The sequence below is a fragment of the Schistosoma haematobium genome, chromosome 6 (assembly GCF_000699445.3).
Source record: "Schistosoma haematobium chromosome 6, whole genome shotgun sequence".
Classification (NCBI taxonomy): domain Eukaryota; kingdom Metazoa; phylum Platyhelminthes; class Trematoda; order Strigeidida; family Schistosomatidae; genus Schistosoma; species Schistosoma haematobium.
In genome coordinates this window covers 5,162,308-5,234,396 of record NC_067201.1, presented here as the reverse complement: position 1 = coordinate 5,234,396, position 72,089 = coordinate 5,162,308, and the positions used below count along the sequence as shown (strand labels likewise).

The following is a 72,089-nucleotide window of genomic DNA, read 5'->3' as shown; positions in this document are numbered from 1 at the left end:
TTTACTTGAAAATACTTTTAAGTAGTATGAACTTCAATGGTATAATTAAAATGAATACAAAAAAAGGACAAATCAATTTTCAAGTCTCCTGATACATAATTAATCTAAAAGATATTTATATTTCCGTCCATCCAATTTGATAAGAAATAATAATCATAACTTGGTCGAAGAGTTTTGTGGAGATAAGTTCAATTGTGAATTGTTATGAATTAGTCATGTGAACCACATTGGATTCAACAAGTTCGATGAAATCTATAGGTCTTGTGGTTTGATGTCTGGTTAGATCGTGATTACGGACTGGCATAAACTACCACACTAGGATAAAATAGTTATTTTCTACTAAGTCCCGGGTTTTTAATGATACCCCGAGAGATGTCAATCCGTGATGAATATCATTTGTAAAAGTAATTGATTCTATAATCATATTTTAATATAATTTGTACATATTATCCACTTATTCATTCATTTGTGTTATTTAGACAAAACAACTGACTTCATTGTCAGGTTTATATATCTGTGGTCATTCTGTAGCATGATAGTCTGTATACTGACCAACCAGAACAGTAACTTTCCAAACTGTGTTCGTTCATGATACAAACTATACAAATCTCCAGTAATTATGTAAATAAATATTCGTATTGTAAATTTGTAGACATCTAAAATATATGGTTATGTAAAATTAATACATAATTGATGAATAATGAAAACAAATATAACAATTTAACTAACCATAGTAGCTAATTGTTGAAAAATTTGCCCCAGTTCAACAATTGTATGTTCAATACTTTGCATTGCATCTGATCGAGATTGTAAATAGGAATCAGTTTGATCAGTGTTGATATATTTTTGAGCAAGTCCTAAATTTGAGTTTACAGGTAGAGTAGATAGTCCTAAATTCCCTAAACCATTTAGTCCATCATTTCCTTGTTTTTCACTGAGTAAAGCTTCTCTGGCACGTTCATCATCCTTTATAATTATGAAAAGAAAAAAACACCGAGGGTCACCACTATTCAGATGAACGCATAAGTTAAAAGTGTAATTCTATGTAGTTTTAACTAAACGTTCATTTATAAAACCTAATTAGTGAGATTATAACGATGACCGACCATTAAGCGACACTAGAATAGTAGTGTGCTACTGATGTCGACAGATACAAGTAGTATGTATCATCAGTCTCAAGTAAAATACCTGGACGGAGAAGATTAAGAAGACTGAAGAAAAGAGAACGAGAACAGAGAATGATTGCTGTGGAAACGAAAGAACAATGAAGTCTGAGACAATTGATTGGCATTTTGCAACTGAAGTATTTACTGTATGGTTCTCGGATTTTACTAGGATGTTCTGCAAATATATATTGAAATACATTCGATTGTCCCCACTTGTGTTCTCGTTCACTAAAAAATGACCTTCGGAAGACTCACCTACTTACTAGGGGTCAAAAGAGGGTTATTGATTAGTAAGAGGAATTAAGATTACGGCTGAGAATTCACAGTTAGGGTTAAAAATTAGCGTTGGGGTTTCATCACGAAATGCTTTTTAACCAAATAGATGAGTGAACTTCGAGACAAAATCCAAAACTAACCAGCTTTATTTTTGGTGTAACTTAATAAAGTTTAGATATGTATACTTAGCTTTGTGTAAATAGTAACAATACTAATCAACCGTCTAAACTTAAGAAGATAAAGTGGTTTTCGCACTTGCTAATATCGAAATAACTTAGCGAGAATGTGCACGATAAAAATACATTAGCATGTTTAATCTGGAAGTAGTACACGTTTCTTTGGCATTTGATCTATACGTTATTTTCATTTGTTATAATGGGACGGATATTGTAAAAGTTGGGACTGGTTTTATTGAATTACTATTAATCATAATTTTGTTGTATAATTACTAAGTAACTAGATTACTTTGTCTATGTATTCCATTTATTATAAGCTCTTAGTTAATCCATAGACTATTAAATGATTTGCCTTCCATATTTTGTTGCCAGTCTATTATTTAGTCTCCTTCCCTAGCAAACACTTTTGGTTTGTTCATGTATAATTGTGATTTTTTTTAATTTATGGTGTGATGTGGTCAGATATATGCTTGAAATGTAATGTAGTGGAGGCTGACTACTGACTTTTGGGTTAAAGGGGTGGGGTTGAAAGAGAAGCTACAGAATTGTGGATCGATAAGGACCTATCAGTTGAATTAAGATTACTAGTGCTGGTTGTATGTGTAGTTGGTCAAACCAGAGATACCAAGTTATAGGAATCGGGATACTGATTGGTGATTTTGCCACGTGATACTAGCAGCGGCCTTCAAGACACTATATCTTTTTGAGCAGAATGACGATGTAAGCAAACACTAGGCTAAATAAGTAGGCTACTTACAGTCAACATTGTGTACCTTAAAACATTTGAATGGAGTTTTTGTATGGATTGAAATTACTTTTTAAATATTTTAAAAACTCCACGATAACTGATGTTAACAAACATATTATCAGTAAAGAAATATTAATGCTATCTATCTATCAATAAAAGATAAGTGCATACGATGCTTGCGACTTGGCACAAATGTGAATCCCAGTAAGCACTGGAAACTTGTATTGACTAACACAAAAAAAGGAAAAATAGTGGGGAGAAATTAACAGGGTATCAACATTGGTGGATTAAAGAGAATAATGAAGGAAACTGGTGATAGAAATTTCATAGTTTTTAAATTACGAACTAATATCTTATCTAACCCAGTATTGAAAATCTAGAATTAGTGGATGGCTGTTCCATCCAAGTATGGGACTCGTCAGAGGTGGGCGTCCATGACCCTACATTCAAGAATCAAAGCTTTAATCTTCGCAAATCCCCCCTACACTTATAGTAATCCTGTACTCACCTGTGATTAACTTCAGCACGCAACTACTAGAGTTCTAGTAAGAAGTCGTAACCCGTGGAGTTCAACCATAACAGGTGTAAAACAGTTATCCACTGAAGACAGTGGGTGAGGGTTGGGAAATATCGTGGATTGATTGAAATTAAACATTAACACCACCGGATACCGGCTCAGTGGTCTAGATGTTAAGCGTTCGTGCGCGAAACTGAAGGCCCTGGGTCCGATTCCCGGGCGCGGGTTCGTGGGTGCGCACCGCAGAGGGTTTCTATACTTGGACAAAACAGCCATCCAATACTGTTTTAGTTAAGATCAGTTTGCGACTTAAAAACTACAAAATTTTCATGATCCCCACAAATCCCCCCATAGAAATTCATTAACAGGATAAAGCTTTGACTATTTCACGATCTAATCCAGCTAAAATGAGGATAAGTTGATTGATCCACTTTCTACAAATCAGAGCCGGTGGGCGAATCGAGATGTTAGAGGGCACTTATATAAATTCTACTGTTCCGACTTCTGGATCTTTATTGTGCAGGTTTATTGGGTTATGCATTGTTCGTTCTCAATTAATGTTTTGATTTGGGTAGAACCAAGTGAAATATAATCAATGTATATCATACAGTAGAAGAACATGGAACAACGAAAGCAACAGTTGATATGACATTTAGGATTTAAAGGAAATTATAGAACCATGCTTACTTTTAACAAAACTGACGGGATAACAACATGTGGAGGTTTTACAGATGACATTGTTTCAGATGATTCATACTTGTCATCCAATGAACTATATTTGCTTTTACGAGCATTCTGTGACTTTATATTCTTAGAACGGTATTCTAACACTCCTCGAAATTGATCAGACATTTTAGCGAGATGAGTTTGCAAAACCATTAGTACGGAACGAGAGTGTGTAGATTGTTGATTCCCAACAGATACCTGTGACAAAAAGAAATAGTACGACTTCATTAAAGGAAGATCCTGACAATGAAAAAGAACTTAATTTTTGTTAACTCGATTATTATAATGGTTCTCATGCAGAATGAGATTTAAAAATGCATATAAAACTTAGATGATGTATGTTATAAATCTGTAGCATAGACTATTAGTCTATACATCGTATGATGAAATGGAACCTCGAGATTTAGGTTTATCTATGATTTTCATAAGTTACCTAACTGAATCATACCTCAGTATGCACTAGTAACTCACTTTGAAACAAACTGCTAGAAGTCTTGGATGGACAAAGTGTGACCGAATAAAATGGGTACACATTGGATGAGAACGAATGTATCGGAGTACATAATGGAGTTATAGTTGTGAGTATATTATGAGAATATTGAAGAATGTATTATGTTGTTGGTAAATCTTATTTTCATATTTATAAGAGTTAGTAACTTGTCTTTTACATAACACTGTACATAACTCATCGACCAGAAACAAATTCACTTATTCGACTTTGTGACGGAGTTCGAACTCGTAACCAAGTGACTGAAAGTTAGTAAGTTCAGTGATTAAGCCACTGATACAAAAGGTAAGGAACTTATATATAATTTCTAATTAGTATTATGTGAACAGATGTAGAAGATGATAAACCAATTAACGGTGTTTCCTTCAAGTTTCATATCGTTTATAAAACAACACATTGGAGCATGAAGGTCTATCGTTGAAGCTATGTTGATTACCACTTTGGATGAAGTTAAGAAACAGACGTATAATATGTGTTTTAAATGTGATATAGGTGGTTTAATTCTTCTATTTTTAAAACATATGGTACTTGAAAACTTTACAGTCTTCTAAATATACGACCAAAAAGGAATGATGTGTTTATCTGGTACGCAATTAACATCAAAAACAACGCTATGAAAATTTTTACTATACAGAGTGAATGTCAATTTTAAGTCAATGAATATGAGTACTTGAAATTGTTAACAAGCTCCATGTTCGTACTCCTCTTTTTGTGACAATCCAGTCCGTCAGTTGCAACGTAAAACCTGGAATGTATGTACATCGGTTCAAGTTGCCATACTCCGTTACCATAGAGAGATGAAATTGTTAGGCAAAATGCCACAATAGTAGAGGTAATAACAGTATCAGTGGTTACAGAAAAGGCTAGGCATTGAATATGCAACTCAAGAAAACATAAATTAGTGAAACAAAGAGAATTAGAGGGATCCAGAAGCTTAGAATTTGGAGGAAGACAAATAGTGCATGCATCTGCACCATTGCAACCATAGGTTACGACAACCGCGCGGACCGTGATCAGGGAGTCTACATCGGTTGACATGGCTCAATCCCATTGTCAATGGCTCCATGGACTGATGCCACAACAACTACTTACAGTAAAACTGTGTCACAAACATTGTGTTAAGAGCGATAAAACCAAAATACGTCTCTGTCAACTAATTCCCTAAGAAAATAAACTTGGTCCAACTCACCTGAGATTTCGAAATTTCTTGTAAATTAGCAATTCTATTGTTTAGGTTCGCTATAGATTCTTTTATAACATATGTCAAGTGTTGAATTTCCGAACTATGATCATCGAACAGCGTTTGCTTTCGAGCTAATGCATTCAACTGTTCCAATTTAGAAAATGTATTTGTTAGATCTTGACTAATAACTGAAGCCGCTTTCGTAAACTGTGAACGCTGACTAAGAGCGGCAGATTTTTTATTAGAGTGATCTTGATTCTTTATAGATCCATTTAGAACATTAATTTTGTGTGAAATATTGTTTTCAAATACGGAATCATTGGAATTAGCCTTAGGCATACCCAAAGATGTGTGGTCCATTACGTGATTTCCAAGTGAATTAGAAAATAATTCATCTTGACGCTTAAAGTCATTCAATTTAGAACGACTAAGTTGAACGGAACGTATAAAATCGGAAGTACGATCAACTGCTGAACACATCTGAAATAGAAGATATAGCTATTTTTTAAGAAAATAGAATTGTCAAAAACAAAGTAATAAATCATTTATGTTCAATAATTGATCACAAGCTGTCAAAATCATTAATTAGAGCACAAAATATTGTTATAGCTCAGTACATTGAACAGCATCACGTACATTGATGAGCAGCTCAATATGCTTCAACAAAGGAACTTGGAAACATTTTCCGTAAGACAAAAAGAATAGGAGAGAGATTTGCATAATTGGACAAGGATGAGAGTAAATCTTAACATAAAGAACCAAAAACATTTGGGTCATAGCCCTATAACAGTTCAGAAAAAAGTATGAATTCGAGCTTACTAAAGCCTATAGAATACCCAAAACGCCTATTTTCGTACGTAAACAGTAAGACAGAGAAGAGTGCGGCATTTCAGAATTTCATGGAAATGGGTCAACAATATCACTAAGAGGAGGTTACTCACAAACTTATTTATTCAAACACACACATCTTGGTACTATACGGCACTAAAAAGTGCCTTACGCAAATAAATTCATACTATTGTGAAGAAATAAGGAGGAGAACGATAGCGCATTCAACAAATAAATGAACAAAAACCGTATTTAATAAGACGATACAGTTCAGTTGAAGATATAGCCAAGAAAAACTTTTTTTCGATTAGGATGTTTATCTCACTTTGATGAGGAGTATGATAGAAAGCTACAACAAGATCACCACCAGTTTTTATTCTGAATCAAATCTAAAAACATCTCAGACCATTGAGCTGCACTATCTCTAGAACGGTGGTTAAGGAGTTGGAATAAACCGACAAATGACAGTCCTATACAACTATTCCTTCATAACATATAAACTGATTGCCTTCCTGCTTCTTCACTTAGTCTCAGAATTGCCAAATAATGTCCAATGAGGATATATCTGAAAAAATGTTAGTGGAAGTAGGCCATCAAAGTCGGTGTTGAAAAATAGTAACACTAATTCAATTATCGTCATCGCGTCCGAACACATTGCCAGACCTCAGTAATACCAACATGGTGTTATTACTAGGTGTGAACACTCAGGCACAGCTGTGATCAAACATAGGGAATCGCCAAGCATCTTTAGCTTGGAGGCCAAGTGTAATAATCATATAGAAGAGCTGCTCTTGCTGACGAGATGTAAACTCGACTTTTTACAGTCAGATTATCATGACGGGATGAACAACAGTCCCAATTGCAATAAAATTCTCTGACCTTTAATAAACGTAGATCGATTTTATTTACTAAAGCACCACTAACACTTACACAACTAACAAAATATGAAAATTCTCCAACCATTTCTGGTGACACATCACAAAGACTGAGTGCATGCACCGGCTTATATTAGTCTTGCAGCAGTAATTTGAATCTTAAAGATGCAAAGTACATGCCATACTTACGACTAATTCCCAGTTGGTCCTACAATTGTTTTATAAACATGTTTTCAGTATAGACATGTTAGTCACAGGGACAATCAAATCATATTAAATAAATTCTGGATGTTACAATTCAAGAACTAAATGTAATTAGGCTACTAAGTTAGCTTGTTGTGACGAAATCAACACGATCAGGCAAAATATATAGTAGGTCACTCACATTTTTTATCGCAAACCCTTTAGGTAAATACTCTAATCGTTCGGTAACCCAAGGTAAGTTATCAAGCGAGTGGAAGAACACCGTTGTGAATTATGTTTTCAGAGCAGTCAGGATGGATAAGCCTGGAAATTATCGTTTTGTACGCTTAACTAGAATAGCTGTCTAAATTTTAGATTATTCTAGAGGAATTATTTACATTTGCCCCCAAATGCCCTGGTAAGACCGAGAGAGTCCGTTCTCCCTCTCAAAATGCTCTCACACGGCCACGCGTATATAGCCTCTGCCAGGGAAGTCCTACTCACTGCTTTCTCGTGGCGGGTGTTGTCTACGAAAATGAGAGGACGAAAAGCGAATGTCCGGCGCTTTAACCGGATTCCAAATCAGTGGTGCACATGGGCACCAGTATCCTAAAGGAACAAATGGCGTATGAACCAATTTTAGGTCACCGGCTTCCATGGGACTGCATCCCTTGACATTGCTCCACTGTCTTGTGGATCAGACCTTTAGGTCGACGGCTCGGGGAGTGGCCCCCTATGAAAACCACCTGCTTTAGTTTGGGCACCCGAGCAGTATCACAGCCCTCGCACATATCGAATGAGATTTGTGTGGCGCATATGTATTTGGTGCCTCCTTGTACCAATATCTATGTCTTAAAATAAATAAATAAAATCATTTACATATCTAGATGAAAACCTGATACTTTTCACAAAGCAACATCCCGACCGTAGCTGCTACCTTGACGTGGTGTAGGGTTTGCTTAACGTGATGACCCAACCTAGTTATATTGGCTGGAACATATGTTCCTTTATGTTCTACCATACCAGGCAGGTCGATTGGAGACTAAAAGCAGCAATCCAAGGTCTAAGGGCGAAATCGTACTACTGACTGTAGAGGGGTGTGTTGGAGTGATCCAGAAAATTGCTTGCAAAGGACAAGCAAGTATCAGGAATCATTAGGAAGCGCTTCGTCCAATCAGCGTTCACTTGAAGTCTTAGCCAAAAATATCACGGAAGCGAAACGTCACATGTAGAGGCTCTGATTGGCTGGCCGCTACACTGCTACTATGCTTAGTAGCATACCAGGATCTTCTAACAACCCAAGGACATTTAAAATATTATAAAAACCCTGTATTTTCTGTATTAAAATGAACCTTGGAGTAAACTACTTCTCGCATACTTTGAGTCTTCTCTCTCGCTGTATAGTTCTAGCTTAGGGGTTACAGAATAGCTTAGGAGATGAATATAGCGTTCGATCCGCAAGACTTATCAGGGTGTGACAGCAGTAAGGTGTTTCCCTCGGGCAACCAGCATCACAGTACCACAGCCAAGTTAATCCTCTGAATTTAGAAGCTACCATATGACGAGAGATTAGCTAAAATAAACCTATTCCTCGCATTATAAGGGAGTGGAAGTAACCCAATTACCAGATGGTAACTTTGAACCCAACGTCATCTTTTTGTCATCTAGAACAGAAAATCTACAAGAACACTCCGAAAAGACCACTTGGCAACTAAGTACAGACTTTCCCAGTCAGTCAGTCAGCTACAACATAGGACCAGGCACATATGTGCATCGGTCCAGGTTGCCATACCTCATTAGCACAGCAAGATGAACACCAGACTCATAGGAGTGGTTAGGTCAAAGGTGGTAATATATAGGAGAAAGATTGCATATAAGGATATAGTATAGGAAGAAAGAATTAATTCGTAGAAAGAAAGATATGAAGTGATTTTAATCTCTTAGTTTAAGGGAAGACAGGGAGTGTATACACTGACGCCATTGTGATCGATTCTCAGCCACGTCACCAAGAGTCTCCAATCATTGGTTACGAATGTCACGCGGACCCCAACCAAGTAGTCTGCATCTACCAATATGGCTCAGACTTGAAGTTAATGTCTTCAAGCACTGATGCCACGTTTTGGTTTGGCCGCCCCTAATTCTCTTCCAACCATCTCCAACACCGGTTAGCATTGTGCGTCGTGGTAATCGGTGTTCAGGCATACGTAACACGTAGCCCAACCATCTCAGTCGATGAAGATTCACAACCTCATCAACTGATTTACCATCATTCCCTAATACCCTGCGTCGAACCTCACTATTACTTACCTGGTGATCCCAACAGACGCCAGCAATATTTCTAAGGCATCTGTGGTCAAATACTAGTAGCTTACGAGTGTCTTCTACTCTTAAAGACCATGTTTCGCTGCCGTAAAGTAAAACAGAACGGACTGCCGCACAGTATACTCGTCCTTTTATTGATAGACGGATATCTCGCCTTCGCCAAAGGTGACGTAAGTTGGCAAAAGCCAAACGAGCTTTTCGAATCCGTGCTGAGATTTCGTCTGATACCATTATTATTATTATTATTTGAACACATATATATTAGTACAGGAATGCGCCAAATATATATGCGCCACACAATCTCAGTTCATTAATTGCGTGTGGGCTGCGATACTGCCCGGGTGCCCAGACCGAAGCAGGTGGTTATCTTAGGGGGCCACACCCCGAGCCTTTGACCTAAAGGTCTAACCCACAAGGCAGTGGGGCATCGTAAGGAGATGCAGTTCCATGGTAGCCGGTGACCGAAAATTGGTTCATATGCCATTTGTTCCCGTAGGATACTGGTGCCCATGTGCACCATAGATTTGGAATCCGGTTAAAGCGCCGGACATACCAACCCATTAGGGATGATCAGACTCCCAGTGAGCCATCAACCAGAACTCAGCATGTGGTCATAGCTATTGCCGTAGTATCTAAATAGAAGTTTGGTCAACTGAAGAACTTCCCATCGCTCAAACTTACGCAGACATTAGTCTTTGAGTGTCCTTAAAAAGAACAGTGGTATCCCAGTTATTGAGTCCATCTTTTGATTTCGATCAGGTTAACACACTGAAAATACTATTGCATTTTGCTTTAATAAAATCCTACTCAATCAACACACCATCTTTTTAAAAACTGTCCGGATATGTTGAGAGATGGTTCGAATGAAATGTTTCCCAATGTTTGTTGTTGTTACCCGATTTAAGATGTTATGCAGATTGATGGAAGAAATGGTTAGTATCCCGGATTTCATACAAATTTCACACCATTAACATATAAAACGCACGGTAAGACAGAGTGAGTATGGCTCTGCTCATGGCGTTTAGATGCATACTACCTGTGATCAGGTGCGATTTCGCCTATTAACGTTGCCCAAAAGCATATTATAAAAGAGTATGTTACAGTTGATAACCATGAGACAAGTGAAAAGACATTTTGTTGACACACAAACTGAAATGTATATCATGAGTTTAAATACAACTGGAAAGAGAAAACACCTACGCACACCAGTGTCCCAAAAGATTGCCTATGGGCAAATAACATTCCCGGAAAGTAGGCTATAATTTTTCTGTTCACTCATTTATTTATTCATCTATTTGAACACATGAATATTGGTACAAGAGAGCGCCAATATATATGCGCCACACAAAACAATGAGAATTCGAAGAGAAATAGAAAAACAACTAAGGAGCGCAGAAGAAAAAGAGAACAATAACGAAGAGATTGGTGTAAGGTAATGTGCTAGTAATCAGGGAACGCAAAGGTACAATCAGAAGAAATCTTTCAGGTAAAGGAGACAACCACTTTTTATGAAGAAAGTAAAAGAAGGTTACAGCAGGATCGCCACTGGCTTCTATTCTGAGCCATATCTGATAACGTCTCTAGCCACTGTGTAGCACCATCTCTCGGACCCCAACCAGGGAGTCGTGAAGGACCAACAGAAGCCAGTCCTTTGCAGATTTCCTTCATGCCACGAAACCATGTCATACACTGACCACCTCTCCGCTTCTTCCAACCAGTCCCAGAGTCGGCAAATAATGCACGACGTGGAATTCTGTGGGACGACATTCGTAGAACATGTCCGAGCAACCGAAGTCGGTGTTTCAAGATGGTGACACCAATTGAATTATCATCTCTGTGCCCGAACACACGATGCCGAACCTCTGCATTACTGACATGGTGTTGCCACTGAATGTCAGCAATCCTTCGGAGACAACGATGATCAAACAGAGAGTCGTCTAACATCCTCAACTCGGAGAGACCAGGTTTCACAAGCATAGAGCAAAACTGCTCTCACCGACGCGTTGTAGATCCGACCTTTTACAGCCAGACTAACATCACGAAGGCGCCAAAGGTGGCCCAGATTGGCATAAGCCGCTCTGGCTTTCACTATTCGTGCATTGATCTCATCACTCACACCCCCACTAGCACTTATGCAGCTACCCAGATACACGAACTTCTCGACTACGTCTATCTGCTCACCATCCAGGGTGAGTACAGGATTAGGATCCTGCCAGTCTTGTAGAAGTACTTTGTACTTCGAAGGTGCAAAGCACATACCATACCTACGGACACTGATTGCCAACTGATTAAGTGCGGATTGCATGCCTTGGGCATTATCGCACAGTAAGACAATATCGTCCGCATACTCAAGGTCGAGAAGTCTTTCTCCAGGCAACAGATCCACACCACCATTACTTACATTCATCAGAGCTGTTTCCAGAATGTCATCGATGGCAAAGTTGAAGAGGAATGGTGAGATTGGGCAACTCTGCCTAACCTCACTGCTCGAATGGAACAATGGAGAGAGGTGGTTGTATGCCCTCACTCTGCCTGAGGTGTTTGTATATAGGGCTTTTAGGATGTTAATAAACTTCTCAGGCACACCCTTCTTCAATAGACAATCCCAGAGAACAGTCCTGTCCAACGAATCGAAGGCAGCCCTGATGTCAAGAAACACTACGATGGTTGGCCTTTGATAAGTATGGCGGTGTTCTAACATTTGGCGGAGGGTGAAGATATGATCAATACATCCTCGACCAGAACGAAACCCAGCCTGCTCCTCGCGAGTCAATCTTTCTCGGGTTTTGAACAACCTACGAAGTATCATGGAGGCCAATAGCTTGGACGCAATCGGAAGTAGACTTATCCCCCGATAGTTGTTACAGGAACGACGTGAACCCTTTTTAAAGATAGGGACAACTATCGACTCATTCCATGACGTTGGTACACTCTCTAGTTCCCAAACCTTTGTAAACAACGTCGTCAATTCCTTAGTCAAAAAGTCACCACTATCTTTAAAAAGAGCCGGAGGTAAGTCATCTGGGCCAGGTGATTTGTAACGCTTCAAGAGTTGGAGTTCCTTGCGGACTTCCTCCTCGTTTGGTGGATCAGTCGTCACCGGCCATGGAGGGCAGAACAGTCTGACCGATGTTGCCGGAGCAGCAAGCCAGTTGAACTGCCCTTCGAAAAATTCTGCCCATCGTCCAAGACGTCGATGGATGTTAGTGATTGGCATCCCATCATCCTCGCAGATTGTTTCACTCACACCAGACTTCTTGCTGCCAGTGGCTAGGATGAGCTGGAAGAGCTTCCGGTAGTTACCAGATGCAGCTGCTGCTTCCAGCTCATTAGCACGCTTCGACCACCAGGCTTCTCGGTCCTTACGCAAGCTTTGCCCAATTTCCTTACGTAACATCCTTCGTTTATGGTCAAACTCACGGTCACCCGGAGTAGAACGACGGGCTTCAATTAGTTGTAAGGAACCAGAAGAAACCCAGTGCTTAAAAGCGGGACGTTTCGCAAACCCACAACTGACTGTTCCCGCCATTTTCATGGCGTCATGCAATTGAAACCAATGCTCATCTATACTTTTCGGTGGAGTGGTAGCTAGCCTAGAGGCTAGCTCGGTTCGATACTTACTTGCAACAGAAGTTGCAACCAGCTTGCTAATATCAATCCTTTGCTGGCGGTCACTTCGTTGTCCACTGAAAAGTAAGGCAAGATTGGCGCAGACCAAGGCATGGTCAGAGTCCAGATAGGTACTCCAAAAGGAGCGGCAGTCTTGTACACAACCACGCCAGCGGTAGCTGATCGCGATGTGATCAATCTGAGTCCAGGCTTGAGATGCAGAGGGAGGACGCCAGGCACATCGGCGATGACTGTGCCGAAAGTTAGTGCTGGCCAGAAACAGGTTGTGGTCTGTGCACAGTTGCAGTAGACGGTCCCCGTTATCTGTCCTGCGACCAACAAGTCCCCATTGGCCACCTAAACGACTCTCTTCTGTGCCTAGACGCCCGACCTGAGCATTCAAGTCTCCGGCTAGTACTACAATGTCTGTCGAACGCACTTTCTGGAGAAGAACAGATAACTGGTGGTGAAACTCATCCTTGATTGCATCCGGGCTGCAATCTGTCGGGGCATAGGCGGAGATGACGAAAAGACATCGTTTCTCACGCCGATTTCTTCTCACTTTGATGGAACTTTCTAATCTAACAGCACATAATGTTAATGGGGATCCAATTGACTAGTGCTGCCTCAGCTCTAGCGCTTAGTGCGACACCAACGCCAGCAAGACCAGACGAAGACGCCACAGGGTCCCCGGATAAGCGCACGTAAAACAAGCTTTTCGAAGCGACAGATGGAGATCGAATTTGTAGTACTTCACCAGAGTCTTGAATACGGGTCTCGGATAGACAACAAACATCAATATTAAGACTTTCCAAAGACATAGCCAGGCCTATCTGTTGTCCGACCTGCATAAATGTGCGAACGTTGAAGGCAGCCAGTTTGAATGGTGCACGTGGTTTCAGAAAAACTGCTTCAGTTCTCGTATTCGGTGGTAACATACAATTTTCAACCGGACAGTGACTCGAGAACGTTTAGATACAGTCGAATTTCCACCAAAGACGAGCCGCTGTATAAGTATAAAAGAGGGTGAATAATGTGGAAATTAATAATAATAATAATAATAATAATAATAATAATAATAATAATAATAATAATAATAATAATAATAATGACAATAATAGTAATAATAATAATAATAATAGTATTAATAATGACAATAATTGTAATGATAATAATTTGAATCAATTGATTGTTTTTCGAAGCGAGAAATGTAATCTCCATAGACATAGAGTTCATCATTTGTGTTCACTCAAGGACGGAATAAGAGTAAATGGGACAATATCTGAATATAAACATGCAAAAAGCAGTGTCACGAGGCACAATTTTAGGTCCTGAACTGTTCCTACTCTAAGTTAATAGATTTCTGAGGCTTCCAGGTCACCACCACTTATTTTCAGATGTAAACGTTTGAAGATGAATGAGTTCCGATGATGATAGGCTAACGCATGTCTTGATATATATTTTGATACTTTAGCGCATTTAATGGGCAAGTACTAATTGAGTGTTAAGTCATCCCAATGTTTTTACAACAATGGATTAAAATACAGATCTTTTATTCCTTGTCATAGGACGTGAAACTCTGTACCACCATTCTGAGCCTGAAATGACGATTTGGATACCAAAGTGTCTTTATTTTCTCTCTGACTAAACATTTTCGAAGTCGTTACAAGAAGTTTAATAAAAAACACTCAAACTAACTTAGGGTGAAATTCCTTCCTATCATCCGAGTGGTCAATAAATGGAATACCTTACTCGGAGAAGCGGTAAGTTTCACCAGTGAACGCCTCAGTGTGGAAACTAGATCTTCGAAAAGACATACAAGGATCAAAGCAAGTCAACTAATCTACTATCTTTGCCACTGAAGACTTCCATCTCTCTTGAACCAAAATTGACAAGTATCTCTGGAGTGAAAAATAATGTTTGAAAAAGCCAGGTGGTCCTAGGATTGCCAACCACTGTGTCTCAGCTAACGTCGGAGTTAATGAGAAAACCGTCTACATACGTGTATCAGTGTGAGCTTTTAAGGAATGACGGACAGTTCGAACCCAATGACCCTGTATGTCCAAACAAAAAAGAATGCGTTGCAGACCACACATGAATTGTACTACACTTATTGACGAACTAACAACTAGGATTTCACTGAAAAATTATTCACTTAGAGGACATAACTGATCATTCCAGAATTACTTGCCCATCAGTCGGCCAAAACGTAGGACCAGGAACATATATGCATCGGTCCAGGTTGCCACACCTCATTAGCACAACAAGATGAACACCGAATTCAAATAGTCACGTCAATGGTAGTAATATATAAAAGAAAGATTGTGCGTAAGGATATAGTACAGGAATAGAGAATTAGTTGGAAGGAAGAAAGATATAAAGCAATTTTAATCTCGCGGTTTAAGGGAAGACAGAGTGCATACATTTAAGGCTTTGTGATTGATTCTGAGCCATGTCACACACAGTCTCCAAACATTGGCTACGATAGTCGCGTGAACCCTGACTAAATAGTCTGCATCTACCAACATGACTCAGAACAGAAGTTAGTGACTTAAAAATGTACGTAACGGGTTACTTTAGCACATTCATTTAACACATAAATTAGAATCTTGCCAATACATTAATAAATAAAATGGTCAGGTTTCAGCTAATGAAATTTTATTTTCCATGATGTCGTACAATCGTACCTATAGTTAATTTTTCGACATAGAAATCTATGATAAAGTCGAAAAATTTTGGATTATTCAACAATGTTACCAAATATAATTATCAGAGAGCAACATTGCCTTGATGATTGTAGGCATGCCATAGTAATGAGTATGAATTAAAATGAAGCCTAAATCAGATAGTTTTTTACGGATTACCACCATTTACTTAACGATGTCTTCAATTATCGAATATGAGTTGCGTAATAGTCGCTAAGAAAACAAATAAGTAATGACTGATAGAAATGTAGAAGAAAACTGTCTGTTCGATGAATACGCACAAAATGGGGAATAACCAAATAGCCAAAGAAGATAACCTCAAAAATAGAAAGGCATCCTAAGACGATTACAAAATAAGGAGTTGACCTTGCATTACTGGAACACACAAAACAAACTTGAAGTGGTGAACTGAATAGAGCTTCTAACATAAGCAATTCTCTAGATTGAGTTCCCTTTGAGACAGTTCTTTTAACTTCGTAGATGATCTTCACATCCATTGAAAACCGGAAATCACTGGATAGCTTTTCCTAACTAGTAATGAACTCATAATCAGTGTGCATTTATGGCCTTAGGTCTTTTGGTTTCGCGGTTAGCACCTAGACCCCAAACCATTGAGCATTTCTTGCACTCATCAATTCATAATATTACGTGACTATCTTTCACCGTACATGGTGTATAACTGTCGCACATCCAACAAGTTTGATCTCCATTAGTCACAGCATCTCTCTATGACTAAATCATATGCTCACTAGTGACTAGCCTCAGCACGCGATTTCTAAAGTTCTGGTGAGAAGCTGTGATTAGTTGTGTTCGTCTATGCCGGATGTAAGACAGATACCCACCTCATGCTATGAAAAATAATCGCACAGTATCGGGAATTGTCTGAGGTTAAGCATATATACTACCAGATAGTGGCTCAATAATCTAGAGGTTAGGAGTCTCCTTGTGAGACCAAACCTTTTGGGTCTGATCCCCTTTGGTGGTATCCTGGATGTATATTGCTTAGGACGAGGAAGGTGTCTTGTGCTATCATCTGGTTTCCTGTGGTAGTCTAGCTAAAATCAGTTTGTTATTTTTAAAATGGAAATGAAATATTTAAATAAGTATTCCGTGTTACTTAGAATGATAATTTGATATTTAGATAAAAATAATAAGGCACATTATTTGAATAATAAATATTAATTCTCATATTTACTCTGATTCGGGTTTTTACAGCGGAGTCCTTTTTTTACGAGATGAAGTTGTTAATCTCACGTTCATTCCCTCCCTCTCCTAACCCAGGCTTAGGACTGGCATTAATCATAGAGGTACTGCTAAATGATGTTGCATTTTACCAAACTTTATTTTTAAAAAAAAGAACCATCATGGTTCGCATTCATGACCCTGAAGTGACTTCTAGAACTGGTTTTCAAGGGATTTAAATTCACTAAAAACTTGTTTGAAGTGCGACGAATAAAAAACATTGGATGAATAAAATGCCGTAACACTTACGGGGATGATAAACAAAGAAGGGATGTTTCACTCACAATTACGTCCTAGGAACGATAGGTACAACGCAGTAACGCACTACTCCAAAACTACCACAATAAGCAAAATATTAAAGTACAATCATTGTCAAGAAAAAAACAACTAATTATTAGATCCTCGTGATATGTGTAGGTGTTTAATTCTTTAAGTTATGGAAAAGTGAAATTCTTGTTCCCATCCATTAAGAACCAAAAAGAAATAAAAACTAATTGATAATGAAATGAATGGTTTTCGAAAACCAATTGTAGTCCACCTCAGTACCACTGAAAATAAAATAAACTTCTATTCTCCCTTTAATCACTTCATTAAAATTTTCCGCCGCTGTCACTCTCAAGAGTTAGCTCCACACTTTGCAGCCTCTTCACAAAAGGTTTGGTATGCCGACGATGTCAAAATATGGAGAGCGATACGAAGTAAGGGTGATAGCATAGAACTCCGAAATAACCTGAAGAAATTGTCCGAACTGTCTTAAACCTGGCAGTTGCCTAAACTTGAGTACTGCATACATACGGCTAGCCCCTTATAACGTGACCGAGCGCCTTCAGATAGCGTGTGTTTATTGAAACCAGTGCGGTCATCAGTAATGTCGAAGGCCTGAAATACTCTCTACTTTGAGGATTTATTTATCGATGCATAAGCCTATACCAATTAGTGAGATTTAATACAGAGCGAAGCTCACCATGGATGCTGTTCTCACCAGAAAAGTGAGCGAACACAGATTCTACTACTCTAGGTCATCAAAATAGGGTTAAAGGTCAAGTAATTCTATCCCCAAAATAACGAGCCGAAAGAATGAACGTCTCTGTACCAAGCTTTTTCGCTTATCATACGGTGGCACACACGTAGCGTGTCAAACAAACAAACATTTAATCGGTTAATCATTTTCTCATGTGTGTGTGAGTTTTTGCTGAAACTTTGTATTCTTTCCCTTATTGGCTGTATATAAAGTCAGTCAATTATAAACGACTCACATGTGTTTTCAAACTTACCTTCACAAACTCTTTCCGTATTCTCTTCTCTTACTCTGTATTCCTGGACTGTCTGCAGTAGATCATTTACATCTATCTTTTTGTTTTTGGATCCTTTGAGCGGAAGTAAGTTCAGTTATAATCTAATAGTTAGGCTAAAAGTATGTAGCGAGTTACCACAATTCGATTACACGTAGGATCGAAAGAGCATGGTAAATTACCAAAGCTTTCTTATCAAATTGATGTTCAGTTATCTCAGTCTACATTAATAAGTGAAGGTTTTGATCAGCTCCTGCTTTATCCCTGTTTATTTTCGTAAGGTACAGGTACCTCAAATTTAAAAAAATGAAGGCGGCAGAACTATAAGGCATAAGAACTGCTTTTTTCCTATGTTATCACTTTATTCATCATAGGGGGTATTATCCACTCCCAAGCCTGAAACTATTTAGGCATAGGCAACACGAGAAGATCTGAGCTATTTATTTTCCTAATCCAAACTTGAATATTAACCGAGAATTTATAATTCCGTTCAGTGTCATGATAAGGTAATGATCCTGTAACAGCTCAGGTTGGTTGGTTAAGAGTTGACCCCAAACAACCAAGCTTATGCCGAAACAGGTCGCGGCATTGCCTTGGTCGTGTCACAATAAATTAGAATACCATCGATAGGTGATGGGAATTGTTTTAAATTAAGACTTGAATTGTTTGTTTTAAGTAGGTTTTGCAATTCTAGGTCCTGCTCTTGTTCGTGTCTTAACGTCTCGAAGTTTACTGTAGACTGCTGTAGCACGTTCATTTCTAGTCTGGATAAAGCATCTGCCGCCTGATTGTCCTGACCTTTGACATGTCGGATATCGCTTGTGAACTGTGATATATAGTCAAGGTGTCGGACTTCTCGAGGTGAGTATTTATCGGCTCTCGCTTTTAAAGCATTCGTCAGAGGTTTGTGATCCGTAAAGACTATAAATTCCTACCATTAGTTATGTTGGGAATACGAACATCTGTCAAAACTGACGCACAGTGTTCAGCTGCGGAACTGGTTTTCGGAACAACTCTGAGACTACCAGGTGAATTTATTAACCCTAATACTAACAGTCAAAAACTTAATTTAGAAAATTATGTAGATCAACTACGGGACCACATGTCTAAAATTAAGCCGATTAATACTCGTGAACAATCGCGTGCCGTATATATACCTAAAGACCTAAGCAATTGCACGCACGTCTGGATAAGATGTGACAAAATAAAAGCACCACTTAGCCCTCCATTTGAAGGTCCTTTCAAAGTCGTCTCAAGAAAATCTAAATATTTCGTGATAGAAAAACACGGAAACATCGACACAGTAAGTATTGATAGGCTAAAGCCGGCTTATCTAGATCATGAACCACCATACGTGTCGTTAGATCGTTTAACTGACAAATCCATTACGGAATCGAAATGCAAAAACGATAAATCTTTACAAATGACTAAAATGGTTCGCTGGGCACATCCGATTAGCCAATCAAGGATGTTGACAGTTTCAGCTGCAGGATAAAATCTAACCACGTAGCTAATCAGACCCTGCATCTACTTAAAAATAACTTTTCTCCTCATTCCGCCTCACCTACAACTCCCCAGACCTTTTGCCTTTGATATATACGTGTTATGTTAAATTTTTTTTAAATACTGGACACAAGCTAGGTATTCCGAAACGATGGCTGCGGATTTTAATCAAATTCATACAACTAACACTGGCAAATACAACGAATTCAAAAAGCAACCCAGGCGAGTTTTATAATTTCTTTTTCTGGTTAATTAACTATGTTGGCTGTACTTCTTATATATCTATATACATTTTTCACGTAGACTGGCTATACATATATACCATATGAACTAATTCTAAAAGTTTTCGGTCGAAGATGTGTTCAGTAGCTTGATACGCTTAATACTACTATTATTAAGTGGTTTTCTAGACAAAACATTTTGGATTAAACCATGGTCAAATACTTATTAAAGTTCTCATCATTTTTTTTCATGTTTAGGAAACTTACATAATGACTTAACCAGTTTTCCTACAGCATGCTTTTTAGTGTGATCATATAACCCATCATTATTGGCAATATTCAAATTTTTTTTTAAATTTCTGACATTTAAGAATCAATAACCGTGAAGATATAGTACAGTGCGTTATTGTAAGGTTACTATGTTAGCCGCATTGATTCCACATACCTAATTTTAAACACAACTTATAAGGGAACTGTTAAGTAATCACAACATTGAACTAATATGAATATCACAGCTATGCTAACGTTAAACCAATTATTATTAGTGATCCATACAAAATCCTGGAACTTAACACTAGCGTTATAAAAAAACATGTTATGTCAATAACTTATATATATATACCTTTTTTTTCTCGTTGGTTTAATTATAACGTAAAATGGAAATCTACCACACTTGTAGTTTTTTTTCTATAGCATTATTATTAATAAAAACAAAGAACTTGTACTATTCCAATATGGCACTTTGACATATCAATCCGTCCTCCTGTTATCTTTCTCTCATATCTGAGCAACATATGGCCAACAAACATCGTATTGAAGGGGGTTTTGGTGAACGAAAACACTAGCCCCACACGCACTCGAACCTCTGCCCTCCTGGATGCTAGACCGTGTGCCTAGCCATTAGACCACATCAAACCACGGGCGAATGACTGCAATCTTTCCTTTTACCGATTAATCATATATAATACTAACGAGTAATAGGACTTACACATTTCTAAGGTGCAGACAAATTCGTTACTTGGATGAATTGACGAAATATTGCTTCAATATATCATACGTACTTAGATCAAACCAGAAAAGAGTATTTGACACAATTGTACTTAATCCTCATAATCTACACAATTTTTTCTCCTCCTTAACCGTATATTCTTTTCCGTTTTGTGGAGTACAACTATGCACCCTTGGTTACGTACCTGGTTATAAAAGGCGGTCGTCATAGGCCCAAGGTCATACATTTGATCGGGTTTGACAATGAGTCCAACTTCTAGCAAGTTTACACTTTTACATATATGCATTATAAAAATTTTTTTTGTGTTCATACCTTTTCGTACATAAGATGGCTACACTATGTCTATTTTCTTCCAGAATACCAATCCTTTCTGGAGACCAATCACTTACGTGGAACCGAACAATTATAAATTATATTTTTGTATTTCCATTTTGTATCTTATTATTTTTATGCAGGCAGTGGAGCAGTTCTTCAGGTGTGATTGGTTTTCACCATTACCTTTGAAGTAGATTCTTCTTTACTTTTTACTTGAGGGCGACTAAAGAGGCAGGTGAGTAAACACCTGATAGCCGGTCTGAGCATGGAAAAATCGTACCTCACCAACATGGTGTTGGGTAGCCCGCTCGCGGCACTTCCTCAGATATTCTTATTCCACATTCTCACACTCTTTCTCTTGAAAGCACGCAGTAAACCGTCAGCGATAGTTGTAGAATAGATCACATGCTACAAAATAAGATGACAAGCTAGTAAATGAGGAGACATCCATGGACTATCGTTGACAGCGTCAGTCGTCACTGATTGTAAGTCAAATAGTGAGCGAGTTGATAATTTTCCCTTGGGATGAGAAATAGAACTAAGGTGTTTTCGATAGATAGGTTAATCGAACCGACGTTCCTACGGAAGTCGATTCTAGGGGGAAGCTAATGTAACAGCTCAGGTTGGTTGGTTAAGAGTTGACCCCAAACAACCAAGCTTATGCCGAAACAGTATTGTTCAAGTATTCATTCACTTCCTTATTTTTTATAAGCGTTATATTCCCTATTATCTTGAATGTTGAGAGCCTTTGTTTGTCTGAACAGATAATCCCACGCTCCACTGTGACTGCGCGAAGATCGAAATAAAGACATATTCACTACTTCTCTGGTTTCTTCTATCAATAGCACGAGGGTTACCTTAAGGCACGAAAATCCTTCTTTAGATTGGTAAGAATATATCATGTCATCCTACGTACACAGTCTGGAAGACCTATTAGCGAGGGTCGGCCTCCGGACCATATCTTTCTCAAGAGATTTCCGAGACCACTCTGAATTACGATGCACAATATTAAGTAATTACAACTGGCAAGGCGGAAATTTTATTTACCTCCTGAGAAGCACCTCACAAGCATTTAAATATGACAGCACAGATCGTGTCTGTGTCATGCACATTCCCTAAAGGTAAAGGCTCATAGGAATATAAGCTTCTCTCTTAGGAATGACTGATCCCTGAGTGATGATCTTTGTCACAACTGTCAAGTTCTGTTTAGTGCAGGTCTAGTCCCATCAATTAGGTTGCAGTACGGACACTAGTCTATAAACCGTTCTTAGTTCATGGTACTTCTGAACAAGGATAGAAAACGAACAACCATGCTTATCTACTGGGAAGACTACTGAGGGTCAGTTCTTGAAGTGGCTGTTGTTCCAATTGGCACCGTACAAAACTAACAACGGGGCGATTTCAATGGTGTCAAAGCTGGCAATCGAATAACAAACGGATAAATATAGCATCGTGACACAGTTTGATGACATTTGTAATGTATGTTCTATCCACTTCCAACGTCTTTTCCTTATTTCCTCCTCAGCTGGAAGTTGGTTTGCTCTCTCCCACAGTAGGCTGTTGCTGATGGTATCCGGTCAATAGACATTGAGTATATTGCGTAGACAAGTGTTTATAAATATGTGTACTTTTTTGATGGTGGTTGCAGTAGTTCTCAAAGTTTCAGTTTCTTACAATAGAACTAACTATCTTGACACTCGTACTGAAGATTATGAATTTGATGTTGGCTGGTCTGACTGTTAGGTGTATTTTTCATGTGAAATTGGTAAATGAATGACTTTTGCCCTAGTTCAATTAAGGCGAACAGTACAAATTCGTTGGTAAAGTGTTCAAATCTTTAAAATGATAACGAAAATCTGCATTTTTTGTCATAGATTAAATGTGATTGTTTCTAAATCCTAACTATAAACTGTCAATTCTGACCCAAACACTTTAATCTATATAGCGACAAAGTATTCACGAATTTTAATTGATGTTAGTTTGTGATGAGCACTCTAAATTAGATCTGCGGTGGAATCTTAAATACGCCTGTCCTGAATTGGCGGCAGAACTATCCGTTTGGGAGATGGCAAGCCTCCGGTGTTTATTTCGTGTATATGGCTTTTAAGTTACTGAACTTGTGCAATTTTGCATGTAAATCACATCATTTATTAACTCCCTGTCCTACCACCCCTAATTTGATGGCTGTCCTGCTTTCACCGCACACTTGGTGGGTGGATAAAGGTTCTCCATCAGACATTAAAAAAGAGAATATATTTGTAAAATCTCAGCGAATGAATTTTAAGTAAATCCAACGTTTATTTTGTTGTTTGATTATATTTTCTTTGAAAAAGCTTGGACCAGATTGCCTGGCGAAACGTTGGACTTACTTAAAATTCATTCGCTGAGATTTTACAAATATATTCTTCTTTTTAATGTCTCACATTAACTCGGCGCCCAAATATTGTGAAACTATTCGTTTAAATTTAGACAAAAGTTCTTATTTATGTTCTCTATTAGAATTCCACATGTTCAACAGGATAGATTAAAGAGCGAATATATGAAGGCTATATCCTAGTTGTCGATCAACCAACTCTAACACATCGTCCATGTTGACCGGTCAATCGTACAACATCCAGTAATCAGCTTCCTATGAGAGGAATATATTCGGCTTTGAAAATAGTTTGGGTGGGGTTTTGTGTTGCTTAGTTAACCCTACAGTCCTTTGGGGGCTGAGGGAGATTATTCCAGCTGATGCATCACTATCACCCCACGTACAATCCGATTTTCAATGGTAAGGGTAGATAGTTCGTAAAATAATGTTAATCTCTGCAACATAATTTGAAGTAAATACTCATTTTACAATGGAAATGTTTTATCTGTAGGTTTGATACCGTTTATTCGCGAAGGGCATTCCAGTCTATGAATAATCAATGAGAAAAATAGGATCACATTCTAGGTTGAATTGATTTTAGGTTTCTTGATTCGGAATGAATACGCTAAGAAATATATCTCTTCGCAACCAGGAACATTATTGCTTAGTTCTGTTTAATAAAGATTGGCGTTTGGATTGCTATGACCTTGACTAGTTGAGGGCTTTAAACTGCTACCTCGTTATATTCACTCTCTCGACAAATGGACTTATCCGGTGTATTGAAACCAATGTCAGTCAAGGTACACGACGTGAAGTCTTTTTATTTCTGTTACAGAGCAACGTCAAGAGGGAAGTAAACCAAGTTTCTAAAGTAAAATCAAGCAAGCGACATGCTGAAGTAAGGCAAAAGTATAATATTAGCTTATTATTTTAGACCCAACCTGATGGTATTCCAGAAAGGGTGAGTGAATCGTAACAATATTTCAGCAATTCAGACGGTTAGACTTAATGAAAAACAGGAAGTAACAAAGCCTGTTGAAGGTGGTATTTCCAAAGTAAGTTTGTTTTTATTTCACGATTGATTCTGTACAACCCTTTTCGTTAGTTAGTAGAATACACGGTGAGACTATAATTTATGGGTGACCGAGCGACGCTGAACTGACCTTGAGAGTGAACAATTAATTAGGACTAAATGAGGGTTATAAAGCAGTTAGAATCCCCATTTACTGTTGATGGTTATGGCTGAAAATTGGATTTAGGGTTTTCATCATGAACTGACATCAGATATAATGCCAAAACTCTATTTAGCCAAATGTATGGGTAAATGCTGCGCCCAAATTCGTGACTCGTTATCTTATATCTGATTGGTTCGTCCATAAATTATAGTCTTGCCGTTTACTTGTAGTGTGTTCTCGATATAAAAAATAACTGATCAGCTCAAGGGGATCAATCGTTTCAAGTCTACTTTTGATAGGCCATTATGTGTTTAAGAAAACCCTACTTGAATCTATTAATTATTAGTGTTTTTTGATCTTTCGTGGTTCCATTGAAGTTCAACTTTCCTCTTTAGTTAGAAAGTATCGATAATGTGTGTGCCCATTTGGATTTCAGCACTTTACAGGAAATCTTCGATCAGTAACGTTATAAAATTCTAATACCCTGTGTTCTAAATGTGCCGATGTTATTAAGCTCCCGTCTCATATTCATCCACATAAAAATTGTACAATTATGAACTTTCGGGCAAACTTAATTTTGTTTTTGTAAAAGTACTAATTCCGTGAGGAAATGTGAACACAGTTAATAAAAAGGTTATAATACTAGATTACGTAATACGAATAATAACAACAGACTTAGTGAATATAATAAGATGATTAAAATGTTTTTGATATAATAATTAAAGGTCATAGGGGTGTAAAAAATAAATATGGTGATATGATGAGTATTCACGAATAAAACAATGAGAATATAAGACATAAGTAAAGGGGGTAATGCAGTAATAATAATAATAGGAGAATCAAAATAATTAAGGCTAAGGTAACGATAACGATAAGACGTACTTCTTTTGTACGCATAGTTCTGGTTTAAGCTCCTGGATGGTAAGAGCTTCGGCTATTTTTTAAAAGTTGGATGCAAAGAAATCTGGGTAGATTTGAACGAATCATATAAACAACCTTAAATTCATTTTTTGGATCTGTGGAATGGTTACAGTCGATTAGGTGTTCAAGTATAGATTTTGATAAGCTCAAATATTTTTTAATACTTATGAACCCGAACTTCACAACTACAAAGTTCTAGATGCCACTTTTGATTTTTGCCTCAGTCTTACATGAATAAAACTATATCATGGGTGTAATTCTGATCGTATACGTAGTTAAGTATCGTATTTATTTATAAAAAACCTACAGCTGTAGACTAGTATGATTATTTCCTGTTTCAGGTACACAAAGCAAAGCAAGTAAAACATACACTTGGCAGAAAAATTGTGGTATTCAAAATTTACACAAGGTTTATCAATTTATTTTCAGGCTCCAAAAGGTAAAGTTTCATCAACATTCCTCGAAAATGATGGACAAGTTTGTCTGTTTTTCCCCTTTTTGTGTGTTTAAATGGTATTCATCCTCGTTTTGTTTTTAGCATTCTTGGCTAAGAAAGAGCGCCGCCTATTAAGGTTAAAGTCAAAGAAACACTCTGAAGTAGTAATTAAACTACTGCCGATATGGGAACAATTTCGACGTGATGATGTGTCCAAGGAGAAACGATTTGAATTCATCCAAGAAGTGTTAAAAATCTCAAAGGTTATATTTATGTATATTAGTTGTTTTATGTATTTAATAGTTTAAAAATTTTGATACTTGGTTTCATCTGTCTAGAATTGTCAGGTAAATATTGTCTCACCATCCAAGAGTAAACTACACTTAATGGTAAAATGGGTAAAATTACCTTGGTTGGGATATCATAACAACTGAATTGTTTATTAATAAACTTTCCAGCATACATATTGAGTATTTGTTAATGTAATGTTGAGTAGATTATGTTGTCAGTCAGTCAGCTACAACATAGGACCAGGCACATATGTGCATCGGTCCAGGTTGCCATACCTCATTAGCACAGCAAGATGAACACCAGACTCATAGGAGTGGTTAGGTCAAAGGTGGTAATATATAGGAGAAAGATTGCATATAAGGATATAGTATAGGAAGAAAGAATTAATTCGTAGAAAGAAAGATATGAAGTGATTTTAATCTCTTAGTTTAAGGGAAGACAGGGAGTGTATACACTGACGCCATTGTGATCGATTCTCAGCCACGTCACCAAGAGTCTCCAATCATTGGTTACGAATGTCACGCGGACCCCAACCAAGTAGTCTGCATCTACCAATATGGCTCAGACTTGAAGTTAGTGTCTTCAAGCACTGATGCCACGTTTTGGTTTGGCCGCCCCTAATTCTCTTCCAACCATCTCCAACACCGGTTAGCATTGTGCGTCGTGGTAATCGGTGTTCAGGCATACGTAACACGTAGCCCAACCATCTCAGTCGATGAAGATTCACAACCTCATCAACTGATTTACCATCATTCCCTAATACCCTGCGTCGAACCTCACTATTACTTACCTGGTGATCCCAACAGACGCCAGCAATATTTCTAAGGCATCTGTGGTCAAATACTAGTAGCTTACGAGTGTCTTCTACTCTTAAAGACCATGTTTCGCTGCCGTAAAGTAAAACAGAACGGACTGCCGCACAGTATACTCGTCCTTTTATTGATAGACGGATATCTCGCCTTCGCCAAAGGTGACGTAAGTTGGCAAAAGCCAAACGAGCTTTTCGAATCCGTGCTGAGATTTCGTCTGATACCAGCCCATTAGGGCTGATCAGACTTCCAAGATAAGTGAAGTTGTCGACGCGTTCGACTACTTCACTCCCTATCCTTAGTTCAAGTGTTGACGCAGACCAGTCCTGAAGCAACAACTTGCATTCAGAGGGAGAGAAGCGCATTCCAAACATTCTGACATTGTTGCTCAGTTCTACCAAAACACTGCATTTTGTCAGCGTCTTCACCAAACAGGACTATGTCATCCGCGTATTCTAAGTCGATAAGTGGACCTCCTGGAAGGAGATCAATACCCGAGAATTCATTCGACGAGAATGTTATTTCCATCAATAGGTCTATGATGAAGTTAAACAAAAATGGAGAAAGTGGACAGCCTTGACGGACGCCACTTGAGGTTGCAAAAGTAGATGACAGTTCGTCATAAGCTCTCACTCGACTTGTAGTGTTCGAGTAAAGAACCTTCATAAGGTTTATGTACTTCTGGGGTACGCCTTTCAATGACAGACACTGCCACAGAATCTGGCGGTCTACGGAGTCAAATGCTGCTTTTAAGTCAAGAAAGACCGCCATTGTCGGACTTCGATAAGTATGCCTATGTTCTAGAACCTGACGAATGGTGAATATGTGGTCGACGCAGCCACGACCAGGTCTGGAGCTAGCTTGGTTCTCTCATGTTTGCAGTTCACGAGTCTTAGTTAGGCGTTTGATAATTATCGAGGCTAGTATTTTAGATACTATATTCGTTAAGCTAATCCCTCTGTGGTTGTCACAGGATGATTTTGACCCTTTCTTATATATTGGGACGATAAGTGATTGCGACCAGTCAGATGGAATAGCGTCTAACTCCCAGATCTTAGCTAAAATATTAGTCAACCTAATCGCTAAAATTGGACCACCATCCTTAAAAACTTCTGGAGCCAATCCATCTGGACCAGCTGCCCTTCCTCGTTTCAGATTAACTATGGCCTTTTGAACTTCAGCGAGAGTTGGGGGACCTACTTCAATGTTCCATTCACGCTGTCTGGGAATGGAGGGTAGTTGTAGAGTAGCTGAAGGCCAGTTGAACTGTTCTCTAAAATGTTCCGCCCATCGTTCTAAACATCTGGACTGGGAGCAGATGAGAGTGTAATCTTTTTCCGATATAGTCTCACTTACATTTGACTTAATTATTCAAGTTTCTTTTATTAGTCTGTATAGCTGTCTTGTGTTTCCTATGGTCGCCGCCTTTTCCATTTCTTTTGCTTTCGTTGCTCACCACTGCTCACGGTCGTGCCTTAGACTTTTTCTTAACCTAGATCTGATTTGTTTACGCTCTTCATCGTGTTCAGAGCCTGATGGGATGAGTTTACGAGAATCCATCAGTGCAATAGACCTTGATGAAATCCATTGGTTCTTTGTAACCCTGTGGTTTAAATCACTAATAGATGTCACTGCTGTTTCCACAGCTGTTTGTATATCTTTCCAAGCAACATCTGGGTCAGCCTCGTTTTCGAAATAGCCTAATTGTGACCTCAGTTGTTCCTGGAACCTACTTTTTGTTTTCTGGTTACTCAACTCAGTTCTAATGGGTCTTTTTACTGTGGCTTTTTGCGTCCAGTGAGGCGCAAGCAGATGCGTGCCCGTATTAGGGCGTGGTCGGAGTCCAAGCAGGTATTCCAGAATGAGCGACAATCTTGTACCGACCCTCTCCAACGATGACTGATGGCAATATGGTCTATTTGAGTCCATCGTTGGTTTGGTGTAGGGGGTCGCCATGTTAGACGATGTCTCTCCTTATGCTTAAAATTTGTTTGCTAAAAATAAACGGTTGTCTGAGCATAGTTGCAGCAGACGATCACCATTATCTGTTCGCTGTGTCGAAATACTAAAATATCCACCTAAATGCATTTCTGTTTGGTTTAAACTACCTATCTGAGCATTAAAGTCACCCCCTACGAGTACTATGTCTGGACGTTTAGCTTAATGAAGAAGTTCGAACAGCTTTCTGTAAAATTCATCTTTCACTTCATCTGAGCTGCAGACAGTGGGAGTATAGGCAGAAACGACGAAAAGGCAACGACGTGTGTCCCTATCCTTCCGAGTTCTTACGGAGCCGTTTAGCCGAACAGCACATAGACGACTGTTGACGGGGATCCACTCTAGCAGTTCTTGTCCGGCCCTCATTCTTAGTGCTATGCCTACACCTGCCAGTCCGCGAGAACTGGTCATCGGGTCACCAGATACACGGAGGGTGTATCTCGTTGGCTCTCCGTTTTGCCGAGGTGAGGTCAAGTGAATGACCACACTGGAATCCTGTATGCGTGTTTCGGAGACACAGCATACATCAATGGTACGAGATTCTAGGGTTTTAGCCAAGGAAGCCTGCTGACCGATTTGACATAGGGTGCGTACGTTGAAAGCTCCAATGTGTAGTTTGGAGCGAGGTTTCAGTAGACCTGGGGCAGTGTGTTGAGCACTAGAATCGTTGGCTATGAAGCCGAAAGAGGAAATTTAGAGTTGAAAGTCGATGTATGAGGAATAATAGGAATTGAAGAGGGAGGTTGATTATGAATACAGTGGTCTTGAGTGCTGTTAGAGGTATAAGGGCGGTTATTACTTCCAGGTTGCCCACACCGTGGAAGGGTTCTTCTGGAGGTACCTGAAAAGGAAATCGAGTTAGAGGTGGTCTTAGTGACCTGAGAGCGTGACCGCAGTGCCCAAGGGACAACTGCTTGAGGTCGGTCACACACGACCTTTTTATGGGTGATTTTTGTGTTAGCTCCGTACTTGTTGAGACCTTACCGCCGGAGACGGATATCCGTGGGATAAGGCGAGGTGTGCATTTTTAGGGTCGACCTTTTCTAACCCCACCCCTCCTTGTGGGAAGGCAGCATCGCCGTCATGCTGGTTGTCTGAAGGAAACACCTTACTGCTGTCACGCCTCTGTACAATCAGCAGTACGACTTCGCCTTCGGACCTTAGGTTTGTTGCTTTTAGTCTTACCGCTCTTCAACCGACCTGTCTGACATGGTAGGACCTTGAGGAACGGTTGTTCCAGCCAGTATAGCTCGGTTGCCTCATCACGATAGGCAAGCCCGACCACCTCATCAAGGTAGCAACAACGGTCGGGAAAGGTTGTAAATGATAAGTGACCGAAATCTTAATCATTTTACAATGGAACGAAAAGAAATTGACGTGATAAAATTCAACAAAATGGTAGTCTATTTAGTCAGTTTCATCTCAGATTTCTCCGTCATAGGGTAGATCTCCAGTTTTGTTTCTAATTTTGTGACACAAATAGTATGTTCCAACCTATTTGTAATTACACGTTAATCATGTCACTATTTACTACGTGCTGTTGTATTTATCGCGTAAATATCTTAGCATTTTTAAATGGAATGTACACAATAGTTGAAGTATGTAGTATTTAGTGTGGGTTTTTTGCATACTATTTAGCTACTTTTAATAGCTTTACTATGATAGGTCTATGTTGTAAATTCGAGAAAGTTTTATACTGTCATTTTAATTATGAAGCAACACTCCATGTCACTGGGACCAAACCAATACATGCGGTCGGTCCATTAATTTACTGGCTGTTGATTTGAACCATGTCATGTCCAGACTATCTGGTGTCTGCGGGATTATCGGAATCGATGGTTAGGGACGTTGGTTGGTATTGTTCAGTGGCATGAATGGTTTCTGCCTCTTTTAGATCCCGAGCTTTAAAATTATTTTAAACTCCTTATTCTGCGGATTGATATCCTTTCAAATTATTTTCACTGATACTAATCCTCCTTTGGTATTTGTCTTGGTAATGTTATCTTCCTGTCTAGATGCTACTTAGGGAATTGTACCGGTGGACATAGGTGACTGATTCTGTGTTGTATATGACTATCTGTCTTGTCCTATCATTTTCAGCAAATTTGGTTGGGACTAGTGTGGACCGCGATGTGGCTACTCGACATTCTACCGATTGACCAACTCCAGATATCCCTGTACGACCGCAGTACTGTTCCCTAATCTCCAATATATCAGAACACGAACCGTTAGATGGAAATTGTCTATGGGTCCAGAAGAAGAATCACAATGCTTTACAGACAATGCATATTTATACAGTTAGGACTGTCGTGAATATTGACCAATAGGAAAATGACACGTGAAATGTGTGAAAATTCTGGAAACATGTGAAAACATACCATTTCACGTTCAGAGATAGAATTTGACTTAACAGTATAATTTTTGAGATATTTTTATGAATATCCTAACACTTCCCTTTGGAAAAAGTTAATGGCGACGCAACCGAGGGTTTACCTGAGGTTTCTTTGGTTGTCTTCGTTTGCGATCCGACCACCTTCGAGGTAAACACCCAGAACCTGAAGGATGTTTTGCTTGAGTAGGTGACTCCGTTGTCTCTGTTCTAGGTATTGAAGGAAGTTGAAAAGTATCCAATAGCAAGTCGAGTGCGACGCGTTTCATAATTTCACTTTTTTCCTTAGCTTCCCTTGGCCTTGGTTGATTATGATGTCTGGTCCAGATATCTTGGTTCACCCTAACATCATACATGACGTTCCCATGTTTCTTTGTGACTTCATTTCCATCTATCACATCCGTGTCTGTAGTCCAGCGCATACACTTTCGCACCAACTTCGTAAGGAATTCGAGTATTCTGCATCTGAGGGCTTTGCTGGGCCAGTCGCTGAGGTGTTATCACACTATAAACTGTTTGTAGCTTTCGTCCCATAAGCATCTCAACAGGGGATTTGAAGTTTGGTAATAAGTCAGTCATGTGGGGTCGTCTGGTACACATCTAGAAATCGTTCTATGATATCGTATGTGGTCCCCTCTCCTCGTGCTTCAAACACGACTCGTTTAAATGTATTAACAAACCACATATGATATCATAGAACGATTATGTATATATGTTTTCATCTTATTATAAGCTTCATTTTGACTTATAGACTATTATAATACGATTTAATGTTCCCAAGTTATGTTCAATTTATTGGTTACAATCTCCCACGTTCACAGTCACTTTTCGGCCTGAACTTGTACAAATGTTATTTCCTATTTTATTATGTGATATGGTCCGTTTGGCTTGTATATAAACAAGGTATGTTTGAAATAAATGATTCCCATAGTGGAAGCTGTTAATAGCGTTATGAACTCAACTGGACGTGCTAGGGGAACAAAGGACCAATAAAGACGCTATGATGCTCACACCGGTCGAACGTCATTGGTTTGGCACAGTGATAAGGTTGTATAAGTTGTATTCCGATTGGCGAACATGTCACGTGATAATTAGCCGGGTTTAAAGTCATAGCATAGGAGTAGGCTTGAAGAAACCTAGGGGCAGCCAAACCAAAACATGGCATCAGTTCACGAAGTCACTGACATTGGGATTGAGCCATGTCAACCGATGTAGACTCACTGGTCACGATCCGCGTGGTTATCGTAACCTATGGTTAGAGACTTTTAATGACATGACTCAAAATCGTTTGCAATGGTGCAGATGCATGCATTATTTGTCTTCCTCCAAATTCTAAGCTTCTGGATCCCTCTAATTCTTTTTGTTTCACTAATTTATGTTTTCTTGAGTTGCATCTTCAATGCCTAGCCTTTTCTGTAACCACTGATACTGTTATTACCTCTACTATTGTGGCATTTTGCCTAACAATTTCATCTCTCTATGGTAACGGAGTATGGCAACTTGAACCGATGTACATATATACCATGTTTTACGTTGCGTCTGACTGACCTAGTAGAATTGTGTTAGTTTTTTGTTTCCTGTGATTTAGTTAAATTATGTGAGTGGTATTTAAACTGCTGTTTCCCTATTTGCAGTAAACTACGAAGTCAGTGTGACCATCTGTTATAATGTGAAAATTATGCTGCTGATTAAGGGGTAGCGAATTATTGATCGGACCAAAGACGCACAATAACGTAGAACGGCCTAGGGTTCTGATTGGCCCCGCTTCCCTGTCTAACCCAGCCAGTTGAGTCCAGAACGCAAGTCACAGCCTCTGAGTTATGAATCATTATATTTCACACATACTCTGTTTATATATCAATCAAGCAGACCACAACGTACCATAAAATAGAAAATAACATTGTACAATATTGGCCAACAGGAAAATGACACATTAAATAAATATTGACCAATAAGATGATACCATTTCATGTCCAAGGATAGCATTAGGCTTAACAGGATAATTTTGGAGATATTTTCCTGAATATCCCAACACCATCATTCTGAAATAATTTTCAAGTTGAGTGTTTTATAATTTCGAGAAGTCTAGTGCCATTAATATAACAGCAGTCAGTTTCACTGTTTCATTTTTCTAACGTGGACTGATGTACGTAAGTACCAGATTCTACTTTGCGACTGACTGACTACTTAATCATAGGATTTTCTTCAGAGTATACACATCTCAACCTTATTCCTATTAAGTGAATTGTGTTATGGTTCTTTTAAAGAAAGTCATACCTGATTTGTGTATGGCCCATGATACATCAAGAATCTTGGAAGATTGTGTTAAATATGGTACAGAGTCACAACGTTGGCAAATTTTCGGTGAAGTTCATACAAATTTGGTGATGCTGGCCAAATCACGCTATGCAAAATTTGTTATATTGAAACTAATAAAGTACGGTGACAAACAATACATACTGGAGATGTTTAAGGTAAGAATCCATTAAGATTTCTCTACAAATATAGTCATGCAAACTAGGGCACAGTTAACTAATAGGCATTCATATTGTTACTAATCCTGGATAATCTGAAGAATAAAGTATTTATCACTAAGAAATTTAAGCTAAAGAATCAGAATCCTATCGATTAATCTTCCCATAAACAAAGACCATACTTTTCGGGTCTTTATAATATATACCACTTTACACTTGGATAATTTTAAGTAGCCTTTTTTTGTAGCTTCAGTAATCCTATTTGTACACATTCGTCCTCTGAGTATATATATAAACAGCGACTGGCACAATTGCGCATAAGTTCGATCTACTATGCTTCATATCAACTCGACAAAACAAACTTGACAAGAAGAATGAAAGTACGAAGATAATAGTGCCCAACTGTATCATAGATCTAAAATAAAGGGAAAAAGATAAAGAGCACATAAAATACAAAAAAATGTATGCCAAATAATATTATTTCCAAAACTATTGATGAAGCGAAAGGATTAATACGTCTATCTCACAATGATCGATCATTGTCGAGAAAAATTATATGATTAGCGTTCGTCAAGTATATGTTTCACAGATTTCAATCAATCCATTAAATTAAAGCTAGGAACATTACAAAATAATGCGATATTTCGTATTCCACTTCTAACAATACCCACGTTCCCTCTGTATAAAAACATATGACATATCTTTTTCAGTAAGTCTGTAGTGTTAGTTGCGAAGATGACCTCTTTATTGTTATTTATAGTCAAAGTAAGAAAGTTATTAACTAAATTTGAAGTGACTTAGAAACAAGAATAAAAAACGCTAATTGTAAGCCCGTTTACTAGGCTCAAAGCTCTACCCGTTATCTGTAGATTAATGATACTATCGGTCTATGCAGTTCAAAATAGGTTAGGGGATGTGACTAAACTGATCATAAGAAACGAATAATTTGATCACTTCATTTGGAAGTGTTGTTATCCTGTATCCGACCTAATCACTTCACGGTTTCAAAAATCCTGCTTGGCTTTCGTCAACTTGTATTACATGTGACGTTGGCGATATGCTGTTTGTTAATCAAAAGGTAAGTATAATGGAGAGTAGTCTGCTCTTTGTTACTCTGTGGCTGTGAAACGGTATATAAAATATAAGACATGGGTAAATTTCTGGTTTCGGATGATGGATGAATCTTCAATCCTGAAGTGAATGCATTGGTGTCTGGAGTAAAGTAAGTTGAAAAAGGTTAGAGGTGGCCAAACCAAGACATACTATTGGTCTATAGAGTCATTGATTGTTGGACTAAGTTGTATGCGACCAGCGGTTGTAGATGTTAGGGGATACGGCTCAGAATAGGTATCTTGTAGATCATGAGACTTATTTTTCCTCCATTCATGTCCTTTCGTTGTCTTTTTAAACCACATTCTCAACGTTCATTCTTTATCACTATTATTATTGTTTCAATTTGTTTTCTGTTCATTTTGATATTTCCCTTTCATAATGAATTGTTTGATAACTTGGAATAATCTAAATTTATGCTAGTCTCTCTGTACGCAACTGACTCGTGTGAATCTGGGCATATGAAATAATAACTTAAAGTCAAGTGGTTTACATCATATAATCTTAAGCATTTGGTTAGTGTTTCTCATGAGTTTATTATCATTATCATAAAAACCATAATTTTAATTAAGATTACTTTTATTCCCAACATTTCTGATATTTAGGCCTTTAAAAATCGCATTCAACGTTTAACTCAACATAAATTTGCATCAGAAGTTATAGATACATTATATAATGACTATGCCACTGCATCACAACGTAGTGAAATGATTCAAGAGTTTTATGGGAATAGACATGCTCTGAGACTTGGTGAACATAAATTATTCACACTTGAAGATACGTTAAAATTGCATCCAGACAAAAGTGCTATGATACTTGACAATCTTACAAAGATACTCATCAATTTGGTATCCAAGTAAGTTGGTTTACATTGTATCTTTTTAGTATTAAGTGGTTTTCAATTGTCTAGGCTTCAGTGTAAACTTTTTTATTTGACAATAACTGCCACATTGTCATTATCGTTTGAATTTTTACTCCATTTTATTATTACTTATTTGAACACATAAATATTGGTACAAAGGACACCGAATACATATACTCCACACAAGTCACTTGATTTATGTGTGGGCTGTGATACTGTCCGGGTGCCCAGACCGAAGTAGGTGGTTTTCTTGGGGGGGCATATCCGGAGCCTTCGACCTAGAGGTCTGATCCACAAGGCAGTGGAGCAATGTCAGGAGATGCAGTCCCATGGTAGCCGGTGGCCAATAATTGGTTCATACGCCATTTGTTCACTCAGGATCCTGGAGCCCATGTGCACCATTGGTTTGGAATGAGGGTTTTTGAACTCCCTTAGATGAGTCGTCCCTATCCATCAACCTGGTTGAAGCGCCGGATATTCGCATTCCGTCCTCTCAATTTGTAAACAACCCCCACGAGAAGGTACTGAGTATGACTTTCCTGGCAGTGGCTGTATACGTGTGGCCATGTGTGAGCATTTGGAGAGGGAGAGTTGATTCTTCCCACCCCCCTTGGCCGTACCAGGGCATTTGGGGGGCGAATTTTTACTCCAAAGTGTTGTTGATTGCTTAGTAAAATGGAATTGAATTGTTTTTTTTTACCAGCTAGTGAGCTAAAAACAAAGTCGGAAATAGGAAAAATGTGTGTAAACTCGGCAGTGTTCATCTGGTTGTAACACACCGTAACTAAACAATGCTCTGAAGACTTGATTTCATATTGATTCTCTTCATGTGTTCTTCACCTTCAAAGGTTGTTTCACAATCGCAAATTAAAATAAAACGAACTGTTACCCTAGTATACTCACTTTTAGACAAAGAGATGAACATCTCGTTGTATCCTATATTCCGTGGATGAAATCTCTGTGAGTTGAAACTACTAGGTAAACTTAACCATACAATGCTCTCAAGCATGCTAGCGATTAAATGTTTAGTTTAAATAAAATGAAATTAGTTTAATCACTTGCTCTCATTTGTTTTGTATAGTCTTGTTATATGGAATAGTTTCTCTTTAGTTTATCATGTGAATCAGATAGAATATGTGAATTCCCGGATTTTGCTAACTTGTCATTTCTTCACCACAGGTTTTATCATTCCATGTTATTTTTTCTTTTTTCTTCTCACTACTCCTTTATATCATTCATATTTAAGGGGTCTTAACAAATACAGTATTGTTCAACACTTATTATTGGAGTATTTACGGAATGCTGTATCATTCTCCAAAGCACAATCAATACCTGTTAATGTGAAAGCTAGTATGAATACATCTCAACCAAGCGAAACAATTGTACCATACATAGTTGATGAACCAGTTGACTGTAAAGATGAGGATGCTATTCCTAAATCGTTCCATGATAATTTTACAACTTTGATTGAAAATCTAATCGATGGTCAAATAGTGCCGATGTTACATACTCGTGATGGTGTTCGTGCTGCTTTAAGAATACTTTGGGCATGTAGTCCTCAGAAACGTAAGATTTTAGTTAAAGGCTTGAAAACCTGTGTACAAAATATTGCGTTTAATGAACATGGACATCTTTTTATTATTGGGTTAATCGATTCAGTGGATGATATTGTATTATTACAGAAAACAATATTTCGAGTGAGTTATATTTGAGTATATCAATTTATTTTTGATTTAAATTTTTTGTCACTTATATACAACAAGTATTAAAGCAATAGTTTAGTGGATAATTTATCCAATCTTCTACTTTTCAGTATGGGATTGTAGAGATTGTTGAATATCATTGAAATCATGAACCGATTTAAGTTAGACCATCATTGACAACCTGGAAGCACTGGATGATTGTTTCTTCCCAGTGTGGGGCTCCTCAGAAGTATGAATCCACGAACCCTAACGCGGAAATCGAACTCAGTACTTCCACGTTTGCAGTGGTGGTCTAATTTAGATCTGTTTATGATTTCAATGCAATTTTTTACCACTAGGTTACACGTTTAAACTCCTCCTTAGCTAATTCTGTTGGTTGTCTCATATTATCACTATCGTACACAAAACATGTAGTTCCAAAGTCGAGTACTTGATTATCAACTTATATAAGACCAGATTAGAGAACTCACTAAAAAATTCTTTAGCGTATCCATTGTCTTCTTATTTCTCTTTTAATTTTGAGCATAATATTCACTGTAATAGGATGAGTTCTTTGAAAATTCCTCCAAATCGTCCTATTTGATAGTATTGCTATTCTCCATTGAATTCTCTCCGCTGTTTTTTATATTTTACTTTAGATCGATGACTTGTTTCGCCATATTTTTCAGTTTCTTTTGACTCAACCTTTATTGCTTGGCTTTGATTAAGATATACTGTTATTATTTTATTTTATTCTTGTGTAATATCAGTTCGTTGTTAATTAGGTCTGATGTGACTGAACTCAGGGTTACGGTGTAGAGCTGTTGCTCATTGTTTTTCTTTGGGTGTCTTTTAGAAACGTTTGTAGTTTGACTTAATTCTTGGAGACAGAATTTTGATCTCATTTCGTTAGGAATATTCCTGTTGATGCTCAGTACGTTATTTTGTACCGAAGTAAATTTTGACGGTATATTTGGCAAGTGGCGTTGTTGGGTTCTGTAATGACCAGAACTCGAATACTTGGTCTGGACACACAATACAATCTAAAATCTATTTGATTAAGCAAAACTACGCTTCTTTGCATAAAATACAAATGATCAGATGGAACAGTTCTCTATTCTCTCATAGAATCAGAAATACCATTAACTTTCATTATTCTTAGCCGCACTCCTCTCATCATAATCAATTATGTCACCAAATAAATAACGAAACCAGTATCATTGCTGTGATGTAAGTATCTTTCATTGCTTTCAAGCATATGATAATTGACAGCACAGTCGACTTCTTACAAACATAGTTCCTGATTAACTGTAATTGTAGCAACTAATACTCTGTGGTGATAGAGTCCGAATTCTTTGCTAGTCGTTACGCTTTTCTCTTGACCGAGCAGTCATGTTATACGCATCAACACATCATTACCGAAGCCCTTTTCAATTGTCAATAACCACAATCTAATGACATCATTTCTGAAAACGATATTGATATTGCTTTTAGATCTTAATTTATAATCAGTTGCCATTTTAACCTCCAATCGAGAAATTTTACCACCCTTTACATCTAGGGTAACACTTTTAGTCTTGTTGGTTTCAACGTCAGTTGAAGCTAATGGAATAAGAATAACTGAATATTCATCAAACCCTTCAGATCTGATCACTATCCACATAATTCAGTTTATCGGTTAATTCCTTCTATCCGTTGGTCGAAGTAGTTATGTTAATTGAATTATATTCAACTGTCTAGTTTGAAATTTTTCCGTAGTTCCAAAGATTTCACTCATCGTCAAACTGGTCTGCAATCTGAGTTTTTATCATAAGATGCAGCTCAATTTTTCCAACTAATTCCTCTTGACATGTGATCTATATCTTTTCTTCCTTGTACTTCGCCTACAACTCTATTCTTTCTGATGCGTAATTCATTAATGGAAGAATCAATTTTCTTGGTAAAGCAACTGAAGTATAGTCAGATTTACTACTGCATCTATCACAATAGTCAATACTACACTTACAAACATTACTAGTTTTGGAGCCATGACGCGAAAATCTATCAAAAGAGATTTGGTGTGTATATGGAATCATATCTGTTCGCATTTTGTTTTCATGATCCGAAATTGAGTTCATGACTAAATTAATATGTTTGCCTGGTATTCCTAGTGATTCATCTGCTGATGAATACTGGCTATTCATTAGCGGTGCCAGTTCCTTTATTTGTTTGATGACATGGTTGATTATACTGATAGCGTTTCAGTTAAGACTAATGAGAGTTTACATGTGTTGAATGTATTGAACTCCAGAATAAACGACTTTCCCATCTGGTAGTTCATACTCTGTACAAAAGGATGAACATCAATCCTGGAATGCGGGTACATCCAGCTGACAAGTCCCAAATAGGACCAGACGCGCGTCCTGGATTCCACTGCTAGCCACCATCCATATTTGCTTAAAATGCTTGTGACTTAAGACAATATATGCCAATAAGAGACTGATCAATTACAGTCGTTAATATCAATAGAATGATTCAAACGAACAATATAAAAATGAATTAGAAGAATGTAGTGGTTTGGTTTAATCGAATATATTTTTATTTTGTTTGATTGTTTTGTGCGTTCAGATCAATTATTTAGATTTTGGTCGTTAAATTAACTGCTCTTATTATTATTATTATTGTTATTGTTGCATCTTTGTTTTTCTTACCAGTTTGGTTTAAACATCCTAGTGTATACTTTTAAGGAGTAAGTATAATTGTTTTAACTGACTACGGATCCAGGATGCATGCAATGATTGTGATCATTGGTTAAAAATTTTAAATGATATACGTCAAAACTTTCCATAGCTATATTGATACATACATTCATTCGTTATCTTTCTTTATATCTTGAGTTTTGATAGAATTTCTTACTTTTTATTTTGTAGATTCATTCGTTTTAAATTGTATCCTCTGTATTATTTTTTTTACTATCTTTCAAATGCTCGGGTACTGATGAGGTTGTGTTTAAGACATCTGCTAGGGAAGTCGTGCTCACTAACTTCATGTGGCAAAGGTGGTGTCTGCAGAAACGAGAGGACAGAAAGCGTATATTCTGTGCTTAGACCGGGTTGATGGATACGGTGGGTCTGCCTAAGGGGGCTGGAAGATCTTGGTTTTAAACCAGTTGTGTATATGGGCTACAGGATCCTGATTGAACTAGTGCCATATGTACATATTTTGGTCACTCACCACCACGCAACGTCAAATCCTCACGTTCTCCTGGCTCGTAGATTAGGCCTATCGATCAAAGGCTTGGGGGAGTAGCCTCTTTAAAGACTACATACCTCGTTTTTTGCGCTCTGTCAATATCTCAACTCACACAAAATTATTTGTATACCGCTTATTATTTTCGGTGCGAAAATATATTTGATTTTATGTGAATTAAATCAGTAAATTTTACTATTTTATGTACTATCTACTCTGATAGAGGTTTTAACAACGTCACTTGGAAATAAGTTTTTGTTTATGGTTTTGCCCGAATTTCTTTTTCTATTTTTCATTGTAGGAAATATTAGACGATTTAGAATTGTTTGTCATGCATCCTAATGCACGTAAAGTATTACTATATATGTTATCTCCCAGGGATCGTCGTAATTTTTGTCCTCAATTAATTAATAGTATCTTAGTTCCGGGTGATACAAGCATTTATACAAAGAAATTACTTGGTGTACGTGCAATGGAAATGCGCCAATTACAATCAATGATTTTACCAGCTTTACTTAAGTTAGTTAATCATAAATTGGTCGAGTTATTTATTGGTGATTCATTAAGTGAAGTTGGTCTATTAACAAGTAAAGATTTGGGTCGTCTTGTTCTTTTGAGTGAAATTCTTGAGAAAAGGTATTTTATATTTTCATTCATGTATGATTTCCTAACTCATCAGTTTTTATCACTAAACTGTTAATAAACCTCATTAATTTTTATCACTTACCTTCATAATTGTGTATATTTTGGTCAAATTGATAATGAAAAGAAACAGATTATTATCATATGTTGCTTTCTATGGAGAATTCGCAACAGGAAATTGTTTGAATTGATGTTCTCTTGTGATTTTAAAGTTGTTTATGATATAATCAAATCAATTAAATCGAATTGTTGTTTAACTTTCTGCGACTTCGTTTATAGTTCTAATATCTACTATCACCGAATTTTTCCAACAACTGATCAGCCATGTTAATGATCTTTTGAATAGATTTAACTTAGGTCCTGTCCACATGTTCATGTACTTAGTTTTGAACCGTAATTTATAAGTTGACGTCTAGAGAAATTGCCGGATTGCTTCAGAGAGAGGGTATCGTGTCCATGAAAGGGGTTTAACGTACAGGTGAATCTGAAGTCAAGTTTTATCAACGTACAAAACAAACAAGTTTTGACGTTCTCATTATTCAGCTACGATTTAAAAATCAATCACTACACTGGTTAATTCTATCAATCATATTTACTCGATGAGAAGCATATTATTTGGATCACTTTCAGTAGATGGACAGTCCGCTATTTGGATACCTCAGTTGTAGCGCTTTTACTGGTAATAATAGATTTAGCCTCAAATAATGAGCAAAGGGACTTGATAGGTTAACTCTAGAAGTCTTTAAGAATAGAATCCTAGTCCCGGAAGTTCAACTGACTGCTATAATAACTACAGTTCAGGAGCTAGATGATCTCAATCGATAATCGTCTCATTTTAAAAGAAAAGATTAAATCCTCGTGTAATATCCACGGAGGAATCAGTTTGATTGATATAGTTTTTAAAACATTAGCTTCGGAAATCAATTGATACCTACCTGGAGTTCGGAAACAGCAAGCTCATAAAAACTAGGCTGATGAATACACCGATTGAGTATTTACTTTTCGTCAATGTTTTCTTTCGTACCAGACATGCTTACTGATATTTGACTATAGTAGTATTTCTAACGTTACGGCATAAACGTAATAATAAAACGAGCAAAACTATTCATTTCCATTGTGTATACTCGTTTTTTTTTTACAGAATAACATATTGAGTCTAGAAATAGGTAAATCACTTTCACAATGGTTTACTGTAGGTTAATTTTTTTCCTTTTTTTTCAGCGCTCCACATAATTTAAATGTAGATATTGTACTACCAATGTATAAAAGAACAAATGATGATACACGTGTTCAATTTGGAAATTGGATCATCTCTCCAAAAGATTTATCATTTTATAAAACATCAAGAAGATTAGCTTTAGAAAAGCTTGTTACACATATTTTAGTACCGGAATTCAATCCAACTGGTAATGACGATGATGATGATGATGATGATAAGGAGGAAAAAACTCATTCGAAACAACATCAACAATCACAGAAACGAAATCATGATGATTTACGTTTATCTCGGCATAAATTAGCAGTTTCATTAGTTGAAGCTTATTTGGCTAAACAAAAGAATCCAGTTAGTTAGTTTGTTTTGTTCTCTTTGGTTTATATGTGTGTTCTCGTTTTATACTTGAGACTTGATTGTTTACATGATAATGGTAATTTCTAATTCATTCTTGTATTGGTCATTTGAATCTCCTTATTGTTGTTTAGGACTGTAATTGATCAGTCTCTTTTTGATATATATTCATCCTGTACGAATTGCCTCTGTATTGCCACTAAGTCACAATCTTTTTAAGCAGGAGTGAACAACTCTAGAATACTGATACACCTAGTTGAAGAGATCCAAATAAGACGAAACACGCGTCCTGGATTCCACTGTTAACCACGATTCATCTCTGATTAAAATCGTAATTTTTCTCTAGACAAAAGATTTTCTATAATAAGATCAATTTCCGCAATTTCTGTCAAATTCACTTACAAATAACTCTTTATGTGCCTATGTTTTTTGAATAGGAAATTAGATCCTTTTTCTTTTCATCAGTTTGTCTTTGTAATCATTCTTCTACATTAAAATGCATTGGATTATAACCCCAAAACGATGTTGTTTTGTAATTTTCCATGAACATATTTGATCACTACCTATGGTGTCATAATTCTATTTATCTAGTTATTTTTCATTCTTACTTTTTATACTGCCAAAACTTGATCTTATTAGGATATTTTTATGATTTGAACTAGATATTGTTTGATCTGAAGCTTGTAAATTAGCCTGGACGCGACTGTTTTGGTCTACTCTGAGCTACATATTTCGAATATATCAACTCAGTAGTAGGCGTAAGGGTGCATTGATACGTTTATGCACTAGCTAAATGTTTTGCTACTCCAACTTCAGTTCTCTTTTTCCCTACCCGCTAATTAGAGTGAGAATTTCAGTTCATGTAAAAACCTTGTTAATAGGCACCCTCTGAAGAATTGATCTTTTGAGTAATAAAATTACGTTTTTATCTACAAAATATACATGATAAGATGTCATAGTCAGTCGAAGGAAATCAATTTGTAGGTCACTCACTCAAATCAATTATGACCTGATTGTTAAGTTTGATTTTTCAGTATCCTATCATTCATGCAATTAATAAGGGCATATAAGTACTCTTCAACACTGTATCGCAAATACTCTCGACACGATTTTCAACTAATAAGTAGAAAAAGTCTACCTGGGTGACACGGGATCGAATCCGCCAGGGAGCACCAGTTCCCTCAAGATTACAGGTACACCTTGCTGACGAGTGCCAAGTAGCATGAAACCCGGGTCCAGGGTTTCCTGTCGACTACCTCTAACCACCATCTGGTCTAGCCCTTTAGTCTTTCCGGTGATTACTGACTCTATTTAAATAGTAGCCATAATATTTATTTCATACTGAACAAATGTCAAAACTGAATGAATTCATAACAAAAATTATCCAAATACAATAGAATAAGATACTAAACTAATGAATAACTAAAGTTTCCAAACGTTAGACTAAATACTTATCATCTTGCATTAATCAATGGTCTTATGATGAAACTGTATTTGATAGCTGGTCTTTAAGTGACACTAAAGTGACCTTGAGCAAATCCACTAGGGTCAAAAACGGCGTTAGGACTGAGAGTTAAAGTTTTCATTACGAACGTAGTTCACTTATAATGCTAAATTGCTATTTAACCATATAGATAAGAGAACTTCATATTGAAATTCAAGACTTTCTGTTTTTAATTTCATTAGTTCGTTCATAAATTTTCGTCTCTCTGTTCTTGTTGGCAACTCCTTTTTTCTTCTTCGAAAGTTCAGTTTATTGTTGATATTGTTTCATTTCGTAAATTGTGAATATTTTTTTCGTTTTCATTGCCATTTTAAGCAATATCAACGCTTACTATTAGATGTGCTTTTTCTTGAGTAGTTTCATGAAAGAATTCAATTATTTTTTTCATGATGTAACTTATTTGTCAGGTAAATATTCATGTATTCAAGTTTAAAACTACACTCTAAGTGAGAAAACTAATGATACTTTTTAATTGAGAGCATGAACCGATTGATGTTAGATCACCATTGGAAACCCGGAAGCACTTGACCTTTATTTCGTCCTATTGTGGGACTCCTCAACTCTGCGCATCCACAATCCCGCTCGCGGGATTCGAACTAGGGACCTTCAGTCTCGCGCAAACTAATGATACTACCTGAGGAATCAAGCGGAATTAGGTGGGGTTTGAGGACTCGAACCTGAAACCTAACGGTTGGGAAGTCGAATGTTGTGACCAATAAACGATTACCCCAATGATTGTTTTATAATTACAATATATTTATTTGTTTCTTTTATCGACTGCTCAATTCCTAAACCAATTATTTCTAAAATAATGTTTATTTAATCAATTTTAGAAAGTCAAATCATTTTTCACTGGGAGAGAATCATTATCCGATAATGAGGAACAAGAGACTAATCAACATATGTCTATTGATGAAACATTTACAATGAATCAATGTAGTTCGAAACCATTTATTGAACGACCTGAAGGTGCATATCTGATACGCCGCTTATTAAAAATGGAGAAAACGACTGAATATTGTATGTTTTATTGTTGATCATCAGCATTCTATGTTACTAGTATCATGTAAATGAACATATTTATTTTATGTTTGTCTAATCATTCAAACATTGATTTTAAGTGAGAGTGAATGTAACTAACTTACTTAGTTGTAGGTTATATTCGTTACAGATTAATCTCGGTGTAGTATCGAAAACTATAGAGTATTTGACAGTTGTTTCGTCCTTGTGTAGGATTCCTTGATAGTATATAATAATGACCCTCTTTCAGGGATTGAACTCAGGACCTTCAGGTATCTTCAGTTGTACCCCGACCGAGATCAGTATGTAATGTTTACAACTTGAAAATAAACCAATTTCCACCGGACCTATTCACGCAAACCATGTTATTCACCTCACTAGTTACTAACATCAAGATATTCCTGGAGTTCTTGTGAGATGTCGCGACTGGTGGGGTTCAGGCACATGAAGTTTGGAACAGTTGTAATCAGTGTCGCTGAATAACCATTGTGCCGTATTGCAAATCGTTTAACGTTGAGATTCTACCATTGGACATCGACCCAGTACGTCTAACGGTTAAGGGTCGACCACAAGATTTAATTTCGAAGATGTGATACCTTCCGTGGTAATAACTGATTGCTGCTGGGAAGTCTTATATCAAGATGAAACAGCTATCCAGTACTACCTTGTTTTCCATGTTACTAAAATTGAGGTTAATTTGTAATAAATACAAATTACAAATGCTTAATTTAGTCATTATATTCATTTTGAAATTTAGTGTCTTTAGTAAACTGATAAATAATGAGAATTATTGTACTTCAAGTAAACTTTTAATTTTAATTCTATAACTGAGGAAATAAAGACAAAAAGATTTTTTTACGTGGTTCATGAAGTGCTGTACAATCAGTAGATAAGTTGGCTTGACATTAAGAACTGGTGTCGTTCCAACGTTTTAGCTGATTGACTGACTGAATTAGTTGTAGAACCATTTATTGAAAGGCATAATTGTTTTATTCATCAGATGAAAATGATCGAAGTAAAAATAAAACATGGGTTATAGGAAGAGATGCCGCTTTTGCTTTGAAAATTTTTGTCTTCACGTCTGTATCCGATCCTCCTTGTTCATCGGTGATGCTTAACAGGCACGTAAAAGATTCCACATTTTCCAGAGCTTCTCCATCAAGTGTAATTGGGTTGTATTGTATTGTATTGTATTGTATTTGGGGATCTTGCTTTTTGGGTTCTGTATGTTGAGCGTTAGTGATGGAGAGGCTGTTGCTACACTAGTTGTATTCATGTGCATTTGTTTGTGTGTATGGGATAGAGGAGGGTTCAGGTCATCCTCTGCTAAATGCAATTCCTGTGGTTGATTCCAAGCTGTCCATTTTATTCCATTCTTTCCCTCAGATGTCGAGGTCTTCATAATCCAGTAAACCACTAGTTCTTACTTGGAATTCATCTATCAGTTATCCTCCACTCACAGCTTCGCAGTTTAGTCAGTTGTAGAACCATTTATTGACAGGCATAATTAAGTATTTGTTTTGTTTAATTACCTGATTGAACAGTAATCTGTTATCAATTTAAAAATAAGTAAAATGTTCCACTTTTAGTTTCATTACTTATAAAGTTTTGCATATCATATTTAAGTACAAAGTTTCTCTATCTCTGTGTGTGCATTTTTTTAAAAAATATTTTTGTCGAAATAGTTACTTTTGCTCGACTCATTATAAAACATGTTCCAGACGAAAATTTTCAATCTTGGATCAAGTGTAATCGTACTTGTTACATTCTAGTAAAGTAAGTTAACATTATTTCATTGCAAGGTACTTTTACGTTGCTGATTCTTTTGAAGGTTAATTTTATGGCCTGGAATGTTTTCTTTTCTCCTATCGGTCTGTTGAGATTTGTTATATGTAGTGTTGATGTAGACTAACTAAGTTGATGAGTTTTGAACACTTTCATTGATTAAAATGGTTACACATACTCGATCACTACTCTAGTCTATCTAGCATATGAGTACGATAAAAAAATGCTAACGTTGGTCATACTAAGATACATTAGTCAATAAAATCACTAACTATTGATCTGAGCTGTATCAGACAATGTAACCTTCTATTGTTGGGCCCCGTGCACCAGTCTTAATCTATGGTTGATTGGAGATGTTTTCTTTACTCTCCTTCCTCTGATTCACTTTCTTATCCCTCTCTAACAGGTGCCGATGCTGAAGTATAGCAATTTAGATTGATATATATTTGTATTTAGTCCTATCTAGTTTAAGATTGATTGACTGATCTGTTAAACATCTATGTGCTTTCTTGGAGAAAACAAACTTTGTAGTGATTATAATTGCTGATTAAGTTTGCTGGTCTGTTACACTTTCGATAGCTTTTCTTGTGACGTTTTTTATGTGTAACTGGTGGTGTTAAGGGGATTTCCTACTATTGCTTATATTTGGCTAGATAGTTCCAACAACTGAATTACTTGCAGATTTTATTGACAATCATTTAGACTTTCTTTGATTTCTTAGTACTGTAGTGAACAGGAACTCAGGTGGCGTAAACCAATTTATTATTTAATACAAAATTACAAAGTGCTTTCATAAAATCTGAAAACCATACATTAAATACGTTATTTTCACATCAGTTATCCTTTACATGATTCATGATTCTTTCAATGCTGTTGTTATTACAATTGCTCTGTGTTTGCTCCCCTGATCTTTTTAATTCAATCTTCTACTGACAGGGATTCCACTTCCGATTGGTGCTACATACTGAGTATATCTGTCACCATAAGTAGTATACACCACAATACTCTCGGTTGTTTTCAAGTTCCATAATTATATAATATTCAAAACAACAGTTAATAGGTTATATTCTTCATAACCTTCCAGATAGTCATAAGTGACGTAGAATCTGACACATGAGTATCCTTTCAAATCGTTGCACCATATGACTATTACGCGATCAAATTATCAAAACAAATGCCAGACTAGTAGAAGTTGAGAAAATATCAATGATAGTGGACAAGATTAGACATATACAATGTGATTTAATAAGGAAGAATGACTTTACAGAATAATAAGTATCTTAAGACAGAGCGTGAATAGATATTAGACCATTGCAAGCAATTCTAAGTCACGTTATCCAATGTCTCCAACCGTTTATTACAATAATTACCTGAATCCCAACTGGGTAGTCTACACTTGATAGTATGCCTTAGTCCAATTGTCAGTGACTATAGACTAGTACTACGTTTTGTTCTGGGCACCTCTGGCTTCTTTCCAATCCACTCGTCCGTCGAGATAGGCGGTGGGCGGGCATAAGCAACTTATGTTCTGACGTACTAACATCCTCTGTTTGTTATAATCACGCCCATAAAATAGAACGGAGCAAACTGCTACACAGTAAACTCATCCTTTGGTTAGCAGATGGATATATAAAAGGTTATGGTTTCTGAATTGTAATAAAGTGACAATTTAGGGATCATACTTATGTATCATCCATAATTCTGGTCAATCAAATATTACGAACCGTACATATTGTATCATATTTTTACGTCATTTAATTTTGTTTTGTATTCTCATTTAGTCTGTGGGAACTTGGCGATGCGAATATTTGCAATGCACTCAAAGAAGCTTTGAATCCTGTTGTGGAAACTTTGAAAATATCACCTTTATCTGGTGCTAAAATTTTGTACAATCATTTAAACCAACAATAATTTCTATTCTAAAAATAATTTTGTATCTAAAATTCGTTGTGTGCTTACACGAGTTTTGATCGATTTAGACCAGTAGAGTTTAACCATGTCGGGTGTAAGGCAGTTATCCGTCAGTGGCATTAGAAGATGGTTCTGTAATATAGCGAACTAATTGATGTTAAACATGCAATTAATCGGATGGAGGATCAGTAGTCTAGAGGTTAAGTGCTCATTGTGAAACTTGAAAGGTTCGTAGATGTGCACTATTAGGAAATTCCTTACAACTTGGAACAGCTGTGGTTTTCAGCAGTTTTTTTATAACTGCCCGTGGTATAAACGATCATGTTTATTTTTACTCCTATCGCGGATCCATGAGTTATGGAATGACACTGGTAATTTGAATAAATAGATCATATTTTTACGTGTGAAAAGTAACCATCTGGGTCAGGAATGTATGAATGTGATTTTTTTTCTCTGGTACTCAAACTTAAATAGATCGGTGATCAATGGAGTCAATTTTTGACCAATTGATTTTAGGTTTGAACCTAATCCCACTGATTTCGGTTTAGGCAACCGAATACTAACACTAAACCTCATACAAGACACATGTTTCACAGCCAAGTATGTAAGAACCCTTAATAGATGAGTGAATTACATACAGGTCTGAAATAAGGTTGATTAATATTGTCACAAAATTCTTTAGATGTCAAGATATGAATTAATTCTCTATTTTTAGTACGTTTCTATGGTTTCTGTGTTTTGTCTATGGCTAATAATTATTTGCTAACTGGTTGGATTTAATGTTTCATTCAACGGTGAAAACAAGTATTACTTCATTCTATTTTCAATTTAATCAAAACTAGATGATAACCGAGACCTTGTGTTGTATGAAAAACATCAATTGACTTTCTTTGATGACTTCTAGAACTCGGAGAGAGGTGTACTTTAGAGTTAGATTTTGACTTATTACTTTACTTAGAGTTATGATACTACTGATGTGGTATATGTAAAGTTCCCTAAAGTGTTCACCTGCCCCCAAATGCCCTGGTACGGCCGAGAGTGGGGAGAGTCCGCCCACCCCCTCAAAATGCTCTCACACGGCCACGCGTATACAGCCTCTTCCAGGGAAATCCTACTCACTGCCTTCTCGTGGCGGGGGTGTTTACGAAAATGAGAGGACGAAAAGCGAATGTCCGGCGCTTTAACTGGATTCCAAACCAATAGTGCACATGGGCTCCAATATCCTGAGGGAACAAATGGTGTATGAACCAATTGTTGGTCACCGGCTTCCATGGGACTGCATCTTCTCACGATGCTCCACTGCCTTGTGGATCAGACCTTCAGGTCGAAGGCTCGGGGAGTGGCCCCCTATGAAAACCACCTACTTCGGTTTGGACACCCGGACAGTATCACAGCCCTCACACATATCGAATGAGATTTGTGTGGCGCATATGTATTTGGTGCCTCTTTGTACCAATGTCTGTGTTAAAATAAATAAAAGAATGTTTACCTCTATTGTTCTTAATGGGTTATAGTAACTTGATAAATGACCAACTGGTGTATTGATTGTAATTTTAACGACAACTTTTCATTCACTGATTGAAAATTGTTTTATAAGGGCTATGTTCTCTTGAAAATCCCGTTGATGCTCTGAACGGTTTGTAAGTTCTTTTCAGATAAATTAACAAAAAATTTTATTCTTAGATGAGGGTTTCTTGGCTTCACGATTTTCCAGAGTAATAGTCATTGACAGTTTAAAAGAGTGTTTTATACAGTTGTAGCATCTCTATACAACATTTCTCTTGTGAGAAGATACAGAATTTTGCTGCAAGTTTGTTTAATAGCACTAGGATGATGATGCATATTCACGTACGTTTTGTACCTTTCCCATACGATAACGTACACTCTACAAATATCTTGAGTTTACTTCTACTTACTGTTAATGTTGGATCCTTGAAGATATTTAAAAAAGCATAGTTATCTGAGTTATGCTGGTAAGTGGAATCAGTTACAGTGGCATATGTCAATATTTGTCATTTTTTTACTCTATCTTGCATCCAGCTCTTGAAATTCACAGTTTAATTAAACCTAACCGCTTTGAGTCAATCAATGATGAGTGATGGAAATTTTAGTTGTCAAATTTTCTGTTAAAAAGCCTTATCTTTAACATTAAAGTTAATTGGTTTGAGATATTTTTAGAGTATCTCTGTGAATCCGATATTTGTGTCATGTAGAATGCTTCCACAGTGGTCAATTGTTTTGTGAACTTGGAAATGACTTTGAAAGACAGAAATACAGTTGGTACTATGACTGACACTCAAACAGATAACGGTAAACTATAAGTGGCTATACACATATATGTGTTGGTTCGAGTTATCACTTTAAACTGCAGTGTATCTAGAAATGCATATAAATAATAACACCAACAGTGGGGCCAAATTGAATGATGAAAGTGAAAGGATTCTGGTCAATTTCATTAGTTTACTATTTTCCTGTTTGTCTTCACCTCGAAAAATTAGAAATAATCTAGGTCGTATTGAACAAGTGAAAATGTCAATATTATGTCGCAACCGACACTTTCAGCTTTTCAATTCTCTAGGTACGTTTATGTGATAATTGTAACCCAACAATCATGTCATGTTCAAAAATCTGTAATAAGAAGACAACATATCCTGCAAACCAGTATTATTATATAAATCAAAATAAATATTACGGATATATAAACCTCACATTATGAGGTATCCAATTGCTAGGTACACATTCATATAGAATGTATCCTGTCAGAATGAACACCATACGATTGTCATGTTTTGAGTACCGACAGAAATGAAGTATTTACTATTTTGTGCAAAAGCATAAATATCTATGAAGCTTCAATAATCAATCGACACTTATGAGAAAAGATAGAGACAATCATTGGTAGAAAGTGTTGAATCAGTAAATTGGAATCCGGCCCCAATAAATAATTAAAATTGACAAGAAATGCTTGAAATTAACTCAAACTACCTAATGATAATAAGTAGTAAAAGCGCAAAGACATAATTTAGTTTGGGAATTGGAAGCTGTTTTCCAGGAAGAGATTGAATTTGGGAGATCGTTCTTAATCTATCTTTAGCAAATGTGCTGAGATGTTCTAGCGATTCAGTTTTTTCTAAGTGTTATGGAAATGTCTTGTAGAGTCATGTATGTATTTTTATGTAGGATATATACTTTTTTATTAAGAAGCCTGAAGTTGTGGTTTTAGAATGTTATACCTTGTTATCACTTACTTGGTCTTGTAATAGAAATTGTTTGTCAAACTAGAAATGTGTCGACATGAAATTATTATTTCCAAGGCTACCTAGTGTGTCGTTTATTAATACAGTAATGCATATTACTATCACGTCACTTGCTGGCTCAGTCAGTTGCAATGTTACTAAGCGGTTTAATTCACTGCTGTATCAGTGCCAGAAATAATGGATTTGAATCCAAATAAAGTTTGATGATTCCCATCAAATATTCAAGAGATGTCGCTTTTCTTGGAAAATTCTTGTCTTCACGTCTGCATCCGATCCTCCTTGTTCATCGATGATGCATAACAGGCACTTGAAAGATTTCACATTTTCCAGAGCTTCTTCATCAAGTGTAATTGGGTTGTATTGTATTCTATTTGAGGATCTTTCTTCTTCCGCTTTGTATGTTGAGTGTTAGTGATGGAGAGGCTGTTGCTACACTAGTTGTATTCATGTGCATTTGTTTGTGTGTATGGGATAGAGGAGGGTTCAGGTCATCCTCTGCTAAATGCAATTCCTGTGGTTGATTCCAAGCTGTCCATTTTATTCAGTGCTTTCCCTCAGATGTCGAGGTCTTCACAATCCAGTGAACCACCATAAGAAGGAGGAAGGGGGCGAGTAGACAGCCTTGTTTGACTCCGGTCCTTACTTGGAATGCATCTATCACTTATCCTCCACTCAGGACTTTGCAGCTTAGTCCGTCGTAGGAATTCCGTATGACGTTGAAGATATTCTCATGTACACCATGGCTTCGAACTACGTTCCATAATGATCTCCTATCCACACTCTGAAACGCCTCATAATCAAGTTGATATTGTTGAGTCGGCTTCCGGAGAACTTCAACGGAGCCTCCAGAAGCCCAAAAGGAGCCGAAGGGACCTAGCCAATCAGAGTATGATGGAGCGTTCTGGAATTCCAACAAGGCGTGCTACTATTGTTCGGCAGCATAATATGTCGTTAACGGATTGGCTGAAATATGATGTTGATTTAACAGACGCCAACATCTATTAATACCTATGATTTTCTGTACAAAAATGAATCTTGGGATAAAGTATTTTCTTTCATACCTGTGTCTTCTCTCTGGTGTTCAAGTCGCTGTGTAGTTCTAGACTGCGGGTTACCGGAATAGCTTAGGAAACTAACATAGCGTTCAATCCACACGACTTTTCAGATGTATAGTGAAGAATTCCATCCAATTGATTGTTTAACGATGATCCTTAGTGTCGCGATTCGGTCTGTGCATAGCCTTGTTAACGTGAAAAAGGATAGTGGCTACCATTGGAATCCATGTCGCGTTTCATTCTATTTGGCTCTTGTCAACTGGATGTACCTGCATCATCCATCTTTGCTTATAATGCTTGTGACTTAAGGCTATACTCACAGTATGCACATATACTAATAAGAGATTGATCAATTAAAGTTCTAGATTCACTTCAAATTCATTCACTAAGATTTTACAAATATATTCTTCCTCTTTAATATCTTTCATACTTCAGTTTCAAAGTGTATAGCACTATCAAATGATCCATTAAACTGTGTATCTAGTTTCATAATGAACATTATTATAAACTTTGTGAATCAAGGTGGATAGCATGTATATAAATTTCTTTAAAAAAAAGTACATATATGTAAAAAGATTATTCATCCTAGTTTATAGAACAGATGAAGTTATATTGTGGTGTATACTACTTATATCGTCAGATAAATGTAACATGTAATATCAATCGAAAACAATAAAATGTCTAGTAACAAAAGACTAAAAGGATTCCATAGAATAGAATGAGAAAAGGAAATGATTGGAATAATAAAGTTTGAAACAATCTATATATATCTGATCATTCCCATTTGTATTATTATTCACACTACAATATCATTTGATAATAAGGAAATAAAGGATCCCCATACTAGGACGAAACGGCCGTCCAATGCTTCCAGGTTTTCCATGGTGGTCTAGCTTCAATTGATTCATGATTTCAATCAGCGAAATTTCTAAAATCTTCACAAAACCCCTTTTGATAATCAGTCAGTCAGCTACAACGTAGGATCAGGCACAAAATGCATCGGTCCAAGTTGCCATACCTCATTAACACAACAAGATGAACACCGGATTCATAGCAGTGGTTACGTCAAAGGTGGTAATAAATAAGAGGAAGATTGCATATAGAGATATAGTACAAGAAGAAAGAATTGGTTAGTAGAAAGAAAGATATGAAGTGATTTTAATCTCTTAATTTAAAGGAAGACAGGGAGTGTATACACCGACGCCATTGTGATCGATTCTGTACCATGTCACCAAGAGTCTCCAACCATTGGTTACGAAAGTCACGCGGACCCCAAACAAGTAGTCTGCATCTACCAATATGGCTCAGACTAGAAGTTAGTGTCTTCAAGCACTGATGCCACGTTTTGGTTTGGCCGCCACTAACTTTCTTTCAACCACCTCCAACACCGATTAGCGTTTCACGTCGTGGTAATCGGTGTTCAGGCATACGTAACACGTAGCCCAACCATCTCAGTCGATGAAGATTCACAACCTCATCAACTGATTTACCATCATTCCCTAATACCCTGCGTCTAACCTCACTATTACTTACCCGGTGATCCCAACAGACGCCAGCAATATTTATACTAGTAGCTTACGAGTGTCTTCTACTCTTAAAGGCCATGTTTCGCTGCCGTAAAGTAGAACAGAACGGACTGCCGCGCAGTACACTCATTTCGTCTTCGCCAAAGGTGACGTTAGTTGGCAAAAGCCAATAATAATAATAAAGGAATAAGACAATATCAGACTATTGATAAACAATATAATTCAATTTTTTTCTATTTTATTGAATGAACTGAATTCGTTAGGCAAATTCTTTCTTTACACGAAATGGATCATATAAGAATTCATTTATGTCAAATATTGATGATTATAGTCAATTTAACAATAATAGAGTTTTATATATAGGGAATTCTCATTGAAATGTATAAAGTTAGTTATTATATAATATTTTGGTTAAGAAATAGTATCTATGACAAATAAATAATAAAAAGTGACATCCCATAGTAACTAAATTTCATGTCTTTTGTTAAAAGTTGAAAGCAACATTCATTTAGAAAAGGTTTTTATTTAAGTTGGGAAAAGTCGAATATTCTTGAATTATTTTGATATTTCTGAATGATATTAGAGACAAGATTTACTAGAGGGTCTGTCATATAGACTATATATTTTATTTATTTATTTGAATATATAAATATTGGTACAAAAGGGCACCGAATTCATATACTCCATACAAGTTAGTTGATTTGTGTTTGAGCTGTGATAGTGCCCGGATTTCAAGATCAAAATAGGTGGTTTTCTTAGAGGGTCAGATCCGGAGCCTTCGACCTTATGGTCTGATCCCCAAGGCAGTGAAGCAACTTCAGGAGATACGGTTCCATGGTAGATGGTGACCAACGATTGGATACTGGAGCCCATGCGCACCATTGGTTTGGAATAAGGGTTTTCCAATTCCCATAGGTGAACTCTCCGTGTCCATCAACCAGGTATAGCTGCGGATATTCGCTTTCCGTCCTCTCCATTTCGTAAACAACACCCATGACGCGAAAAGGTAGTGAGTAGGCTTCATTGGCAGAGGCTATATACGCGTACCCATGTGGAAGCATTTGGAGAGGGAGAGCGAACTCCCCATCCTTGTCCGTACCAGAGCATTTTGGAGATTAAACAGGCTTCTGTAAGAAAAACCAATATTACATGGACAATAATTGATTGAAATCATCTAGTGAACACGTTTTACAACCCATATTGTGGGATTATTATCATTTAGTACTGAACTATACAAGTATTTCTATTCTTTGAAGTAATGACTTTCTTGATACAAGGAAATATTACCAGTTTTGACGTCATTGGAACTTTACTTGAATATAATTTCCACTATAAACTATTCAACAGTCCATTTATTAATTTGAAACTGTTATTGAAGCCTATAATACTAATATTTTAAACATAACTGGATTCAGAGTTTAGTAAAATGTAGGTTTAGGTCTAATTCAAATCCTCGGCTTAGGGCTAGAATCTAAATTTATCGTTACGATAATGGTTTAGGATTAGAATTTAGAGTTTAAAATTTAAATTTAGCATTGAAGCTAAAATAAGCATAATGGGTTACTTAGACTAAGAATAATCTTAACTTCAACTGTTAGGCTGGTCTAATCGAAGTTTAGAGTTGAATTACTGACATAAGCTCGCCTGTTGCCCCTCGTGGATGAGCATGGACCACTCACCAGTATTCTAAAAAAAAATTGACATTGGCTCTGATTTACTGTTACTTCCGTTTCCTATTCATTCTTTGTATATCCACCTCCAATTCACAACACACTGTTATTCGCTATCGCTCTGTTCTTTCGCTTCTCACAATTCCAAATTAACTCTTGTCTCGTCATCCAGTTTCAACATTTCCACAATCTTTCCCGAATTTTCCGTTCACATGGAAACTCGTTCGTTCTCTCCAACAGTAGATTCTTCCTAGTGATATCCATTCAATGGACATTAATTATCTTACATAGGTAATTACTCACAAACACTTGTACGCTTCTGATGATGGTTGTATGAGTTGTGTCAGTTCGACAAGTTTCAGCTGCGTACAATAAAACTAACTGTCACGATGTTCATATTGAATATTGTGACTTAGATATTAGTTGATAGTTGTTTTGAGTTTCATATGTTGTTCAACTGTGGGAATGCTGTTGTTGCTTTGCTAATCCATGATTCTACATCTGCATCGGAACCTCATTATTGATCAATGATACGGTTGAGTTAGAGAAAACTTTCCACAAATTTCAGTGCTTCTCTATTAAGTGTGATTGTTTTGGTGTTCTCTGTATAGTATTTCAGGATCTTACTTATTCTCTTGTATATGTTGAGATCAACTTATGCAGAGGCATTTAGCGTTGAATTGGCATATATTAATAGACATTGATTTAGTCGAATCTTCTGAGGCTATCGTGGATGTTAAATTTAAAGCCTAGCTTACGTCTAAATTTATCATTGAAACTAATCTTCTACATCCAGTAGATAGATGATATTTTGTTTTGGTGTATAGGGTATGATTATGAACAGCCTTGTGCATTTCTTATTTGTTTCTCCATTTTTTTCAATGTTTACCTTCATCGCTTTTCGTCAGTCTGAAATTAAAATTGCCCCTCTTCCCTTTCAGCCAAACAAGTTGGTGAAGCCTATTAGGCCCTTCTAGAGAGAAACAGGCAACATCGAAGCACGGCACTACTACCGAGGCTAGAATAGTTGTTTCTGCAATCCATTGGAGTTTGCCCAATGACGAGCGACTCCATGTGATATATGCACCACTTTTGAAATTTTTTTCTTTTTCTATTCGAAATGTAATTGTGCTATGTTTCTCTGTGGGTTTCGTAATCGGTTGGTGGGTATTGGTAAGAGTGGGTGATTAGCCCGATCTCCACCACCCGGGTTATCGCTCACGTTAGTTCATGAGTCATTCGTCCCACTATCCAGGAGGCACGAAGCGGACGTGTGAGTTGGATTTTGCCTACCAAATTAAAAATGGCACTAATTACTTATGATTAATATTTAAATCCATAGTATGTTATATCTGTTTTTGATATATATGAAAGTTTGTAGACGGTACTTGTCATATATTAGTCTCAGTTGGTATTATACCATTGAAAGTAATCAGTATTTGTCAGGTGCCTTATTCATATAGTAGAGTCTTCAGCAGCAACACTACTACGTATCGAACCCAAGACCTTTTAGTCTAGGTGGAAACTTTTAACCCTTAGAATCACTATAATATTAGCTTTCAATTGTACATTTCCAATTCAGATGAATGCCCATCAAATGTCATTGTTGACAACTATTTTATTCTTGATTTGTCTAAACTCTATCATTTATAACTTTTTCATTAGATCTTTCATAGAACATTTCAGACAAATACAATCTCTATGCATCTAATCCATCTTCATCAAACCTTTTTACAACTTACTTACTTACTTACGCCTGTTACTCGTCGTAAAGGGGCATAGGCCACTCACTACCATTCTTCATCCAACCCTGACCTGAACAATCCTTTCCAGCTCTTTCCAGTCATTATTCATCCTTTTTATATCTGCTTCTATTTCCCGACATAATGTGTTCTTTGGCCTTCCACTTTTCCGTTTCCCTTCAGAATTCCAAGTGAGGGCATGTCTCGTGATGCAGTTTGACGATTTGTGTAATGTATGTCCTATTCCTTTTTACAACAACAAACTTTATTTTCATAATCTCATTTATTCAATTCTTATTTCTATTCCCATTTATTTACATAAAATGATAGAAAGATAATTTAAATGACCTGTGTCATAGCTACTGGTCAATAAATATAGAACTCAATGTGATATTATTATTCCCTTAATTTTTCATCTTTTTTTTCATTATAGACCCATTTAACTGTTTGTTTGTTGTTGTTGGTGTTGTTGCTTTCAATCTCTTTTTATATCTTTATCTTCTGGTTTTTACCTCCCCCTCTTCACCCTTCCCTCCCTCCCTCCCTCCACCCCTCTCTCTCTCTCCTTATTACACGTACACATAAACCTTATGGATCTAGTTAAAAAAGATGTCATTTTTGTCATTTTTGACCTTTTATTTTATTCACATTTTTTTATAAGATAAATATTAAAAAAAGAAAAAAACTATTTTCTTTTCTTTAAAAAAGGAAAAAACTGTAGAAAAAAAGAAAAGAGATAAAACAACAATAAAAAAATTTTTTTTTAAAATAAATTTCTTTTTGTCGCTTTTAATCTAAAAGGTCGTGAAGTTTTAAAATAGAAAAAAAATTTGTTGAATTTTTGACGAAATTTTTTTTTGTAGAACATGTTTTTGTGTTTTATTTTTCTCCAAAATAGAAAGAAAAAATTTGATTGATTGATTGATTGATTGTATATAATTGTGAGTTCATGAGTCAATTGAAGGGTGATCATTATGGAAAACCTGGAAGTACTGGACGGTTGTTTCGGTCTTGTTATAACTTGTGGCCTGAGTGCCCTGTGAATGTATAACGTGATAATACCGTCAATTAGAGATCAGTGAATTGTCGATCGGACAAATGAAGCATAAAACTTGTGTAAGCAGTCTAGAGTACATATCGGTCCTGCTTTCTGATTAGCCCAGCCAGTTAAGTTCAGAACACCAATCTCAACCTCTGCGATATCAATCATTTATGTCAAGAATATTGGGTTTATATGCCAACCAGACAGACCACACCGTACCATAAAATGGGAAACAATATGTGTACAAGATTTAGCCAAATGTGGCTGTGAATGTGGGAGGTAGTAATTAATAGACAAGACATAACTCAAGAATGATAAATTGTATAATAATAGTTAATGGGTCAAAATAAATCTCATAATAAGAGGGACATGAATATGAATAATTTAGTTATTTAACAATTATAAGATAAGAATATACGCATAGTACTGGTCCCAAAAGTTACCATTCACTATGCTTATTGGGGCATAACAGTCCTGTTGTAGGACCCCTCAGCATTACGTATCCACGATCCCACCTCGTGAGATTCGAACCCAGGACCTATCGGTCTCATGGGCGAACGCCTCAACTATAGAACATTGAGCTGGCTAGCATCAAGCGGTGTGAAAATCTAACCACTACTAATCCACGGAATCGAGACACCCTCCACAGTCTCACAATAGGATGAAACGACTGTTCAGTGCTTTCAAGTTTTCCATGGTGGTCTAGTTTCAAATGGCTCATGAACTCAACTATTAAATTACTATAACATCCACAAAAACCCCTTCTGATAAAACAAATGTATTCAACAGTTCGAAGGTTCAGAACTCATTGTAAGATTTGAATGTCCTCAGTTCGATTTCCAGTGGAGGAACCATATATGCTCGTTGTTAAAAAAATCCTAAACTGTTATAGAAAAGCGATTTAGTGTTTGTTCGATTTTAATGTTTATTTTTTTAACTTAGATTGGCTCATAATTCCAATGAACAATATAGATTTATTTGTATGTTATTTTTTGTTATTGGGTTACCAAGCAGACTTGTAAGTAATATTATGCTCAATATGAAACCTTCATTTTAAAGAAAGTCTAAGAATACTACTAACAAATCATTATTACATTTGATGATTGCATTGGTCCATTATAAATTTATTAAATTTGTATGTCTGAAGTGTTCACTCTTGAATTAGCTTTCTAAATGTGTTGTGTTCACAGTTATTCAGGCTTAAATGTTGGAACAGGAAATCGATTATGTTGAGTTTTGTGTAGTCCCCTGGGTGTACACTATATAAGAATCTCAGTTAAGGATACGGCGGCTTTTCTATAACTCGTTGTTTTCGATAACTTTCAAGTTATTAACACAAAAATTATCTTTGGTTGCTTGATAGCTTCATTGAATAATCTATAATTAAAACTTGAACTAGTGTTTTAAGTTGCATTTTGTTAGCAACATTGTAGTGAAGAAGAACACAGGTGGGGACAATCGAATATATTTCAATACTAAACTGCAGAATCTCTTAGTAAAATCTGAAAATCATACAGTGAATACTTCATTTGCAAAATGTTAACCAGTCTTCTCAGAAATCATTAGTCTTTCTATTCCACACCAATTATTCTTTGTTCCTGATCTCTTTTCTTTGATCTTCTTAATCTTCTGCCTCCAGGCCTTTCACTTTCGATTGATGATATATACTACTTATATCTGACGAGATAAATAGCACACACTACAACATTAAGAAAATATGAATACCATCGACTTAGTCAAATTGATCTTCTACAGTCTTGCATATTAACTTTAAAAAATTGATAAATAAATAATATATTTGTAATATTCCAATGAGTAGAAAAAATAAATTTTCTGACGTTTCGTGACTCAGTGTAGGCCGCTTCTTCAGAGAATAGAGAACCAAATCAAAATCAATTCAAGTTTAAATAGTACAACTGAACACCAAGAATATTATGTGTGATCAATCAAAAAACAGGTTTGAATAAATCAGTGTCATATCATTTCGGTCAAGGTGATTCATAAGCGACATTTATGTAAATTTATGTATATGGAAGTGTGCACTATTAAGGATGAGAAATGTGTGACCTTTATGGTGAGAAAGGATAAAGCTTAATTTGTAAGACAACAGTGTGAATTGTAAATAATATCAGACTAGGCGGCTCGGATAGATAGTCCAAGTATGGTAACACCTCCTGTTCTATTGAGAGAAGTACGATTAAGCATTACATGGAACGCTTCAGCTACTCTCCTTTCTTTGTAATTGGAAAATCCTTTTAGTAATATTTTGATATTTTCGAAATCTATTTGGTGGTCGTTGAAATTGGCGTGAACTTCTATTGACGGTTTAATTTGACGTTTATCCAGTTCTACAGGATTACTAGGAGGTTTCTTTGTGTACCTAATATATTCTTTGGCACGAGTCAAGATTTCGTAAGATGACTCTCCAATATAGACAGCATCACAATCGACACACCTTATTTTGTAGACGCAGTTCTGTGTTGACATGAATGAGATTTTTTCTTTTAAGCGAACTAAATTATTTCGAAATGTGTTCGTTGTTTTGTAATATATATGGTAAAACTACAGTACTAGTCCATGGTATTTCATTCGAATTATTATTATTACACAATGAAACGTATTGTTTTAATATACTTCTAATAATCTTCATAGGTAAATTATTAAATTGTAAGATGCCAATGACATTCTTTTGTTCTATTTGTTTATCCTCTTCTGATGTGATAATCTTGGTAGCTCTTTTAATAAGATTTAGGGCTAGCGAGATTTTAGCACTGAATGGAAGTCACTATCACGATTAGAGTGTATGGGTTTTGCGGTAGATCGATAGATTTAGAATTCCATTTTGATTGAGAAAGTACACCAGATACAATCTTGATAGCTATAGACCAATAATGAAATATGTGACCATACAATGCCATATATAACGAATAGTAATTTTCACTAATATATTAAGAGAGTTGGAGATTACCCCCCCCCATTTATCAGCCTTTCAACAGTATAAACAAACAAACAATAGTTGTTTTTTGAGTATGTAGACATGGATAGAATACATAATAAAGGTTTTGTTTAGTCATGTTAAGATGTTCCGCATAATTTAAACATCACTATCATATTTCAGTTTATTATTCACAATGAAATTGCATAAATCTATCTGTTGTTATTTTGTAGTACCTAGTGTGGTATGTGCTACTTATGTTGATATAAGTAGAATATAACGTTAGTCAGGAATAGAATGTCTTGCAGCGGAAGTTTGAGAAGATCGAGGAGGGAAGAACGAAAACAGACATCAGTTGATGTAGAAATGCAGGAACATTTTTTAACTGACGCATTGGAGTATGGTTTTTCTATTTTACCAAGTAACTGTAATTTTGTCGGTTGTTCTCGCCTGTGTTCTTCACCACATAAGTTGTAGTGTATTGGACGGTACTCATGTCAATTGTTTGTATGTAGCGTATAACAGAACATGGAATCTAATTTGCAACAATTTTCAGACAGAATGAAGAGTTCCAGTGCATCGAAAGCACGATGTTGACAGAACACTTGGAGGTCTGTGGAGAAGACAGTTCAAATTGGAGAACATATCTGAAGATGCCAATGGACGATTGAAGACTGTGTATATGTATTGTGTAAATACTATGTAACATCTCGTAATGAACACACATTCATTTTTCTTATTGTCCTGTTTTACAGTAGAATTTAGGCGAAAAGTGTATAGGTCGAAAATCGAATGCTGCCACAAATTGTACAAAGTATAAAAGATTCGTTTTATGCTTGATTTTTGAAGGAATAGTGGATTTAAATATCTGAATGATACAGATATACATATAATTCAATATGAATATTACTCTCACTCCGTCTCTTGCTCCTGATTGTTGAATGGATTGTCAACACCTGTATATCTCAGGGAAAGCATGGAACACAATAGGTAGCTTGGATGTAACTATATGATTTGAACTTCTCAGATGACCTAGACCGTCTATACCATACATACCAACAAATGTAGGTGAAGACAGCCAGTGTATCAGCAGCCTCTGCAGCAGTAGATCTCAACATATACAAGAGAATATGTAAGATCCTGAAATACCATACAGAGAACACCAAAACAATCACACTTAATAGAGAAGCACTGAAATTTGTGGAAAGTTATCTCTAACTCCATCATATCATTGATCAATAGTGAGGTTCCGATGCAGATGTAGAATCAAGGATTAGCAAAGCAACAACGGCTTTCTCGCAGTTGAACAACATATGAAACTCAAAACAACTATCAACTAATATCTAAGTCACAATATTCAATATGAACATCGTGACAGTTAGTTTCATTGTACGGAGCTGAAAATTGTCGAACTAACACAACTCATACAACCATCATCAGAAGCGTAAAGGTGTTTGTGAGTAATTACCTATGTAAGATAATTAATGTCTGTTGACTAGATATCATTAGGAAGAATCTACTGTTGGAGAGAACGAAAGAGTTTCCATGTGAACGGGAAATTCGGGAAAGACTGTGGAAATGTTGAAACTGGATGACGAGACAAGAGTTGATTTGGAATTGTGAGAAGTGGAAGAACAGAGCGATAGCGAATAACAGTGTGTTGTGAATTGGACGTGGACATATAACAAATGAATAGGAATTGGAAAGAACTGTAAAGCAGAGTCAGAGACAGATAATGCTTTAAAAATGCTGGTGGGTGATCTAATGTCCTTCACGAGGGATAACTGAGTAGTATTACTGGTTACATATATGGTAGTTGATACTAACTTAGGTTTCTTTTCAACCATGATATGAAAATATAGATCTATCGAACATAAACTAACTTTTGTTTTTTAAAATATCAAATAATATTCAATCATTAATTAATTAGTAATCGGCTAGAAATAAATCATAATTTAAATCATTTCATAATTATAGAGTGAACTCTTTCTTATCTAGAAGAAGTAGGAATGTTACGAAATTAAGGCTAGATACTTGACAAATTATTGATCAGTGTGTAGTGACCGATACCATGTATGTCAAATCTTTTTTTAGTGCTGATGAAATGTAAGGCAGTGGTTGGATATATTTTTATAAGAAACTTTGCTTGATCTAAATAATATGCTATTTAAAACTGGTCAACAAGATGTATCTTTAATGTTGAAGGAAGTGGTCTTCTCTGGCTGATCCGATCATATGTGATCCATTTTCACTGTTAATTGACCTCTTGTAGGATTAGAATGTAATCGTAATTGATTGATCGCTAAATATTGATAAATGTTATATATTCCGAGTCAAATTATTGACTAGTGGGTTAAACGCTTCTGTTACAATGCTGAACTGCTAGTCAAGTTTACTGTTTGAATGAAATCTACCCAACTGATTATCGATTATGACTGCTTAGCTAGATTTATTTTACCTCATTATAAACTTGCTATGTTTGAAGATATAACGAGTTCACCTAATTTGTGAACGAAATGAAGATTCTGTGATACAATGACCAATTCAGCCAACTATTTCGATGCATCCCAGCCTCGCTAGCTAGAGAGAGAAGTCCAGGTTCAGAAGAGGGAAAGATATTCCACAAGCAGTCAGAAGTATAAACAACCACAATAAACACAACTCAAACGTATATCTATACCATAAAAATGTCTTTGAGAAATGCTATAAAATAGAATAGTAAAAAAGACAACGAACCCATAACATTTAAGTTCCTTTCAAGTGAGAAATATGACATGAAGATGAAATCGATCACTTTTGGCGCGAAAACAACAAATTCAAATTTTGAAAATAGAAATATAAACAACACATGTATCAGTTGAGTTCTAGGGATTTAAGATTCCCTAACAAAACTAAACAGATTATATATATATATATATATATATATATTATCAGAATGGGTTTTGTGGAGATTTTTAGAAACTTCACTGGTTGAAATCATGAGTCAATTGAAGCTAGACCATCATGGAAAACCTGGTGAGAAGTCGTTACCAGTGGAGTTCAACCAGGTCTGCTGTAAGATAGGAACTCAATGAAGACAATGGTATACGATGGCGCAACTTCGTGGATTAGTTGAAGTTAGACATTAACACCGTTGGATGCCGACCAGCTCAGTGGTCTAGTTGGTTAGACGTCTGGCGCGAGACTGATAGGTCCTGGGTCTGAGTCTCGCGGGGTCGAGATCGTGGGTGCGCGATGCTGAGGAGTCCCATACTGGGACGAAACGGCCGTCCAGTGCTTCCACGTTTTCCATGGTGGTCTAGCTTCAATTGACTCGTGATTTCAACCGGTGAATATATATATATATATATATATATATATATATATATATATATATATATATATATATATATACTGATAAATGTTATATATTTCGAGTCTAATTGTTGACTAGTGGGTTAAACGCTTCTGTTACAATGCTGAACTGCTAGTCAAGTTTACTGTTTGAATCATATATATATACTAAATAACTAATTGAATAGTTAGTATATTAGTATGCTTCAATTACATTTACTACCATTAATTCTCCAATAGATAAATATTCAGTTCATTTAAATCCTTTAATGATATTCTTCACTCATAATACTTGATTGATTTAATTCAGTGATTTGTGTTGTTGCCAAAACCAGGTTCGTTTTCCTTTGAACTAATAAATGATGTAAATGCATACATATACATGACCATTTGTATTATAGTCGATTAGTACAATCAGATATATAGATGTATTTTTTCATATGTCAAATGTAATTAGGCGTTGCGTAATTCCAGGATGTTATGTAATCATATATTCATAGTGAAACTTATGTAAATGATTAATACATGACAATATAATTCATTACAATTAAGTATTTCATTAGTTAGCTGTATAATTTCCTATAACTATTTAATAGGAAATTAGGATTTAATGTTGATAAGGCATGGCATCGGTTATAAGTGAGTTATATTTATGAAATATGATCATCTTTTTGATGTTTTCTGCATTAATTTATGTATAGATACTGATTCGGTACAATATAGACCATTTTTATTTATCTTTCAAGATTGGTTACTATTTTGATGGAATTTTATTCTCTGAGCTAGAGCTTTCATAAAAACGATGAAAGCTTCATGACCAAAACATCCAGCTCAGAGAACAAAACTCTATCAAAATCATCCACCTGAACTAACAAATCTTTTCTACCATTGGTTATTATGTTCTCTGTCTAAAATACTGACATAGATTACTTTATGGTCCTGCTCCCAAGTAACTTGGCACGGCCGAAGATGGGGAGAGTTACCTCTCTCTCTCTCGCTCTCGAAGTGTTATCACATGGCCACGTGCATACAACCACTATCAGGGAAATCCTAATCACTGTCTTCTCACGGCGAGGGTGTTGTTTACGAAACTGAGAAGAAGAAAAGCGAATATCCGGCACTTTAGTCGGATTGATGTAAATGAACGATCCACCTAGGGAAGTCGGAAAATCCTGATTTCAAACTAACGATGCACATGGGCTTCAGGATCCCAAGGGAACAAATGGCGTATAAACCTGTCGTTGGTCACCGGCTACCATGAGATTGCATCTTCTGACATTGCTCCACTGCCTTGGGGATCAGTGCTCTCACATCTACATAAGATCCATCGTGTTCATCAATGATGTTGCCCAGATATATAATGGTTTTTACATCATCCAAAGCTTCTTCATCAGGTGTGATACGACTGGTGCAAAGATATGTATATACAAGATGTGAATGTTAAATTACTCAAAGACAACAAAAGCAAGTAATAAGATGATGGGCAAAATCAATGCAAACTACAACACTCTAGATGTTAAAACAGTATTATAGCAATAGGTTTAATGTAAGTACAAATTATTTTTGAGAAGCTACAGACAAAGTGGAATACGAACTTTTATATGACTACAGTTTCAATAAATCTAAGAAATTACTCTAACCAATCTTTAGACAAGATTAATAATGATAAGCTATGATCTTTCTTATTCAGGCTGCAAGCCCCTGTTTAAAAGGTGACTCGGATGTACTAGAAAAAGTACAGAGGGCAGCTACCCGTGCAATTCCAGAACTCCGGAGTTTATCATACAAAGAGCGGCTTGAAAAACTGAACCTCTTTACTCTGTCCTATCGCAGACTAAGGGGAGATCTAATTTTGATGTACAGAATACTGAGAAATGATTTCGGACCTAACTTATTCTCTCCCTTTCTTCCCAATAGAACGGGACAGCTTAGAGGACATAGCACGCGAGTAGAAAAGCCAAGAACGAACAAAATACCCGTGGCATACAGGTTTTCACACCGAGTCATCAATACTTGGAACCTGCTTCCTGAAGCAGTGGTGTCCGCACCTTCAATTGACTCTTTTAAGAGGAGACTGGACACTCACAGAAGCATACTAGAAAAGGAATAACATAGACCGTAGGCTTTCTGTCCTTACTACACAAATCTGAATCTGAATCTGAAATCTATTTCAAACACATATTCAGTCATTTGTTTTTATTGCTTCGCATCTATTTATTCACTTTAAAACTGAAAGTTACAATTAATTCTTCCCAATATATATGTCCATCTAGATACACATGTAGATTATTAAGACATAATGAGATTTTAAACAATCACTAACATACTATTTATATTTTAAATAAAGAGTGAAAATTGTGTTTACAACCAATAGTAACTTTATCAAAATCGGGGTTTGTAGAGATTGTAGTAAGTTTAATAGTTGAATTCATCAGTCAATCTAAGCTAGACCACTATTAAGCAACTGTTTCATTTTCATATTAGACTTCTTAACAATGCACATCCAAAATTCTGTATATGGGACTCGAATCCAGAACTGTCGGTCTCGCGCGTGAGCGCCTAACGTTTAGATCACTCAACCGGCATCCAAATAAAGGTGCTATTGTCTAACATCAACCTAGAAGCAATACTTTCAGGTTTTCAATAGTGATGACTTTGATTATATATAATATGTTCTACTGATCATCAATAGAAATCTTCATTTTTAGTTGAAATACATTGATTAGAACATTATCGATATTACTATAAACTGAATACTTACTTACTTACGCCTGTTACTCCTCGTGAACGAGCATAGGTCACTCACCACCATTCTCCATCCAACCCTGTCCTGGGCAATCCTTTCCAGCTCTTTCCAGTTGTTATTCATCTTTTTCATATATACTTCTATTTCCCGACGTAATGTGTTCTTTGGCCTTCCACTTTTACGCTTCCCTTCAGGATTCCAAGTTACGGCTTGCTTCGTGATGTAGTTTGACGATTTGCGTAATGTATGTCCTATCCATTTCCAAAGTCTTTTCCTAATTTCTTCTTCATCTGGAAGCTGGTTTGTTCTCTCCCACAAAACGCTGTTGCTGATGGTATCCGACCAATGGTTGTTGAGTATCTTGCGTAGACAGCTATTTATAAATACTTGTACTTTCTTGGTTGTGGTTATTGTATTTCTCGAAGTTTCAGCTCCATACAGTAGAACTGACTCTCTTGACGTTCGTATTGAAGATTGTGACTTTGATATTGTTTGAAAGTTGTTTTGAGTTCCATATGTTCTTCAATTTTAGGAATGCGACCCTTGCTTTGCCGATCCTCGCCTTTACGTCTGCATCTGAACCTCCTTGTTCATTGATGATGCTTCCTAGGTATGTGAAGGATTCAACATCTTCCAGAGTTTCGCCATCAAGTGTGATTGGATTGCTGTTTTCCGTGTTGTATTTGAGGACCTTGGTTTTCCCCTTGTGTATGTTGAGGCCTACTGATGCAGAGACTGCTGCTACATTGGCTGTCTTTATCTGTATTTGTTCGTGTGTATACGATAGGAGGGCTAGGTCATCTGCGAAGTCCAAATCGTCTAATTGGTTCTGAGCTGTCCATTGTATTCCGTGTTTTCCCTCAGATGTCGAGGTCTTCATAATTCAGTCGACCACCAGAAGAAAGAGGAAGGGAGAGAGTAAACAGCCTTGTCTGACTCCGGTTCTTACTTGGAATGCATCTGTCAGCTGTCCTCCATGCACTACTTTGCACTGTAGTCCATCGTATGAGTTCCGGATAAACTGGACAGCTATTAAGAATTATTGATCGATTATTTCCAAAAATCAATCTTTATGATTATTTAATGAGAGTAATAAATTTCTTTTTCTTTTTTTAAAATTTTCTTATAACCTCCATTATCAAAGGGACTAATTGCTTCTTTACTGAATTCTCTATATTTTTCATTAGTTCTTACTAAATTACTTTATGTTGATAATTTCCCCTTCCCCACCCACCCACCCCCAAAAAAAAAAAAAACGAAAAAAAAAAACAAAATTGAAATTAAACTTTATTCTGATTTTGCAAAATTTAATGTTGAGTCTGTTCTGTTTTTTTTTTCTGATGACAATGAGTTTTGTCATCTAGAATAGTTTACATTGTTTTTTTTTTTACATTCTAGATTGATTGTTACGATAAATAAATCCCTAAAATCAATATCTTTGTAAGTCTTTGACATTTGATGTTGATTTAATTAGTTTTTAGTGAATTCATCTAGCTGAAGGCGCTTGGTCACGTATCTGTACAAGATCATGAGTGAGAATGTTGTACTCAACTTTTCCTGCAACTGATAGCCAGTTTAGATCAGTTACTTCTTGATATATTAATAACTTATCAAATATATCTTTGAAACTTATCGCTTCTGTCTATTGATTTCACTAGGTGGGTACTGTTACTGGTTAGAGTGTTGTCAAACTATAAGTACATGTAGCATCTTCAGATCTTAGTTAGACAATTATTGGAAATAAGGAAACATTATACAAATCTTTCTTCCTAATATGGGACTTCTCAGGAGTATTCACCAACTATCCTATTGGAGATCGAAATGTGCACATTCAGATCTCACTATAAGCGTTTAATTTTCAGATCGTTTAGCTCAAAAATCATGGTTCGCATTCTTTAGCTTCAATCACTTCATGGTAGTTTCTGATTATTGATCTGTAACTAAACATCCATATCAAAGTTCAGAGAAGAATTTGCAAATCATCAATTCGTTCAAGTTTTATGAAAGGATTATCTCTTCCTTATTATTATTACTATTATTATTATTATCATTATTTGAACACATAGATATTGGTACAAGGAGGCACCAAATACATTATGCGCCACACAAATCTCACTTGATTAGTGCGAGGGCTGTGATACTGCTCGGGCGCCCAAACCGAAGCACTTGGTTCTCTTAGGGGCCACACCTGGGGCCTTCAACCTAAAGGTCTGATCCACAAGGCAGTGGAACATCTTAAGGACTTACAGTCCCATCGTAGATGGTGACCAATACTTAGTTCGTATGCCATTCGTTTACTCAGGATACTGGAGCCAATGTGCACTATTGGTTTGGGATCCGGTTAAAGCGCCGAACATTCATATTTCATCCTCTCAATTTCTTAAACAACACCCCTGATGCGACAAGGCAGTGAGTAGGACTTCCTTGACAGAGGCTGTATACTATGTGAGAGCATTTCGAGAGGGTGGGCGAACTCTCCCCACTCTCGGACGTACCAGGGCATTCGGGGCAAAAACAATGCCTTAAAATGATCAGTTGTATAAATTTCTTGATACTTCTAGTGGAAAGAAATAAGAAAACTAACTATTTGAATATTAGCACATCGAATGATGTAACAACTAATGAATGTTATGAAATAATTACATTGAATGTATATTTCAACATGATATTACTAATTAGTAGTCGTTCACAAACTGTTACAAATAACTGTCAAGTCTCATCATTAATTAAATTGATGATATATCTGAATTATTTGTTTTCTGGTTAGCGTTTTCTTCTAGCGAGTTAGTTTTCTACGGGATGGGGTCGCTAACTCTATGCCCAACCCTCGTACTTTCTCCGGTTTTGGAACCGGCAGTAGCCCCAGAGGGGCTGTTTCAACAAGTTTTCGTTTCTTACTTCTTGATCGATCCTAACAATAAATATTTAGTGTTTGCCAGTTAAAAATGAACAGTCCAGTCAATCGACATCTGACTAATGTATATTTTTTTCGCTGAATATTGCCAGCAACTATGATTCCTTTGATTAGGCCTTTTGTAATTTGTACAACGAAAGACTGTACACTTTTCAGAAACGTACCTGAATAGGTTATACAATTTAATAGACATAATGATGTATTAAAACAAACAAAATTAGATCGCTTGTTGAAATATCAAGATAGCAGGAATAGATAACTCGAATGTTCAAACAATCCGTCAAAAGTGATTATTACCGCTCAATCGT

At 36.6% G+C, this 72,089-nt stretch overlaps 2 protein-coding genes across 4 annotated transcripts in view; one reads left to right on the top strand and one right to left on the bottom strand.

The window, feature by feature from the left end:
* STX5_3 (Syntaxin-5) overlaps window positions 1-17,737 on the bottom strand; it is a 22,213-nt gene extending 4,476 nt beyond the window's left edge. Inside the window, exons 1-4 of the mRNA XM_035732344.2 lie at window positions 17,314-17,737; window positions 5,307-5,780; window positions 3,571-3,807; window positions 730-966 (exon numbers count right to left, since the gene is read on the bottom strand). Of these exons, the coding sequence (XP_035587552.1) occupies window positions 730-966; window positions 3,571-3,807; window positions 5,307-5,780 (948 nt within the window). The 5' untranslated portion in view covers window positions 17,314-17,737. The remainder of the gene's footprint in view (window positions 1-729; window positions 967-3,570; window positions 3,808-5,306; window positions 5,781-17,313) is intronic.
* A 6,726-nt stretch (window positions 17,738-24,463) lies between these two features.
* On the top strand, window positions 24,464-49,593 carry PUM3_1 (Pumilio 3; the record flags this gene model as incomplete). Of its 3 annotated transcripts, XM_051216728.1 has the most annotated exons (14): window positions 24,464-24,557; window positions 24,593-24,655; window positions 24,692-24,718; window positions 24,753-24,812; window positions 26,195-26,242; window positions 26,392-26,552; window positions 34,044-34,250; window positions 35,966-36,216; window positions 37,469-37,919; window positions 41,434-41,768; window positions 42,996-43,338; window positions 45,679-45,865; window positions 47,551-47,641; window positions 49,432-49,593. In XM_051216728.1, exons 7-14 carry the CDS (start codon window positions 34,065-34,067, stop codon window positions 49,559-49,561), a joined length of 1,974 nt encoding a protein of 657 aa, XP_051065323.1. In that variant the 5' UTR covers window positions 24,464-24,557; window positions 24,593-24,655; window positions 24,692-24,718; window positions 24,753-24,812; window positions 26,195-26,242; window positions 26,392-26,552; window positions 34,044-34,064. The 3 variants fall into 3 exon arrangements, with proteins under 3 accessions (XP_051065323.1, XP_051065325.1, XP_051065324.1); XM_051216727.1 differs by having other exon boundaries at window positions 26,195-26,552; window positions 49,432-49,561; XM_051216726.1 differs by having other exon boundaries at window positions 24,692-24,812; window positions 26,195-26,292; window positions 47,551-49,561.
* Window positions 49,594-72,089: the final 22,496 nt, after the last annotated feature.